Source organism: Myotis myotis, unplaced genomic scaffold (genome assembly GCF_014108235.1).
Source record: "Myotis myotis isolate mMyoMyo1 unplaced genomic scaffold, mMyoMyo1.p scaffold_m19_p_10, whole genome shotgun sequence".
In the NCBI taxonomy this organism is placed as follows: Eukaryota; Metazoa; Chordata; class Mammalia; order Chiroptera; family Vespertilionidae; genus Myotis; species Myotis myotis.
The window spans coordinates 59,270,696-59,342,784 of NW_023416314.1; the positions used below are offsets into that span (position 1 = coordinate 59,270,696).

At 39.5% G+C, this 72,089-nt stretch overlaps 1 protein-coding gene across 2 annotated transcripts; it reads right to left on the minus strand.

Moving 5' to 3' along the window:
* Positions 1-8,543: 8,543 nt before the first annotated feature.
* Positions 8,544-18,674, minus strand: LIN7C (lin-7 homolog C, crumbs cell polarity complex component). Of its 2 annotated transcripts, XM_036325689.1 has the most exons (5): positions 18,601-18,674; positions 15,153-15,271; positions 14,821-14,892; positions 12,728-12,937; positions 8,544-11,934 (listed from the first exon to the last, which is right to left on the minus strand). In XM_036325689.1, the coding sequence occupies exons 1-5, from the start codon at positions 18,635-18,637 to the stop codon at positions 11,779-11,781; spliced, it is 594 nt and encodes a 197-aa protein (XP_036181582.1). In that variant the 5' UTR covers positions 18,638-18,674; the 3' UTR covers positions 8,544-11,778. The 2 variants fall into 2 exon arrangements, with proteins under 2 accessions (XP_036181582.1, XP_036181583.1); XM_036325690.1 differs by lacking the exon at positions 14,821-14,892.
* Between the last annotated feature and the right edge of the window lie 53,415 nt (positions 18,675-72,089).

Below are 72,089 nucleotides of genomic sequence, written 5' to 3' on the forward strand. Positions count from 1 at the left end.
ACAACAACATTGAAAGATGACAGCATTTCTCTTGTCAAGATATCACTTTTTTCTATTGTTTTTAAATAACAATTTTAGACTAAATCACTTGATTTTATTTTGCTAATTAACTCATTTCCTTTCTTTTAAAGTATGGTTTTCAAACTTTAGTAAGCATAAGAATCACCTACAAAGCTGGATGAGAAATGCAAGGTGATTTAATAGGGCTGGGGCATAACATCAGCATTTTTATGCACATCACATGAAAGTGATTCAGGTGGTCCATGAACCACACTTGGGAACTTTATTCTTTGCCTCCATGGAATAAAATCTTAGGGCTGGCAACTTAGGTAAAAGGAGAGCATTAGATTTTGGAGAAAGGAGACATGTAGATTGTATTGAAGAATAAATTGCTATAGTCCATCAGGTGCAGGTAAGAAAGGAGGATTCAAATTTGCAACTTGGCGAGACAAAATAGTAGGAACAAAGGACTTAGAAAAGAGGTAATTTCTGTCAGAGTGTTAGTATTTCTTATAGTTGATACATTGCACATGCTTTGCATTAAAGATAAATTGGAAATTCGTCTATCACCTTTTAGGTAAGATGTCCTAAGAGAGCAAAAGAAGGTAATTTTTAAGATATACTCCCAAATAACTAGAAAAAAAAAATCGCTCTTACATAAACCATAAGAACCTAGAAAGATATCAGGATGAACCAACATTTGATAGCAAGTAAAAAATAAACTTAATAGAGACTCTGCCTCCAGCCTGGTTCCTCTTTCTAGTTTTTCATGACTCCGGATGAGTAAATCTGTAGCCTCCACTTGCTAGAACACAGGAGGTGGAGCCTGGCTGCTGTGTTTTTGCATATACCTCAGGGTGCTTTGGGGCAACAAAGAGGGTACCCACTTCGAATGATGCTTACCTTGGGGCTTTTGTGCAAAGGGCACAAGGCTGTTGTCTAGAGGACAAGCTGGACTTTGGTCCCACTCACCACCTCACCCAAGCACTCTTGTAAATATAGAGCCTGCATAAGTGTACCTTATGCAGAGGCCCTACCTGCTGGGTGAATGGGCCCAAGGTGCTTCATTAAGGAAACAAAAACTCGGGAGATTAGGGGTAAGGGGATGCGTGAGGGGCTCTCTGGCAGTGTGATACTGAACGACAGGACTAAAAGTCTTCAAATATACAGAATTTTACTTTATATGAAATATTTCTAATTTACAAAAAGAACAAAAGTCTGAGTTTACAGCAACCAGCTTAAGAAATAAAATGTTACAAATGTAATTGAAGCTCCCTTTGGACCCCTCCCCAATCATATTCCTTTTCTTCTTCCTCTCCTACACTTGAAAACCTTAAGTGACCAGGACAATTTCTGGGCCATTGGGCATTTTAAAGCTTGTAATGAGCTCTTTTGGGCCCATTCTGCAATATAATTTGTAGGAAAAGTAAGCCTTTTCCTACACTTGATGATTAATTCCTATCCATATGTTTATGCTTTTCATATGTGTGTATCCCTAAACAATGCATAGTATTGTTTCGCATATAGAGAATATCATCCCGTACTCTTCTGCAAATTGCTTTTTTCACTCAAGCTGTGAGCCTTATTCATGTTCATGAAATATGTGGCTACTGTTAATTCATTTTCATTATCATATTGTATTCCATTTTAAAAATATACCCAGTATTTATTTATCCATTTCTCATTAAAATATTATTTTTTCGTAACAATGCTACCATGAATATTCTTGTACAACTCTCCTCATTCATTCAAGAATTTCTGTAAAATGTATTCTCTTTCTCCCCCAACCCCGTGTGTGTGTGTGTGTGTGTGTGTGTGTGTGTAAGAGTTGAATTGTTGGGTCATAAATTATGTGCATTCACCATTATGGGTTATTGTCCAATTGCTCTCAAAAGTGATGGTACTTATTTGTGCTTCCTTCAGCAGAGAATAAGAAACCCCATTACCCATTACTCTACATCAGTGGTTCTCAACCTTCCTAATGCACGACCCTTTAATACAGTTCCTCATGTTGTGGTGACCCCCAATTTCATGGTTACAAATTGAACATAATTAAAGCATAGTGATTAATCACAAAAACAATATGTAATTATATATGTGTTTTCCGATGGTCTTAAGCAACCCCCATGAAAGGGTCGTTTGACCCCCAAAGGGGTCGCGACCCACAGGTTGAGAACCGCTGCTCTACATCCTACCAACACAATACTGTAAGACTTAAATATTTGCAAATCTGATACATACGAAATGAAATCAGTGTAGTTTACATTTTAATTTTCCTGATTACAACTGCATCTTCTCATGTATTTATTGGATATTCGGTGTACTCTGTTTTGCATTGCCTATTTATTTCCTATTGGGAAATAAAGGATAAAAAAACAACACAAATAGATGTGGCTATGTTCCAATAAAACTTTATTGAGGAAAATGAATGTTGCACTAGTTCTGGCCTGTGGACCATAGTTTCCCGACCCTGTTGTGTAGGTGCTGATCCTTTATTGAAATCTGATTGTTTTTAAAACCATCTTCAGGATTATGTAAAATCAGAGGAATGTACCTCAAAGGTGACCTCCTTTTTCTGTAAGCTGAGATTGTGTAATCTTTCAAACTTCTGGTCTCCATGGTGAGCTCATGCTGAAAATTATATTGCAGAATGGGCCCAAAAGAGCTCATTACAAGCTTTAAAATGCCCAGTGGCCCAGAAATTATCCTGGTCACTTAGGGTTTATCATTTCATCCAAAAGGCACTCCAAATATTTGACCTGATGCAATCACATGACCTGTGAAAAACGGCTATTGCCTTTACAAAAGCATAGTTGCCAAACCTACCGCCTGAAGTTAGAAGCTGAATATGCATATTAAATATATGTAAGCACACACACACACACACACACACACATGGGTATCTACATGCACATACACATATGTAAACATTTAAAAAATGTAGATTTAGGGAATAAAGAAAAAATATCAGGTCTAATCAGACATCTCATATGCATGTACTGTAACAATTGAACCCTCAAGAGAAATGCTATCATTTCTATGCTCTGATGTCTCCACATTTGCATTTGGGGCTTTGGGAGCTTTCACATTTGGCCACAGAAGCTTGCAGTCTTACATAGGTGCTGGTCCTCACTTGTATTTTTCTTCCGAGTCTCAATGTCCCTAGTGGTCCTATTGTGCACAGGTAATAACACCTTTTTTTCCCCCAAGGATAATTTAAAATAGCAATGATCATTTTGAAGATATATATATATATATATATATATATATATATATATTTAACAGAAACATTCTTTGAAGCCAAACCAGTGGCTGAATTTGAGCTGCTGGGTCCTCTCTGCTCCACTCCACCTGGCACTTGGGCAAGGGATGAGGATGGTTGGCTGCTGCAAATGCCACCTGTGCAGAACAGATGGATCTCTGGGATACGAGGACTGGCAGTGAGGCTTCCAATGTGACTGGCAAAAGGCCATTCTTGAAGATGGACCTTTTTAAAACAGCACCACCAAAAAGTTTCTTAGTCTCCTGACCTGCCGTGATACCCTTTTCACTACTTCTAAAGGCCCATATTGACTTAAAATTTCAAGACATTAGCATAAATATCAGAAATACGCTCCTATGGGTGCCCAATTCTTTCTAAATCTGATTTTCTTTTCCTGATCTTGCCCTTTCAAATCTAACCCAAGAGGAGAATGAGACTCAAGGGAACGACTGAATTACAACCACATACGAACCCCAAGGTGTGAGTGCAGAAACTACTGAAAAACAAAACAAGGCAAAAAAAAAAAAAAAAAAAATTAAATGAGTGTTAGAGAAACCAGACGTTGTAATAGGAAAGTGAAGGTGGAAAAATCACCATAGAAAACTGGGAAGATGGCCACCTAGTCATGCTGAGAATTTGTCAAAGTATTCACTCAGAACCTACTCTCACTAGCGACTGAAGAGTAGAGTAATTCAGGCCAGTCTACACGTAAATCCCCTGGGGAAGATTTTAAAAACAGACATCTCATTTCCATTGATTCTGAATTAGATTTTGGATGAGGCCCTGCATTCTAAATATCCTGATTCTGATATAGCAACCCTGCTAGAAGATGGTGCAAATTTGGGTCCTTCAAGAAGCAGACACCAATATGGGATTGCTCATGCAAGAGATTTCTTAGGGGAAATGTTTGTAAGGAAAAACGGAGAGAGAGCGAGGGAGACTTCTAGAGCCATGAGACCAAGATGCAGTTTTGACTCCACATCAAGGAGAGAAGGAAAGAAAAAAGATTGGGTGAGTGTAGACTGCAGAGCAATTCTGTCAGAGTTCGGTGAGATGAAGTCGGCCAGGAGAGGAGTCCCCTGTCCCTGGACAGGCCTGCCTTAGTTCCTCTATTGTGCTCAGCCTGTGAGACATGACATGTGGTGAAGAACTTTCCAGCAGGACTGTTAGTCAATTAGTCTCACTACATTCAGAAATTTGAGAGGCACTATTCACGGCACCTCAGGATATATGGTATGATACAGAGTCCCTCCCTTCAAGCAGCTCACAGTTCAATTAAACTGATGGAATTTAGAAGCTTAGGGTGAGAAAGGACCTTAAGGCTAGTTCCATCACCTACCTAGGACTTAAGAATGCTCAACAGTATCCCTGTTGCTCTCAGATCCATTTAGGGTGACTGTACTCACAGGGCCACGGGTAGCAGTCCATCTATTCTAGGGGCAGCTCTGGCTGAAAGAAAATTCTGCCTTACGTTGTGCCAAACTCTTTCTCCACAATACTTTTTAAATCCTCAGAAATAGGAGGAATTTTGGATATCATGTGTTAAATCTCATTTACTAGTGAGAAACCAGACCCGAAGAGGATAACTAAATAATCCAAGGCAATACACCTAGTTATTGGCGGAACTGGAGCTCATATCTATGCCAGCGGTTCTCAACCTGTGGGTCGCGAACAATGAAAATACATCCTGCATATCAGATATTTACATTACGATTCATAACAGTAGCAAAATTAGTTATGAAGTAGCAACGAAAATAATTTTATGGTTGGTGGTCACCACAACATGAGGAACTGTATTAAAGGGTCGCGACATTAGGAAGGTTGAGAACCACTGAACCTAGGCCAATTGCTCTTTCTACTCTATACTTGGTTTAATTTGTATCTTTAATTGTTATGGAAAAGATAAAAACTCACAATGTTAGTGTCAGACAAAACAAGTTAATTGCAATACCTCAGATTGTCTTTGGTTTAGTTAAAGGAATTGGCCATATCTCCTCTTAAATGACTTTTTTCTTGATCAAACACCTATTTGAGCATGGATGAAGGTATCTAAGAGATGTAAAGCCAAAAATAATTTCCAGTATATCTCTCTCTATTTCTTTTGAGTTTAAAAGATGGGTACTTTTTAAAGGGTAAGCCTGGTTTTTAATTGGCAGAAACTGCTGGAACATTCTAAAACAGAAACAATAGCACTTTAGTGCCACCTTGTGGTAAAATATAAAAAGGTAATTATACAGGGTGTACTGAATTTGTAAGGTTCTATTTATTTACAGAACTCCTCAATCAGCTTTAAAGCAAAAATATTCGTAGTATAAACCAAATGTTTTTTAATTCAATTCTGCCAACATATGCAGATTTTTTTTTGAGAGAGAGATTTGTTTCACTTATACATTCATTGGTTGATTCTTGTATGTGCCTGACAAGGGATAAAACTGCAACCTTGGTGTATCAGGAGATGCTGTAACTGAGCTACTCAGCCAGGGCAATATTTGCAAATTTAAAAAAATGGTTTAAATGGTCGTTTAAAAATTTATTTTGATTTTGTTAGACATTCTGCTCACAAAATTATTTGTATTTTTAACTGGCAGCCTAACACGAGGACATTCAGTTCTTAGGGGCCAATTAGTCTCACTACATTCAGCCAAGGTGCCACGTGGAGGCAGGAGCTCAATCACAGGGTTGTACAGGTGTCCAAAGAGGCAGTTCAGCCACAGGAAACAACCCAGCATTCCATTATCCCAAGGCAGGAATCGCCATCCTTTCTTAACCCAAACCACTTCTACTGAAACATGTGCACAAGGGAGAGGCCCTATCATTTTTGCTAATGCCATTTATCAAACCATAGAATTTCCTATTAACTAGTTTTCTAGGGCTGCCATAACAAAGTACCACAATCTCGGTGGCTGAAATGAGAAATTTCAGTTCTAGAGGCTGTAAGTTCAAGATCAAGGTGTTTGGAGGGTTGGTTCCTTTTGAGGACTGAGGGAAAATCTGTTCATGCCTCTCCATACTTGGTAGTATGCTAGCCATCTTTGGCATTTCTTCCTTGTAGAAGCATCACCCTAATCTCTGCCTGCATCTTTCCATAGTCTCCTTGGGTGTGTCCATGTCTGAATTTCTTTTAATAAGGACACCATTAGCCCAACCTAATGTTTATCTCTGTAAAGGCATTCTGAGGGGTTAGGACTCCAAAATACCTTTTTTTCTTTTCTTTTTTTGGAGTGGGGAGGGACCGATGGACTCAATTCAACCCATAAGAGCTTAAAACACAAAAGTCAAAAAATTAGTATTTATCTAAACTATGGGTTCAAAGTATATTAGGTACCAGACATAAAAATTTTCCTTGGCTATTTCATGCTTTCAGATTATATTTCCTTCTCAAATAAAAACAAGGACAAACTTAAAGGTTTGGTTTTTGTTACGTGCTGATGAATTACTTTTAGTAATACTGCCATTTAAAGGGAACTTACCTGCAGCCAATGGCGACATTTTCTTTTTACCCCATCAAAACAATTCTGGAGACTGTAACACATTAGAATTCTCCCACACTTCCTCTGCTACAGAAAACTTTATAAAAAGGACCAAGTCATCACTGTGTCCAAAAGATACTTCCGTAGGTGATGAGAATGAGAGAAAGCTCTTACACATACTTGCCATGATGCACTGGTTCTTTTCTTAAAAGTTTAAAATCAAAGGAATAAAAATGAAAAACAGCCTCTGTATGAATTCGCCTTTTGTGGTTTATATAGTCTTAAAGATTTCATCAGGCGGAGATTTTCTGCCACCACAGAAATAAATGTACAAAAACTTTGGTCACTTCACTATATTAAAACCAGAATAATCACTGATAGTGAATACAACAAAACCAGAACTGGAAGATAAAGAACAGGTATTCTGGTTTACCGAAATTTTGAAGAAACTGGGGGCTAATAAATGCTTTTTGTTGTACCCCTCCTTGCTTGGTACATTTCATGCCTTTTAAAAATTCATGATGGCGAATTACACCTTGTATTTGATTCCAACAACCATTCCAACAACCCATTGTCTCTAGAACTGGGTCACAGCCCCCCTACCAATTGCTTTTCTGATTCAGGTTCCTTAATGAGACATTCTTATTTTTCATTCTACATATGATTTCAACTCCCCCCACCCACCCCCGAACCTCAATAATTTTAGAATTCTAGGAGTTTGTTCAGAGTGGACAATAATCTTAAAATTCCTTATGAATCTTTCTCCTTTTAAAGTTTTTAAGGGTATCTTTTTTTCTTTTTCTTGGCACCAAAAATAACAACTTGCTAATTTTAATTACTGGCCACAATGTCTTCCTTTAGTTAAGATCCTGATGCTACTTTACATGAAAATAATAGTGAACACAAATATATCCTATGCCAGGCACCTTTTTAAGAGCTTTACAGGTAATGACACTTACAGGCATTTTTATTACAGGACAGCTGAGGGAACTAAGGCTCAGGGAAGTTAAGTAACTGGTGCAGTAACAGTAACAGTGAACCTGGGATTTAAACCAGGGCAGTCAGGTTCCAGATTCTGTATTCTCAGTCACCTGCCATTCCGCCTCTCTTAACACAAGGTAACTTTTCTGTAGTTAATGTTTTATGAAAGACCAAGGAAAATATAAGAATTTGAAGTTTCATTCCAGTAACCCACCTAGATTTTACTTTTACCTCATTTATTTTATACATAGCTTTCAGAAACATATCTACTGTACAGTTATATCAATTTTTTTAATCCAAAGAACATAATACAAATTTTAAATAAGCCTTAGAATCAGAATTGGTAAATGAAGTCATGTATTTAAAGTCTTAAATTCATTTTGAATATTCTATTTACCTCAAACTATAAAGTCAAAGAATACTGCTTGCTAATATTTTTTAGTATGTTTTTATGGATTTTAAAGAGAGAGGAAGGGAAAGGGATAGAAACATCAATGAGAGGGGAATATTATAGATCGGCTGCCTCCTGCACGTCCCCTTTTGGGGACTGAGCCCACAACCTGGGCATGTGCCCTGACCTGGAATCGAACCGGTGACCTTTTGGTTTCTGGGTTGAAGTTCAAGTGCTGAGCCATGCCCGCTAGGCTGCTTGCTAGTATTTTTAAAACTATGTCCAGATACAAATCATTTTGGAAGTTCTTGAAAATTAATGAGCAAGCAATTTGTTTTGTGTTTTTCTCTATTTAACTATCACAGAAATACAATGACCTTTGAAAAAACACTATTAGTGAAAGTTTGGAAATGTTGTTACCAGAGGAGACAACAAAATATAAGTTAGAAAATTCATAAACATACATTTATTCAGGAAATACAATTACTCGAGTCCTTGATATTTCAATGACCATTCCACATTATAAAATATTCACATGTATTCTTTTAAGTCTACACCAAGTCATGCTGACATTCTTCTCAAATAAACGATAACCATTTCTTCCATTAAATGCTATATCCATTTAAATTGTAAACAAAGTACTTGATACAAACTACGTTAAGTACTTAACAAAATAATTTCCAAAAATTTAGAAGACAATTAAAAAAAACACACATTTGAATTATCAAACCCCAAAGAACTAGGCCACTATAATCTAGTATATTGCTAACAGATAAAGTGTCCATGTTAAGACAACACATCATTATCAATGACTTTATTTCTCATCTGCAATTTTTAAACATGCTTTCCAAAATGATAAACATTTATCATTGTAAATTTTAAAAAGGCAAAGAGAGCAAAAAGATGGCAGACGTTAAAAGTTTAGGTTTAAATTATTTGCAGATTTTATTACTATTTTTTAAAAAAGACTATAATTATTTCCCAAATAAAGAATGCCAAGTACCTTTTATTCCTAAAGAAATATAATCAATCATTATATTTGCTACTTAATAGTAGCTGTAAATTGTTCTATTCTGATACTTCCAAACACAGTCCAGTGTATTTAGAGCATTTTATAAAGGGGAAATTAATGATTCTCAACCATATGTGTCATTCAGAACTACAGGAAAAGCTTTAAAAAACCAAGAATCTGGCCCCAGCCCCAGAAATTCTGATTTAGTTGGTGTGGGATGGGACTCAGGTATGAATCTTTTTTAAAGGTCTGCAGGATGTTCTAATATGGGGCTAAGGTTCAGAATCAACCCATTTTGAAATACAAAAAAAAAAAAAAAAAAAAAAAGGAAACTGGGGAGGGGATAATTATATTTATATTTCACAAATCAAACACCTATTATATACTTACTACGTGCTTGGTTATGCTCATGAATCATACATTTATTTATAAAATGAAAAATTCCTTCATTTCCTCACAATAGCAAACTACTATTTACTGTACATCTTTGCCACTGAATAATTGAATTTTTCTATGGTCAGAATTTAAAATTCTGGGATACACTATGAAAACTTTTAACAAAAACAAACTACTGCTATTCATGCTCAACAGTAGCAAGCAAAACTACTGTATTTGGCTCTTTTAAGCTATCTTTATTTTAAGAATTATAAATAAGTGCCAACCCACACAAAGAACAGATTGTGGATTACTGTAGAAGAAAAAAAAATAGCTTACTCAACTTATTAAGTTTCAACACCAAAAGAGATTTAACTTGGCTGCAAGTTCTGAAACAGCTGAGATACTGAACCAGGAAGCTATAATTTATAATGAAATGTTGACACGCCCTTAAAAGCTACTGCAGCTGTAGCTATACTAAAATAAGGTTTCTTTAGGGTTTACTTTGTAATGCAAGAATACGAGCATGACAACATTACTGTTTTATATGCACCAATATCTCTCTTTAATATATAAAGTTCTACAACAAATACCTCTAATAATTTTACAATTAAATTAAGTCCATGTTCTTCTACACTACTTTGGTCTCAACATTTTAAAAACATTATTAATTTTGAAAATATACAATTTAACAACATTCCTATTAATAACAAGCACATTTTGTAGTGGACTAAAGACACATCCAACCATGCAATCCAGTGTTCAATACCTAAATGATAAATAACAATGTCAATTGACTTTTATTCTGAAAAAAACACTGAAAACTGGAATAATCTTTTAAGACTCACAATGCTCACAAACATGCAGGAAAAAGTATACATCTATAGTTTTCTTGAAGGAATGTTTTAAAATGCCCACTTCTTATACAGGGTCTAAGTTCCTTATATATTTCAAACCACTACCTTCCTTTTAGCATCTCTCACTTAAAAATGTTCCTAAGTTATTGACTGAAAATGACCCTCAATTCTTTAATTCCAGCCTTTAAAGAGTTCAGTCACAGTCCTTCACTAATAGCTGCCTTTCAGTAAAACAGTGACATCCAGTGGACAACTGAAAGTATCTCTCACAATTCCCATCATATTGAATCATAAACAAAGATCCCATCTCTAAATCAAACCATTTTAATATGATTAAGTTTGTACTCATCTCGACAGTCTGCAGATTCTTATGAACACATCACCTCATAATTTCTATACGTCTTATTACATATATCCTCCTATAATCAACCTATTTAAAATCAATGCTTTAAACTGAGCTGGTAAAAGTGTGTTAACTCTTGAGACTAATGAGGTTAAAGTATTACTTTTTCTTCTTTGCTTCTGCTATTTCCCACCACAAACGAAATGGCTCATCTCTAGGAATGGAAGGACTAAAATATAAAAAATATATTTAAATAGAAATGAATAGCATTAAAAAAAAATTGCAAAAGATGAAACCTGAACCTGTTTTAGCATTTGTAATTTGACATACTGTTGACTATAAATAGATCTAATCAGTAATGCTAACACACAAATTACATCCTCTTGCTTTGCTGCTCAAACACTATGAAAGAATACATATTTACCAATGATTGTTTCAGTGTTTAAAAACTTACTTTTATAAATCAGTACAAATGAGTATTCACTATACATTATGTTTAAATAAAAGTAAAAAACTTCCACTGTGCTGAGTTATGACTTACCTATGATTATATATATTATGTGTGTGTTCAAAGTACAAAATGCAGCAATGATGTTAACACTGACAATGTAATGAACTGCTGTAGCTGAAACTGTCATGTTTAAATTTTTTTGGAAAACTATAAAGAAATTTTACAGGTTAAAAAAAAGCAAATAAAGAATTTGAGAACTATTATTTTTAAATAAGCATCAAACGAAGAACATTTTTTTCCTAAAAAAAGATTTAAGAATGTAAAAGTACATCTTAATATTTAAAAAGTATTATTAAAAATCTATAACAACTTTATGACAAAATCTTCATTTGAAAAAGGCCTGTAAAAAGAGCAGGACAAAATTGCCCTCATCACCTTTTACTTTTTCTTGTCAGAAAAAAGTGTATGCATCTCTGGAACCACAAATGATTTTAAAATAGGCATTTATAAAATGGCAAGGAGCATTTCACGGGAAGTTTGTTTTTCCTTATAATTGTTGGCATTGCGGCCATCAGTAGGTCACCAGTAAAACTTCTCTAGCTAAAAGCAAAATGGAATATAAAGTTCTGAACTGCATTAGGTCTGCTGCCTGCGTTTGGCTGATCTCATTTTTTCAAAACGTGACTCCATTTCTTCTAAGACCTTAGGTGTATATCGCACTACTAATTTAACCTTTCCTTGAGCTGCTTTTAGCAGTTCTACGGCTTTTTCGTGATGTTCTCCTTCCACACTCTAGAAAAAAAACACACACACACACACAATTAATATATAGGTTTTGCAATTCATTCAAAAGGCAAAAATGCTTAAAAATACATGTAAGTAAAAAAGTTTTAATGTTTTATCATTTCAACACTACAAACTTATGAAATAACCTAGCTTTACCATTTTAATCAGTGTGAAATCCTTGGCTGAATAATACTCTGTTTGTAGTCCAAGAACTGGTTTCAAAGATCCAAATAATTAGCACATCAGTCTACATGCCCTATTATTCCACCATTCTATATGACTAAAATGAGGGGCAGACTTCTAATTTAACGTACTGCCTTAACTACTAAACAGCTTAATCACTTCATAAAAATCACACTAAGTTTTGCTAGTTTTCATTGGAAAAAGCTAAACACACAGAAAGTGCTTTAAACTGTATCACTGTACTAAATAGTACTGCCTTGGATTCCTCTAAGGCAATGGTTGGCAAACTGTGGCTTGGCAAACCGCGGCTCAAGAGCCAGATGCGGCTCTTTGGCCCCTTGAGTGTGGCTCTTCCACAAAATACCACGTGCAGGCGCGCACGTACAGTGCGAATGAAACTTCGTGGCCCATGCGCATAAGTCGGTATTTTGTGGAAGAGCCACACTCAAGGGGCCAAAGAGCCGCATGTGGCTCGAGAGCAGAGGTTTGCTGACCACGGCTCTAAGGATTTTTAAACTACAAAGCTTTGCCCCCCTATAGCTTCTGTTTCTATAACTCATATACTCCCCCAAGTGGTCACAACACATAACTACAAATAGAAATAAAACATCCTTACCACTCCATTAACAGAGAGAAGTTGATCTCCTCGCTTGAGGCCCCCATGTCTATCAGCAATTCCTCCTGGAATTATTCGAGATATATAAATTGGAGAGTTCTGTTCTTTGCCTCCCATGATATTGAACCCAAGGCCCTCTTCTGTTTTTGGAAGCTCAACAACTCGAGGATGAGAATGTCCTTCGCTGGCAGCAAATGCAGCAACAGTAGCCTGAAAGAAAATTTTACATGTTTAAATGTATCACCTTTGTTTACTTCAGCTCTTTCATCTCCTTTTACCTATTTTTGAGGCACATACATTTGATGTTTGAATACCCACAAAATGCACTGGCAGTTCTGAGCAGGTGAGCTAGGAGAATGGTGTTCTAGAGGAGACGGCTGGAAAGCATACTCTGGGACTATGTAGGAGTGTTCAGGTCAGGCCATCCAGTTCCCAGAACTGCTGTGCAGCACTTGGCAGGCAGGCTTGCTCAGCAAATGAACGCTGCCACTAAAGAGGAGAGCCTCTCCCCCAGGTCCCAGCAGGCTGAGCTTTGGGGCTGGAGAGCTCAGCTCCTTCAAAGGCCTTTGTACAGGACGCAACACATCTACATAACCTGTAAGGAGGTGGGTGGGTGTTCCTACATGCAGTCATCTGGCTGCTATACCATTTGTTCTTTACACTAACTAACTCATCAAGAAATAACTCAGTATCGAGAAAAAGTACATATAAACATGAACTTTCTTGTTGCTTTAGTTAACTATCTACAGTTACTACTAGATTTAAAGCTCAGATATTCAGTAAGTTATGAAAGTCACATAACTCAGGAATAAAAGCCAAGTTTCTATGTTTTTTCTCTACTCTGTCAAACTACACCCACACGTTTAAGTGTGTGTATTCAACAGAGAATCCAGTATTTCCTTTTGTGAACCAGTAACTATCAATGAAAAATTACCTGCTAATAACTAATTCAAATATAAATCACTTTCTGCTGACATTAACTTATTCTAACTACACATGGATATTGAGATCATGTGGGAATTATTGAGGAAAGCCCCACAGAGAAAGCACAGGAAGCCTGGCACCTGAGCTCTGAAGAGAGTACTTACTACTGACATTACCACATCTTTGCAGAGTTAAGGTAAAGAAAGCAAAGAGAAACCTGGGGGAGCACCCCACCCAATTCTACCATTTACTATTTGTGTGTTCTGAGGCAGGTAACAATCTGATGATTCCTCACCAATAAAATGAGGATAATTCATACATCAGACCTTTGATGAAAATATACACAATCAATGATACAATTAAATATGTACACTGTATATTATTATGTATTATATGATACTAGAGGCCCGATGCACAAAATTCGTGCGGGGGTGGGAGGGTGGGGCAGGAAAAGGGGGAGTTGTCCCTCAGGCCGGCCTGCACCCTCTCCAATCTGGGACCCCCGGGGGATGTCCAACTGCCTGTGGGATCGGGCCTAAACAGGCAGTCGGCCATTCCTCTCACAATCCAGGACTGCTGGCTCCTAACCACTCGCCTGCCTGCCTGCCAGCCTGATCGCCCCCTAACTGCTCCCCTGCGGGCCTGATCACCCCCAACTGCCCTCCCCTGCCAGCCTGATCACCCCCATCTGCCCTCCCATGCCAGCCTGATCTTGCCCCCAACTGCCCTCCCCTGCCGGCCTGGTCTTACCCAACTGAGCTCCCCTGCCAGCCTGATCACCCCCATCTGCCCTCCCATGCCAGCCTGATCTTGCCCCCAACTGCCCTCCCCTGCCGGCCTGGTCTTACCCAACTGCGCTCCCCTGCCAGCCATCTTGTGGTGGCCATCTTGTGATGACGTTGCAAGTGACGCCACTTAGGCTTTTATTATATAGGATGTGTATTATTATTTGTGTGCAACTGCATTTTAAATGTATTATCTAATCTGCATGATAGATTATCTTTTGTAAAGACAATAAAAAAAGATCCTATTTCTTAGTATTTGAGATGGTTCAGTATAGATTGAAAGACAGTTTTCAAAATTTCAACCTATTATGAATCTAACAATTGCATATTAAAACCTCGAATTTTAAAAGAATTCTCTCACTTTTGGCAAATGAAAAACTTTACCTTTGCAGTAGCATTAGCTCTCACTTCAGGACTGCTGCTGATGTCCACAGTCTCATAGACATGTTCATATACCTACAAAACCCAAAGTTCGTGATTTTAAATCTCAGAAAACACCATGTTTGAGTTCTACGAAGTTAATGAATGTGTTAAAATTTTAGGCAAAATTGTGCATCTTTGTTAAATGTTTGTCTAATAAAAATTGCTAAAATGAGAAACAGGTTCTAATGTTTTTCTAAAGTTTGTTTTCTTAAGAAATTCTGAACTAAAATTTCAGAGTATTATCCTATCTAATTAACTCAAGTTTTTAGTAAATTTTAATCCCATGTACTCACCTCTCTTACAGCATTGCAGAATTCACTTTGCAGGACTCTTTGTAAAGCCTGAAGTTTCTGTGGTGGTACCTCCCCACTCCTTTGTAGTTTTTCCAACAATTCAATTGCTCTACAGATATCTGGAGTTAAACAAATACACACTCATAGTTTTCTCTGAAGATTCTCTAAATACCTACGTAACTGAGTAGCAGTTAGGATTCATTCCTCAAGGATGAACAAGAATAGGAAAAACATTTTTAAAAAGTGTTAAGAGGGTGAACTTGTGTGTGTGGGGGGGTGGGGTGGGGGGGGGGTGGCGGATATGTATACTAGTATACCTGAGGATAGGAATGTAAAATCTGAGAATAATGCTGAATTTTACAGTATATTAGGAAGAAATACTACTGTTGCACACGTACAAAATCTGGGAAAAAGCATCTTTGAGTGACAGGAAGACTGAATGTAAAATACTAGATGTCACAAGAAAGAACTGAGGCTAAAAAACATGATAGACAAACACTGTCTATGATACAGAAAATCTAACAGTAAATCAGTAACTATGTAGTCAATAAAAATTTACTTATCATTAGTATTAATAATCAAAGCACTGAACAGAACAAAACACTTTGTGCCAGTAAAATCACTGTTAATTTCCCTAAGGAAAACACAATATATATGTAGTTATGAACTATTCCATTACAGATGCAGTTAGTGGCAGAGATATGTATAACAATGTTACAAATGGCCTGTTTTTAACTTAGAATCAAAACAGTGTTTTAATTAAGATAATCAAATATATGTTTACAAAATAGCAAAATAAAAACAATTAGTTCTGACAATATGGTTTCAATACTAGCTGGGTGATCTTGGGCAAGTTACTTAACTTCCCTGTCTCATTTTCCTACTGAAAAACAGAAACAAGAGTACCTTCCTTATAAAAGTTTCTTGATAAATAAAGCAAGAAATTAATAAAAAAAGGGTCTGGCATATAGCAAGCAGAAATATCATGCTACGTTTGGCACCAATTAATCATAAGAAATATTAAGGGATGGTACACCTTTATACAAATATATTAAGCATGTTAGACAGTTATCAGTGGGAAGTGTGAGGATAAGTGTTCTATGAATTAAGAAATTTTATGAAATTCAGAGTTATGTTTACAACACTGTTAATGATTATCTTTGATTTTCTTTCTCTTAACTGTTTTTGTAACCCCACGGGGCTAGAGTACCTATTATTCTACTATTCCTTGATCCCTTTTAAGTGGACGGACTAGAACTTTTTCTTTGTACAATTACTATGGCCTTCTTTGTGTTTGCAGCTGGAAAACTGGGAATGAATGTAATGGAGAAAAAAAGTAAATTTTCCAATTTCAGCTTAAACTGATGTTGATCAAATGCAATGGAAATAGATTTTCCTCATTCTGATATCCCATCACTTGAACGGTTGGTGAATGGGGACTGTTAGTTCATCAGTTATTTTAATTTACAGTTACAATATGCAATTAAAAATTTGAAAAAGTAAAATACTCTTTCCTGAACTTACTCTGTACCTAACATATGTTTAAATCTGTTCTACTGACTCATGTTTTGATGATTTAGAAGACATCCAGGGATCCTGATGATATGTACTGATTTTATACTGTAGGACTGTTAGGAATGTTTATAATAGTCTGTTAAACAGAATTCTAAGAATCAGAGGTGATGCAGTACTGACTTTCTAATCTGGCTAAATGACAACCATGAGCAATTCATCCAACTAAGGTGCTGAGCATTCTACCGTGGAACTGAAAAGAGCTCTGAAAGAGCAAAAAACAAAGCCATGACTATCAAAAGGGAATGCCAGAGGTTAAGTTTCACATTTTGTGCTGCATAAAAATGCAAAAGAGCCCTGGCTGGTTTGGCTCCGTGGATAGAGCGTCAGCCTGCGGACTGAAGGGTCCCGGGTTGGATTCCGGTCAAGGGCACATGCCTGGGTTGGGCACTGGATCCCCGGTGGGAGTTGTACAGGAGGCAGCCGATCAATGATTCTCTCTCATCATTGATGTTTTTCTCTCCCATCCTCTCTGAAATCAATACAAATATATTGGAGGGGAGGGGGGAAAAGACTTCCAACATGTTAGCATCCTACAACCAACTGGCTTTCAAAGAGAAACACCTACTTCTGGTAACACCAAACAGACTTGTTCCCAGTACAAAGCACAGTGCCACTGTGCTGGAGGAAGATGTCACAGTCTCAGGCCTACTCAGTCCGTCTCCCCAGAGCAGCCACTCCCGTCACAAATGATGCATTAATTAACCGCCTGCTGGGCTGAGGGGAACGATGTCATTCACAGAGCGGCTTACAAACGTGAACACCATGAGGAGTAAACAATGCTAAGTGCACATTTGTTGGTGTGAATACACCGGGGAAGAGGTTTCTCTAAGTACAGTAATTACACAAAACCTATTCCTTTCTTAGAGCAGAAGGTACTTAATATTCAGGCTGTCACTGCAAATCTTAGTATCTGCAAGATATGCTTAATCTTCTTCCTAAACTCTGTTTACTACTTACTAGTATTCAAACGGTTTCGTTTGTACGTCTTGACTCGTAACCAATGACTTCCACTACGGGTCTGCCAAAAGCATGCTTGGAATTGACTGAAATAGGGGACTTGGGGAGGACAGAGTGGGATGTTGAAATCTGTTAACAGGGCCCCGAGAGGGACATAATCCTGTATTCTCACTGGCATTTGGGTCTCTAACTCCTCAGTCTTCTCTAAACAGCAAGGAACCAGCCACAAGTTGCATTTGTAGAATATGTATAGAAGGAATAAGACTGAACTTTCTTTCATTTTACAATCTGCCACTATTCCTCCTAGTTCATATTTTTATAATCTGCCACTATTCCTCCTGGTTCCGTGACCTTCCCGAGACCAAATAAACCAGCAGCATTGTTTTTAAAGCACCTTCTCTGTACCTGGGTGGGGCACCGAAGCCAGGAAAGACTCCAATACTGAACAAATGCAAGTGGAGCTGCGGTCAAAGTCATGATGGGGTTCTTGCGCGCGAACCGGAGGAGGAGGAGGGTCCCGCGCGCGGGGAAGGCTGCGACCCGGGGCTGAGGCGGGCACCCCGGGCGTGGGCACCCATCACAGGGGCTGTGCGTGCAGCCCGTCCCCACCGGGCGGCGGACCGTTCTCGAGCAAACACGTCTCTGAACGCGGTGCCCGCTGGGCCCAGCCGGGGAGCGCGAGTGCAGCGTGTGTCTGCGAGGCGGACAGGTGGTGCCCAACTGTGCAGTCTATGTGGACCGACGAGGGTCTGGGTACCAGTCAGGAGACCGCGGGCGCCTGCCCTGGGGCCGGGCGCCGGCGGGAGGGGCAGCCCGGCTCCGGGGCTGGGGCCGGGGCCTCTCCTCCTCCCCGGTGGTGACACGGCAGTCCTCCACCCCCTCCGCCCTCCCCGGGCCGGGCCGCCGCCGCACTCACCCCTTTCCAGCCGTACAGGCTCCCCCAGCGCCGCCATCTTCTCCCTCTGCCCGCAGACCCACCGGAAATGACGACACAGGGGCTGCGGGAGGGGCGGGGCCTAGCGGACCCGGGAGGGCGAAGGCCGGCCAGTATCGCGAGAGGCGGGGCTCTGGTCCCGGGACAGCCCGGGTCCCTGGGTGGAGGCAGTTGAGCGCGGGTGCTGGAGGTCGGTCTCCTGCCGCACCTTGAGCGGTTCAAAGGTTCCCGAATTCCAGCCTCGTCAGGGGGAAAAGAGCCCTTTTCCCGGCTCGTGCTCCCGCCTCCGATGCAAGCCTTGTTCCCGGCTGCCCGTGTCCACGTCCAGCCCCAGGGTCCCCCTCTGTGCGACAGACCCCTGTCCCCAAAGTCCTCTCCCTGACGGGACTCTGCGATACCGTGACACTGAGGTGTAAATAGGATACGTTAAGCATTGCTTTAATTTTAAAAATCCAAGGCTCGAGCCCTGGCCGGTTTGCTCAGTGGATAGAGCGTGGGACTGCAGGGTCCCGGGTTCCATTCAGGTCCAGGGCACGTGCCTGGGTTGCGGGGCTCGATCCCCAGTAGGGGGCATGCAGGAGGCAGCCGATCAATGATTCTCGTCATTGATGTTTCTCTCTCTCCCTCTCTGAAATCAATAAAAATACATTTTTTAAAAAAATCCAAGGCTCGAATCTTCACTATAAATCGATTTGAGAGTAGGGATGAAGAGCACAAAAACCATGAAACACACCTGATGACCAAGAGAAGAAGGCCCGTGGGGGCACCACCAAGGAATTCTAAATAGTTGGTCTGGCCCTGGCTGGTGTGGCTGTTGGTTGGTCGTCATCCTGATGGAAAGGTTGCGGTTGGATCCAGGGTCAGGGCACACGCCTGGGATGCAGCCTGATCCCCAGCAGGGCGTGGGCAGGAGGTATCCGATGTTTCGCTCTCACACCCATTTTTCTCTCTTCCTTTCCTCTCTGTCTCTAAAAGTCAATAAGAATACTTTTTAAAAAGTTGATCTAGAATCTTATGTAAATGAAATACTGTGAAGGAAATATTATTTTTAATGCAGTACAGATTTTTAGGGCCACTTTTGAAAATGTCATGAACCAAGAAAATGTTTGGTCCTGAATTTAAATGAAATATTAATTTGCCCAGGATTTAAATGCCACGAACATTTATTAAGCCCTAGTCTGTGCTGATATGTTAGGTGCCCTCACATACAAGTTTGTGGATTGTTTTTTAACGAAGTCCTGGCCTACTGGTTCCATTCAGTGGTAGTATTCTCTCCCAATCCACCATGACTGTCACAATTATACTCCTATCCCCTCCTTGGATTCTGATTTCATCATCAAAGATTTCTGTTCAGGAACTTTCGATGGGCTTCTACATTTTCTATTTCTAAAGACTTCATAGTCTGACCCTAACACATCCATCTAAACTCATTTCTAGTATCCCCCAAGTGCTACCCCCACTCCAGTGGAGGCGGTACAAGAGTCCTCCCTTATCTGTAGTCTCACTTTCCATGGTTTCAGTTATTTGCATTCAACCGCAGCCCGAAAATATTAAATGGAAAATTCCAGAAATAAATAATTCATAAGTTTTAAATTGTGTGCTATTCTGAGTAGCATCATGAAATTTCAAGTCGTCCTGCTCCATCCCACTCGGGCAGTGAATCATCCATTTGTCCAGCATATCCATGCTGTATGTGCTCCCGCTCCTTAGTCACGTTGTAGCCTTCTTTGTTATCAGATCCACTGTCCGGTGTTACAGTGTTTGTGTTCAAAGCACCCTTGGTTTACTTAATAATAGCCCAAAGCACAAGAATAAGGATGCTAGTAATTCGGATATGCCAAAGAAAGCCATAAAGTGCTTTCTGTAAGTGAAATGGTGAAAGTTCTTGATTTGCTATGGAAAGAAAATCGTATTCTGAGGTTGCTAAGATCTGTGGTAAGAAAAAATCTTCTATTTGTAAAATTGTGCAGAAGGAAAAAGGAATGTGTGATGGTTTTGCTGTCACACTTCAGCCTGGAAAAGTTATGGCCAGAGAGCTGATATGTTCCTAGGTAGAAGACATAAACAAAATACTTGTCTGATTGACAGCAGCATGTTGTACTAGAAACATTGAGCCTATATGAAGATTTCAGCAAGGGATCTCCTGAAATGAGTGACACCAAGCCATTTACAGCAGGTAAGGAATGGTTCCATGGATTCAGAAATAGGTTTGACATTTTATCATCTCATATCATCATGAGAAGAAAAGGGTGAGTACAGTATAATAAAATTTTGAGAGAGAGAGAGAGAGAGAGAGAGAGAGAGAGAGAGAGAGAGGCAGAAGCCACTTTCACATAAGTTGTATTACAGTGTATTATAACTGTTCTATTTTATTATTAGTAATTAATTTCTCACTATGCCTAAGTTAAAATTATACTTCATCATAGGTATGTATGTAATGAAAAAAATATAGTATATTTAAAGCTCGGTACTATATGGAGTCGCAGGCATCTACGGGAGTCTTGGAATGTTTCCCTCATGGATAAAAGGAGACTATTATTCAAAAACCATATTTATTGTTGCTTTCAAGTCTTCATTTATATTGTTCTTATGTGGAATGCCCTTCTTCATCTCCTCCAAATCTCTACACTGTACACATCTTCAAACTGAGTTTATCCTTCAGGTCCCTACTGAAGACATAACACTTCTATTAAGCTTCCTTTTCTCCATACTGTTTCCCTTCTTTGGTTCCCTTCTGTATACCCTGCACTCATGTGCTTTCCTCTTATTCGTTGTTCTGCCACAAGTGTATTCAAGAAATGTTTATCAGATGCCTGATGTCTACCAGGTGCCTTGCTAGGCACTGAGAATACTATGTAGAGCATGTAGAGCTAGATAGACAAATGCAGACATTGCCTTTATTTCTTTTTTTAATATATTTTTTTAAATTTATTTTAGAGAGGAAAGGGGAAAGAGAGAGAGAGAGAGAGAGAGAGAGAGAGAGAGAGAGAGAGAGAGAGAAACATCAATAATAATGAGAGAGAAACATTGATTAGCTGCCTCCTGCACACCCCCACTGGGGATCAAGCCCACAACCTGGGCATGTTCCCCTGACTGGGAATCGAACCATGCGCTCTTGGTTCATAGGTCAACACTCAACCACTGAGCCATGCTGGCTGGTCTCCCCTTATTTCTTCAAATAAATGCTCTTCCCCATCCTGCAGCTCCACTCTTGTGATGACTCCACTTACATGCATAATCCTCTGCCTGACATTGTCTTACAGTTCACTGATGCTCTGTTCTGTTCACTTTGATTTTTCAAGCTTTTCTCTATTTCCTATTTTCATATACAATATTCTCTTAAACCCATTTAGTTCATATTTTATCTCAGATGTTGTGTTTTTTTTTTATCTCTAGTAATTTTATTTAAGGGTGTGTGTGATTCCACATTTTTATGTCCTTACTTAACATGCTCTATCTTTCCTGTAGCTTCTTGAACATATAGAACACAATTATAATGACAAATTTAATGTTCTTGTCTACTAATTCTACCATCTGTGCTATTTTGGGCACAACAGTGCTAAATCAAATATGTTGATTGATTTTTCTCTTCATTATGGCTCATAATTTCCTCCTTCTTACATGACTGGTGTATATATGGCCAGACCTTGTGAAATTACTTTGTTGGGGGGTGCTGCATATTTTTGTAGTCCTATAAGTATTTTTGAGATTTGTTTTGAAATGCAGATAGGAAAAGAGTTTTGTGCTTTTGAGGCTTGATTATAAGCTTTGGAAGGTGGAGCCAGTGCAGCATTTTGTGTAATTGTGTCCCACAACCCAGGGCCCCCTGAGTTATGTGCTTCTTCTCTTCCTGTCAAAAACAGGCACTATTCTCATGAACTGGGGTTTTGGATTATTTACTTTGTCCTTTTAAATGATTCTTTCCGTGTCCTTGAAATTTTCTTAACATACATACTCATGATGAAATTTCAGAATTCCAAGGATAAATAAAAGGTCCTAAAAGTTTTCGGAGATAATAAAAAAAAAGCCACATTCCAAGGACTGGGAATCATAACAGCTATGTATCATTGCTTATTTGTAGCATTGGTAAGGAAGAAAAACTATTTTAGGAGTTTTTGATAAAAATATGATTCAATTAACTAACATCCCATTTATGTTTCATGCACAAAACAAATGAAAGAACCAGCTATTGTGTAAGGAGAGATCCCCTAAAATGTCCCTTCCTAGCCTGGATGGTGTTGCTCAGTGGTTGAGCATCGACCTAGGAACCAAGAGGTCACTGGTTGGATTCCTGATCAGGGCACATCCCAGGTTGCGTTTTCTATTCCCAATAGGGGGCGTGCAGGAGGCAGCCAATCAATTCCTCTCTCATGGATGTTTCTATCTATTCCTCTCCCTTCCTCTCTATCTAAAAATCAATAAAAACATATTTAAAAAAATAAATGTCCCTCCCTAATTCACAAGTGCTCAAGTATTAGTGTTGGAGAGAACTAGAGAGGGCAATTCCTTCACTTTATAGAAAAGACTAATTGCTGGCTCATTTCTCAAAAGAGGGCATTGTGAGTATAAATGAGGCAGAGCTGCTTTAGCTTTTATGCCTCTGTCAGGTTATTGGATCACCAGGCTTTCTAATCAAGAATTGTTCTTCCTGTGGAAGAACTCCTCTTCACTTGTTGCTTCCTTATATTACTTCCTGTTTCAGAGAAGAAGAGAAACAATCAAATTAGAATAGGAAGACCGAGTCTTGACAAACCCCAGGGATGCTAAGTTATGCAAGTTTAGTCTTTGTATAAAAAAATTAAAGCCTGGCCAGTGTTGTTCATTGGTTGAGTGCAGACGTAGAACCAAAAGTTCACCAGTTGGATTCCCAGTCAGGGCACATGCCTGGGTTTCGGGCTCGATCCCCAGTAGGGGGTTTACAGGAGGTAGCTGATCAATGATGTTCCTCTCTTATCAAAGTTTCTATTTCTCTAATCTTCTCAATTTTTCTCTCTCTCTAAAAACCAATACAGGAAAAAATGAAAATATTAAATTCCTCAGTAGGCTAAGTATGCAAGTGTTCATAATCCATTGCAAGGACAATGGAGTGAGGCACCAATTAAGAGTAAAAGAAAGTGTGTGTGGTAAATTGGGGGTAAGAGGCTCTCTAGAGAAGCTAGGGAAATGGAAAATAATACGAGGAAGCAAGACACTCCCAGTGAAATGCTTTACTATTTTTTTGCCTGTCAAGCCATACACAAATAGGCACTACAATATAGAATTGACATTTAAAACAGTTATGTCTTTTTGCAGAGTAAAAAATTACTCTTAACAAAGGGATATATTCAGGCTTCTATCAGTATAACTAAAGTCACAGTCTTCTTTTTTTCCCCCAACAGAGTTTCTATAAGCTACTTCTCAGAAAAGTAAAACTTTAGATGAATGGCTTCCTTTATTTGCCATAAGTGATATTGTCAAATGTGAGTTAGCCTGATTTAAAAATAAACTAAACATATATAAAAACACTTGGTCTAATCAATTAAACACAACAATACGGGGGAAATCTCTTCAAAAACATCTTTTGTTGGGAGGTTTTTTTAATCACAGATCTCAGAGCAGAACACAAGTCCCATCTCTGAGTAGCAGATATCTAAAGTAACCCTTCCCCCTTACTTTGGGTTAGGATAAGTTGCAGATTCTATTAAAGTGTAAGGTTTACTTTCTTAATGTCAGTTGTTTCATCATCATTCTGAGTACATGTAAAGGCACAGATTGATGTATTTTTCTGGCATCTCCCTGACGCACCCTTGCCCTAAATAAATCTGTTTGCCAGGATCTTGTCGCTTAAATTAGCCATCTCAAACTCTTGGTCCTGCCAACACAGGCGACTGTGCCAATGTTCTCAGCATCTACTGGCACACGAGCTGTTGCCTTTGCTTTGGCTTCCTATGTGTACCTGGGGCCATCATCCTTTCTTCACAAGGGAGCATTCTGGCTTCTGTGTCCCTGAGACAGACTTGAGAATTGTTTGGGCTCACTCTGGCTTTCTCCAGGGTATGTATTCTACACCATACATTTTTCAGCCACACAATATATTGTTCAGAATTTGTCATGCATATACTTGCAGATTGGCAGAGCCACCTGCCAGAGATGAGAACCTTTTAAGTTGTTGTCAAACGTCATAAAATGTGTTCCATGATTAATTTTGTGGGCACAGATTGGTTTTTGCGCAGAGTCCAAAATTTGGAATATGTCACAGTGACTAAATGGCACCGGCATGCTGAATGAATTTGGAATTTGTTTTGTCAAGTGTGGGAGCAGGCACACAGATGGGCTTTGATCCAGTGGTTCTGCTTGGAATTCTCATTATAGCGATGATGTCACTTATCACGTGGAGTGGGTGGTAATGCTGCAAAATCATGGACAAAGCAAGGCAAATAACAAAGTACACAAACCAATGGAAAGGGCTTATGATAGCACAGAAAGATTTCACTGTTAGCTGACCTCTTCTTAAAGGACATAAACATTGTGTCAGGGCAGCCAAAAATATGCTTACTAGAAATATAGAAAAGGAAACTTCTAACTGAGAGGGCCCTTTAAGAAGGGCCATGTAACCTCGGAATCTTCACTTCACAGAGAGTATCAAGTAAAACAAATGTGTCCATGCTTTTTAGATTAGGCTGTGTAAAAAAAAAAAAAAAAAAAAATATATATATATATATATATACACACACACACACACACACACTAGAGGCCCGGTGCACAAAAATTTGTGCACTCGGGGGGAAGGGGGGGTCCCTCAGCCCGGCCTGTGCCCTCTAGCAGTCTGGGACCCCTCGGGAGATAACGACCTGCTGGCTTAGGCCTGCTCCCGGGTGGCAGAGGGCAGGCCCAATCCCTAAGTGCAGCCCCTGGTCGGGCTCAGAGCAGGGCCAATTGGGGAGTTGGGGCGCTGCCCCCTGTCACACTCAAGGCAGGGTCAATGGGGAGGTTGCGGCGCGACCCCCTGTCACGCACAGAGCAGGGCCAATCCGGGGGTTGGGGCACTGCCCCCTGTCACACACAGAGCAGGGCCAATCCGGGGGTTGGGGCACTGCCCCCTGTCACACACAGAGCAGGTCCCATCAGGGGGGTTGGGGCTCCGTACCCTGTCATGCACAGAGCAGGGCCCATCAGGGGGTTGGGGAGCTCCCCCCTGTCACTCACAGAGTAGGTCCGATAGGGGAGTTGGGGCACCGTCCCCTGTCACACACAGAGCAGGGCGGATCAGTGGGTTGGGGCGCCACCCTCTATCACCCACAGAGCAGGGCCAATCAGGGGATAGGGGCGCCGCCACTGTCACACTCAGGGCAGGGCTGATGGGGAGGTTATGGCTCTACCCCATCACACACAGAGCAGGGCCCGTGGGAGGGCGGGGGGGGGGGTTGGGGCGCCACCCTCTATCACCCACAGAGCAGGGCCGATCAGGGGGTTGGGGCGCCGCCACTCTCACACTCAGGGCAGGGCCGATGGGGAGGTTGGGGTGCCGTACCCTGTCACACACAGAGCAGGGCCGATCAGGGGGTTTGGGCGCTGCCCCCTGTCACGCTGATCCCGGTGCCGGGAGGCCTCTCGGCTCCGCTGATCCCGGTGCTGGGAGGCATATTACCCTTTTACTATATAGAATAGAGGCCTGGTGCATGGGTGGGTGCTAGCTCGTTTGCCCTGAAGGGTGTCCTGGATCAGGGTGGGGGTCCCCACTGGGGTGCCTGGCCAGTCTGGGTGAGGGGCTGAGGGCTGTTTTCAGGCTGGGGGTGACTGAACTCCCAAACGCTCCTTTTTTTTTTTTTTTTATTCTGGGCCAGGTTTAGCTTGAGGCTTGGCTCCAGCTCTTAGGCCTCCGCTCCTGAAAGTAGGTTTCTGGCCTTTGCACACAATGTTGCGAATCTGCTGGCTGAAGTCCGGAGGTATTTGTTACAATGTTTGAAACTGCAGGCTCAGAGGCCTGCAGCCGCAGGCGGGGAATGTTGGTTTCCTCCGTCACCGAGGCAAGCAAGCCTCATGTTAGTTTCAAGCTGCCTGGCTGCCGGCCGCCATCTTGGCTGACAGTTAATTTGCATATCTCGCTGATTAGCCAATAAAAAGGGTAGCGGTCATACGCCAATTACCATGTTTCTCTTTTATTAGTGTAGATATATACTAACAAAACAGAAACATGCAAATTGGTGTCACTCTGCTATGCCCACCAGCCAATCAGGATGAGTATGCAAATTAACCCAACAAAGATGTCGGTTAATTTGCATATGCAGGCGTGGAGCAAAGACTGAAGACGACTGAAGACTGAAGGCTACTAAAGACTGAAGAGGCTTGGCTTCTCCACTGCAGCCGGAGCGAAGGCCTGGGTCTCGGGTGCCGGAGGAAAACTGGTACAGGCAGCCAGGGGAAGGAAGGCCTATTGCACAAATCTCTTTGTGGAACAGGCCTCTAATATATATATATATATGCTGCAAACAAGTCTTTCTGAAAACCCAACCAAACTCAAACCAAGGCATTTTGCTTTATAAGAAAAGCTTTGTCTACTCAAAAGGCCAGCACCCATCTTGGGAAAAACACAATAAAAATCTTACAATAGCAAAGAAGTACAGCATGTTTTCACCAAGTGTGCTCATCAGAATTCTCATGCATACACTTTAAAAGTACATGCATAATGCAGTTAAAACAGTGCTTAGGGGGAAACTCATAGTTATAAATGCCTATATTAAAAAAGAAGAAAGACCTAAAAAACAATAACCTTTTATGTGAAGACACTAAAAACAGAACAAACTAAACTTAAAGTAAGTAGAAGGAAGGGAGAAAACTAGAGCAGAAATAGAATAAAAATATTACAGAGACTAAATATATAATAGAAAAAGATATCATATAAATATCAAGTGAGAAAAATCAATGAAACCAAAATGTGATTCCTTGAAAAGATCAGCAAAACTGACAAACCTTTAGCTAGACTGATCAGGAAAAATGTGGCCAGTCCAGGTTGAGATGTGCTCTAAGTGTAAAGTGCACACTGGATTTCAAAGAGTTTTGCCAAAAAAGGACAAGAAGTGAGAGAGGTCCCAGGGAGTTAAGGATATGTGAAGTGGGTGATCATTAGGATAAGACTATACAATCTAAGATAGATAAGGGGGTAAGTAAAGACATGTGGGGTATGAGGAATGATGAAAAGACAGTAGGGCAAATGCATTGTCAGGCAAAATAACTTTTAAGTCAGAGTACTTGGGACAGTGAAGTGGAAAGATGAGGTGGTGGTCCCATAGAAGATTCACCCTTCAAGCCCACTTCAAATGTCCATTCTCTGTGCTCTACTTTAACAAATTAGAATTTTGTGTTGTGTTTACTAAAGTGTTTCTTTTCTCCAGTCAGATAGTGATAAAGGTTCATTCTGGGGGCCATGATGGTATTTTATTCTTCTCTGACTCTCCAGTAGGCAGCAAAGTACCTGACATATTTCCTATACTCAGTGACGATTCTTTGCATAGAGAGAGTGTGAGTTCTGTGTCTGCATAGCCAAGACATGGCTGTTGTTAGAATTTTCCTTCTTATTAATTTTATGTTTTAGACTTCATATCCTCCCTTGAATATTTCCTTACACTAGATGAAATTTTATCAGGAAGAAAAAAAAACCGGAGTATGGCTTTAAGCCTCGAGTGAATGGGCTAAAATCATGTTTCAGTACGCTTTCTAAAATGCTTCCATGTTATCAATTTAACATCGACCTGCTTGTTAAGATTCCATTATTAAGGAAACTATTGTAAAAATCATGAAGAGCATTTCTACAGATCTTGGCCACTGACTCATCTTGCTCAATTAGCTTGACCTGAAAATCCCTCATTCAGAGTATCAGGTAAAATTTTATATGTCTAATTATTCACAAATCTTTATTTTGGGCTGATATTTTTGTGTTTTTATAGTTGTTAATGATGATGTGAAGAGCTATCTATAAAAATAAAAGCATAATATGCAAATTGACCAAACAGCCGAACAGAGGAATGACCTCCCGGACGACCTTCTGGATGAAGCAGGGGCTGCGAGGGCGGCTCCGGCTGCGAAGGCCTATTCTTGCACAAATGCATTGGGCCTCTAGTATAATAATAACAGCTGCACACATGGGACAATGTCCAGGCATGGTTTAAAGACCCTTCCAAAAAAACATATTTCCCACCCTGACTGCATGCAATGCCTCTCGTTTCAGCAATTAATAAGTGTTTTCTTTGAGTTAAAGCATGAAGTCTCTAGTCATACTAGTTTATTTTGGGGTAGGGTAGGACTCTTTTGGCATCAAAAGCTTATATTTGAAAAATGGATATTTTGTCCTTTCTGTTTGTTACTTTATCTTACATTCTCCTGTAGGATTTAGTAAACCTTTTTATGAAGGTCCAAACTGGTGTAGTTAAGGGGTTTTCAATTCTGCTGGAGCGAGATTTAATGGGGGGGAGCGCACCCGCCTTAGATCTTAGGAAATAGTGGCGATGGCACCAAAGTTTCAAAGGAGCTCCAGAGCTGTGGTAGGATTCTGGCATGATCCTCACCTTCCCTCTTCCCTCAACACTTCCAATCTACTTATGAGACCATCAAGAATCATCCCACCATCTCCCTTATTCCAAACTACCAGGTCATTCCTGATAATCTTGACCTACATCCTATCTGTACGTTCCCTATACTGACCCCATTCCCCATTTCCCACTTTCCCCCCTCTTCTGTGCTCTGTGATCCATCATCAGAAAAAGCCCTAGTGCCCTCAATGTCTGCTTGGAGTGGTCCTTTTACACATTATTATTCTAACTGGACCTCCTGAAGTCCTGCTTTTTTTATAGCCTGGTGATGTGGTGCTTGTTTTCTGTACCATGCTTCTTTGGGTGTGGAAGCCTATAGTCATTCTAGCTTTTTGGGGGGGATAGAGTATGACTCTTGTGTGATCAGTAACTTATATTTGGCAGGTGAATTTGGAATAAAATTCTAGACCTAGAGGTGAAGGGATTATGTCTCTTTGGTTTTCATTGCTCTTAACAGACCAAGTTCTCCTCTCCCTTAAAGAACTTTGGTGTGAGGTTTATGACATCATTACTAGCTACCCCTCATTATTGTAGTTACCTGCTGACTTTGGGTCACTTCCGACATTTCTTGAAGAAATGGGAGAATGGAGCTGTCTTTAAGTGGATGGGGAAAACGATGATGAAGTGGGTTTGGAGAAGGCAGATCAGTATCTCAATTTTGGATTCATTAAGGATGAGTCTTCTATTAGACAAATGAGAAAAATGAAGATCATTTCAGATAATGATGTGTGTTACAAAGAAAAGAAAATCGCTATGAAATGACCGGGGAGGCACTCCTTAAATAAGCTTGACAGTGAAAGTATCTCAGAGGGGATATTTGAACTGAGTCCTGAAGGATGAGATGAGGCCAGCCAGGCAGAAATCTGGAAGAAAAGCATTTCAGTGAGAGGGTACTATAAAGATAAAAGCTCTGAGGCAAGCATATCTGAAGAAGAGAAAAACAGCCAACATGTCTGAAGTAAGATGGAAAGATAGGCAGGGGGAAGCCGTACGATAGTGTCTTGTCAGTCTTGGCGAAAACCTTTGGCTTCTACTTTATGTGCAATGGGAAGCCTTACAGAGGTTTTAAGCTAGAAGTGGCATGATCTGATGTGTGTTCTACAAAGAAAACTCTGGCTTCTGAGTGGTGAATGGAATTATATCACATCATCACATCACATCACATCACATCACATCACATCACATCACATCACATCACATCACACTATATATCATATATCATATCAATAATAATAATAACTATTACAGGTGACAGAAGCAGAAGCAGAGAGTGCAGTTTGAAGCTTTTATATTACAAAACTCTAACTCTCTTACCTCTTAAATCTTTTCTTAATTTCAAGGGGTTTCTGGAGGTAGAAGATACATATTCCTAATATTTATCTCCTCCAGGTGCCCAGCTCTCTGTCTTGCCCACAGTAGAAGATGCAGGGCATGTTGTTGAGTTAATTATCAGGATCTTCTCATCAAGGTTCAGGAGCACGTTTTTCCTATACTTGTCTTTCTTCCATGTGACATTTTGTCTGTCCCATAATTAAGGCTCAGTAAGTGTTTGTTGGGGAGGGGCAAGGCCTCACTAATGATAACTGGTTTACTGAGAGCATCTGGGATAGCCAGGGGCAGCCAGGAGGCTTTGAGCCTTGCTGGGTGGAAAGTAAGGTGAAGGCAGGGAAGGTGGATCATGTTGAAAGAGGGGAGGCAGGTAGAGAGACACCCAGCTTTGTGCATGCCAAGGACAGATTTGGCCTACTTTTTAATTTAGCCTGGGGCTGGCCTGTTTCTATTGATGGTGAGGTGATCCCTCTGTGTGGGAATGACTGAAATGGTTTGATCACCACGGGACCATAATCCATCATCCAAATCCTTCATTAAGGAGGTCTTTCTCTTGGGCCTTGTACAAAGCCAAGCCTACAGGAATTTGCCATCCAGCATCAACATTCTCTCTGCTGATTCTGATGTTGCAAGTCCCAGCAAACGCAGGATGGCAGCCTGCATTCAAGCTTTCTGGCACTCCTCCTTTTCTGGCGGGGACAAATGTCCTTAGGCCTAATGTCAGATTAGCAGAGTGTTGAGTGCTAGGCTGGGTCTGTGCTTTGCTGCACATGCTGGGCTTGAGTTTGATCCTGTCCTAAAGAGGTCTGGGGACCAAAGAGATGACATTTGACACCAAGAAAGCAACCTATGTGTCTGGCTGGAATCAGTGTCAAAAACCTTGGTGTTTTTTTTTCTTCAAGTCTCTGCAACCACGTGAAATCCATCATTCATTGCCCAGAAGTTTCAGTGCCTTTAGATTAGGGATCTACACCCATCACTGATGATCCATTGAACTCCCATCCTTGGCATCTGACCAGCGCCAACAGGGCTGGGTACAAAGTTGTTGTTAATTGCCATGTGTAATCACATTAGGCCCAAGGTTGGAGACACCCTTCTTTGTTGCTGTTTTGGAATGAAATGCATATACTTTTTTTTAAGCATGGCATTTTTGCTTTCTAATTAGGATATGGGAGTTTGTAGTGGCACCATTGTTATTTAATCATGCTTTTTCTGGGGACGGGAGAAGAGGACAATATTTTCCTTTTTCTGTCAACAATTTCTTTTATTTCTGCATAAGAGGGTGGAAACTTGGTTCCTCATCCCCTTTAGGCAAAGAGTCTATGGCTCAGATTCACAAGGGAGTTGATTTTGACTTTGGGTTGCCTTAGCTCTGTTTTTTTTTTTTTTAAGATTTTGTTTTATTGCTTAAAGTATTACAAAGAGTATTACATATATCTGCTTTTTTTTCCTCCCCTTGACCTTCCCCTGGCCTCCCCTACCCCTCAGTGTCTTGTGTCCATTGGTTATGCTTATATGCATGCATACAAGTCCTTTGGTTGATCTCTTACCCCGCCCCTCAACACTCCCCGGCCTTCCCACTGTAGTTTGACAGTTTGTTCCATGTTGCTCTGTCTCTGTATCTATTTTTGTTCATCAGTTTATAATGATCTTAATTATCCATAAATGAGTGAGATCATGTGGTATTTTTCTTTCATTGACTGGCTTATTTCACTTAGCATAATGCTCTCCAGTTCCATCTATGCTGCTGCAAATGGTAAGAATTCCTTTCTTTTTACAGCAGCATAGTATTCCATTGTGTAGATGTACCACGGTTTTCTAATCCATTCATCTGTTGATGGGTGCTTAGGCTGTTTCCAGATCTTAGCTATGGTAAATTGTGCTTCTATGAACATAGGGGTGCATATATCCTTTCTGAGTGGTGTTTGTGTTTTCTTGGGATATATTCCTAGAAGTGGGATCACTGGGTCAAATAGGAGTTCCATTTATAACTTTTTGAGGAAACTCCATACTGTCTTCCATAGTGGCTGGGATCTAGCCCACAACCCAGTCTGCATTCCCAACAACAGGGCACGAGGGTTCCTTTTTCTCTGCATCCTATTCAGCACTTGTCGTTTGTTGATGATAGCTATTCTGACAGGTGTTAGATGGTACCTCATTGTTGTTTTGATTTGCATCTCTTAGAGATGATTAGTGACTTTGAGCATGTTTTCATAGGTCTCTTGGCTTTCTGAATGTCCTCTTGAAAAGTGTCTATTTAGCCAAAACTGGTTTGGCTCAGCGGATAGAGCGTCGGCCTGTGGACTGAAGGGTCCCAGGTTCGATTCCAGTCAAGGGCATGTACCTTGGTTGTGGGCACATCCCCAGTGGGGAGTGTGCAGGAGGCAGCTGGTCGATGTTTCTCTCTCATCTATGTTTCTGACTCTCTATCTCTCTCCTTTCCTCTCTGTAAAAACTCAATAAAATATATTTAAAAAAAAGAAAAGAAAAGTGTCTATTTAGGTCCTTTGCCCATTTTTTGATTGGATTGTTTATCTTACTTTTGTTAAGTTGTATGAGTTCCCTGTAAATGTTGGAGATTAAACCCTTATCGGTGATAACATTGGCAAATATGTTCTCCCATGCAATGGGTTTTCTTGTTGTTTTGTTGATGGTTTCCTTTGCTGTACAAAAGCTTTTTATTTTGATGTAGTCCCATTTGTTTATTTTCTCTTTAGTTTCCAATGCCCTAGGAGCTGTATCAGTGAAGAAATTGCTTTGGCATATGTCTGAGATTTTGTTGCCTTTGGATTCCTCTAGTATTTTTATGGTTTCCCATCTTACATTTATCCATTTTGAGTTTATTTTTGTGTATGGTGTAAGTTGGTGGTCTAGCTCTGTTTTTTCTTTTTTTTTTTGTTTTTTGTTTTGTTTTGTTTTGTTTTGTTTTTTACCCCTTCTCTCCTGTTACCTGACACAATTGGTAAGTCCTTCTAGCCAACAATTGTTAAAGGTGGGGTAAGAAAGAGCCCATTTAAGTTTATTTTTTCTTAAGCTTTGGGTAATCTGTCTTTATATTCACCCAAATAAGCCAGGTGGATGGCATATTCTCCTTTGTCTTTACGACCCAGATGAACTTAAAATTTATATAGTATGAGGCGAACGAGATAACCACTACACTACAGAAACAGGGCAAACAGAAAAAGTCAAGAACCATATGATTTCATTCATTTGTGGGATATAAAACTGAAAGCAACAAATGAACAAACAAGATACACAAACTCATAGACATAGACAACAGTATTGTGGTTACTAGAGGGAAGGGGGTAGAGGAGTAGTAAAAGGTTAAGAGGTTCAAATATATGGTGACCAAAGATGAGTTGACTTTGGATGGTGGGCACACAATGCAATATACAGATGAGGTATCATAGGCTTGTATATTTGAAACCTATATAATTTTATTAACCAATGTCACTCCCAATAAATTTAATTTAAAAGAAAAAAAATTATATGGTGCCCGAATGAATCACATTGCTTACATGTTTAAAAAAATATTTTTATTGATTTTAGAGAGGAAGGGAGATAGAAAGATAGAAACATCAATGGTAAAAGAGAATCATTGATCAGCTGCCTCCTGCACACCCCCCACTGGGAATCTAGCCCACAACCCAGGCATGTGCCCTGACCAGGAATCAAACCTTGACCTCCTGGTTCATAGGTTGATGCTCAACCACTAAGCCACACCGTCCAGGCACTTGCATTCTTTTAAGTAACCGCAAAACATCCCAGGAACCCCTGGAAGAAATCACACAGGCAGCAGCACTGCCGCCATATATTAGTCACTCCCTATTCTACTAAAAACTTGTATTGCTACCTACTGCCCATCCCCATAGAGAACTGATGCCATTCTAATATCATTTTTGCCCATCATCTCTCCCCTTTTGAGAGGGAAGTCAACGTTTCCCCTCTCCCACCCCACACCATTCACACTTTCTGGTCTTACAAGCTGCTGTATTATCTTGCTGAGCCCAGTTTCCTCACAAGTGAAATGGGGATCATAAGACAGACCTGCCTTGTCACAGGCCACAGAGTTAATAAGAGGAGATAGTGGCAGCTAGAAAGGGATTTATTTCTACAAATAGAGGTTACTATTATCATTTGCTTGCTACTGTTATCGTTAGCTAGCTACCTGGTCTAGCTACCTTGTGTTTCAGATGCGGGAGTCTTGTTGGTCCTGGTAAGTTGAGGACCATTTCAAAGAATCAAGAAAATGACTGGCAACGAATCCATGTAAGAAAAATCTTATTGATAATTCATTCAGTGATTATGTATCTTCTTTATATTCTTTTCCTTGGGTTATAAATTGAGTTTGTCTGCCAGTGCTGTGAAATAACAGGCAACATTATATATATATACATATATATATACACATATATATATATATATATATATATGTATATATATGTATATATATAAAATTGATTTTTAGAGAGAGAGGAAGGGAGAGGAAGAGAGAGAGAGAAACATTGATATGAGAGTGCCACATTGATCAGCTGCCTCCTGCACACCCCTTACAGGGGATTGAGCCTGCAACCCAGGCATGTGCCGTGACTGGGAACTGAACAAGCAAACTTTTGGTGCATGGGACGATGCCCAAGCAACTGAACCACACTAGCCATGGTAAGATTTAGCTATAATTTAAATGATAAATATAAATCTGCAAAAATTCTAATAAACAAATAATAATTTATTAATACTTTAAATCAAATATAAAGATAAAATAACATCTTTAGTATGCCTGCATTCATAATTTTAGGAAGATTTGAGTTTTAATTATGTCTTACATCAAATATCTCCATGGTATTATATGGTTTTAATGGAGTATGTATACAAATAGTACCAACAGTGTTCTTTGAAAAGGATTCTGAGTGGACAAAGATTTCCTGGTGGCAGGGGAACCACCAGCATGCACACTGACATATGTGCACACAGCATGCACACTTACTAGTTCTGTGACATATGAATCTCTTCACAGGTAAGAAATGTAACACCTTTGCCCAAGGTAAGCTCCAGCCAGAATTTACAGCCTTCTTACAGCTAGTGTTATCTTTTTCTGCCTAGTCTGAGCCACTTGAAAATAAAACACGACTTTGAGCACAGAGTGATCACCCCCAGTGGAAACTTGCAAATGATATCAACATCAACAAAGCAGCTGGGCAGAAGGGCTCTTTTTTAATTGTTTTTCATGGTGGATTGGGGAATTATCATTTGCTGGACAGATATTATGTGCCTGGCTTTGCAAATGATATTTGATTTACCGTTCATAACAATTCTATAAGGAACGTATAATTATCCCATTTTTAGGCAAGACATGATTAAGTATCTTAGTATCATTCCCAAAGTCATGTGGAGGCCCAGATCCAAGCCCAGGTCAGGCAGTTTCCCCCACTATATTAATAGTGGCTCCTTGCGGGAACAATTCCCAGGACCTTCTTTATAAAAAAGTTATTGAAAACCATGGAATAAATACCTTTAAAAATAATATGAAAATTAAAAATGTTCACAAAAACATTTCTAGTCAAGTATTGGATTTTTTGATGTTCTGGATTAATATCAGATTGGCCTTTTACTAATTTATTTTATTTCCTTCTGTCGGCCACAAGCTGGAGCTACTGTATAAAAGCCAGTCACTTAGTTCAAGGTGTAATTCTGGAATATAAAGCTAGACTGCCTTAGCCCTCAGACAGCTTGGGATAAACTCTGGAGAACTAAAGATTGAGAAATGCAGTGTCATAGAGAGCTAAGCAATTGGACTTGGCCACTTACTAGCTCTGTGATTCCTGGGGACTAGAGATAGTAGCACCAACCTTCTGGGATCATTGCAGCGAGGATTATGCTAAGAGCTTAGTTCAGAGTCCACCACATCGCATATATTCCATATGTGGTTATTAATATCCCTGGTAGTTATTATTATTGATTTTATCATCAGTATCACAACCCAATGATGCTCAACTCATTGTAGTTGCAATTCATATTATTACCCATCTCAGTATAGTCACACATCATCAAGCATGTAGAAAATGCTACTTGACTCCCCATGACTCAGTGTATGATTTGGGGGTGGATGGTCTGGATGTTGTATAGTTAAGGGATTATTATACTGTTTTGAAGAGGTGAAAAAGAGAGAGTAGGACGTGAAGACTAGAATCCTTCTGCTGAGCTTGAAAATGACCAGAGCATTCTCTGTTTTGGAGATTAGGATCACGCCTTAACAGTGAGCACATTTGTTATGTCAATTATTACTCAATAAGGCTACAACCCCAGTACGTGGCAAGATCCAGAGAAAAACAAAATTTCTCTTGAGTGAGATGTCCTAGCTCACCAGGAGATAGCTTCAATGTGGTAGGTGGTAAGATAGCACCCGCATGTGGGGTCATTCTGAATGGAGGTCAAAGGAAAGGAAGCTGCTGAAGGTGTTTCTGAGGTTGTCTGGGTTTTCTGGGGCAACAGTAGTGTTTTTCAACATGCGTTCTCTGGGATTCTTGTTTCCTGTGGATTAACTTTCTATGGTCAAATAAGAATGGGGATAGAACTGTACACCTGAAACCTACATGATTTTATTAACCAAAGTCACCCCAATAAATTGAATAAAAAAAGAATAGGAAATATGCCACGTTATATTCTTTTCCCACTATAGGGCGTAACAATGCCTATGGGTACCTTTAAGGCTTTGAAAAATACTGAGAGAATCAACCCTTCTATGTTTGCTAGATCCTAAGTGATTCCCTCATTTCCCCATGAAAATTCAATAAAGAAGATTTTGGGGAGTATATGTAAGTAAACGTTGGAGATGAGTGAATAGTAACCTGTCTACTTTTAATATCCAATTTATGAATTGAGACGAACATAGGCATTCATAATGGCATAGAAACTACGTATTTAGAAATCAGCTCCAATTTCACAAGTTGCTCCCCCCACTCACACTTTTCTCGGTATGAAGATGGCCTTTTGAGCCATCTGACAGTTCTCGGTTCTCCAGAGCAGTTATCTTCTCACTTTTGCGAGGCACAGAGCTTTTTGAATGTGCATGATCTACCGCAGTGATTTTTATCCCCAGTTTCAAGTATCCATTTGTATAACATAAGGTATAACTGCAGGTATATATTTGTGATTGTTGTACTATATTAAATTATCTTTAACAGATGTTTTCTTAAGACAATTAAAATCAAGAGGTTGTAATTCCAGGAATAACTACTAATTTCTCTTCAATTTCCTTGCCTTCTATGACTTCAATGATTTTTGTCAGGTAACCTCTACCAATTAGACACTCCAACTGGCATTGTTTCAGTTAAGGTCTCTATCCTAAATAGTATGGTGCTGTTTAAAATAAAACCATTACAAAAGAGTCCAGTAATATGAAAGACTATGTGAGAGCTGGAACATACAACAATTCTTTCTTTTCTAAGGAGTAACTTGGAAAATGATTGACTCACACATATATTTGTCTATCCATGTGCATGCTGAAATACCAATTTATGATCTTGGAAACACTCTTTTGGCAACAGTAGACTAGTGGGTAGCAGTTGCCATCAGGATTTTTGGCAACTGGGAATAGGCTGCTGGCAAGTGCTACAGGTGATTGGGACTATAGCCAAAAATTTTTAGTTATAACCCTATTGACTTCTTTGTCACTTTACTTTGGTTCTCCCTCAAAATTTAGTCAAGCTTTTTTAAAAGTCATGACTGAATTACTCCCATCCCTTGAGACACACAGCCCAGAGTATTAAGTGAGAATGGACACTTCCTTGAGGTTGGAATGACAGTGGGGTTGGCAGTAAGACCACAGAAGAGCCCCCAGGGGAAAGTGAAGGACTGGGGATACAGACTTGGCCCCTCTTATTCTGTCATCCCTCTCAGAAGCTGAGCACTGACTACACATTGCAATCTCCCCGGAGGCTTAAAAACTGCATGATGCCATCTGAAAACAAGTCAGAATCTCTGGGAGGGGACTCCAGTCATTAGTGATTTACAAAGTCTTCCCTAGGGTTGAAAGGGTCAAAACCTCTCACAATGCTGTTAATCCCCTATGTCATTCCCCTGAAAAGCTGAAGAGTGGTGACCTCTTGGAAGCTAGGAGTTGGATCTGAACTAAGTAAGAATCTGTATAATGTGTTCTGTTACTTATGTATCTCTTCTTAACCCCCATGTCACTCCTAACATTCCCATTACAGAGTTAGACACAGAAAGCCCTGACATAGCTGGGATGAAGAAGCTGCATGCTCCCAATGGGATGGGATGTTATTGGTAATGGGCAGTCTTATTTCTGAATTGAATTTGAGTGCTGGGAAAGCATATTGTCTAATGTTTCAGTCCTTTGGTTGAAGTTGTATATTTGCCAACAAATGCCTATGATTGGGGCTATACAATTCTCATCTCGTTCCATTTCCCCTCACTGGAGCAAGCTTCCTCTATGTATTATTTCCTCTAATGGGAAAGAGAATCTTCAGTAACCCTTCTTCTGAGCCATAGGCTGTCTCCTTGTGAATTATGAAGAGGGGGAAAAAAAGAGTAGGATTCTCTTATAGAGGTGGCCTGTTCAGAAGGCAGTCAATTTTAGAGATAAAAACTAGGAACGCCAGTGGGGTGCAATAATGATAATACCTTACAAGTGTAGGATGAGTTATAACTTTTAAAACACTTGGTATTCATCACTTTCTTTTGAACATTCCAAAGAGATTGATGGAACAAATATCAATAGGCTCGTTTGGATCAAGAAACATAGATGCTGTAAAGATAAGTCAGTTCCCTATGAAAATGCAGGCAAGGACAGAGGTGGGACTAGTGCCTGGGTATTCAAGGTATTACTCACCTTGAGCAGCTCTAAAGGTCACATGGTAGACCAGTGGTCCCCAGATCTGGGTACTTACTAGAACAGTCTGGGAAGATTATAAAATATCACAATTACTCCAACTCACCTGTGGGGCTTTAACTCAATAGGCCTACATTGGAACTCAGGGAAACTGTAATTTAAAATTATTTTCCAATAGTTATTTTCAATTCTGATTATTATCACCTGGGGGGGCTTAAAACATCTTCCAGTCCAGATTTTAATCCAGAGCAATTGCATCAAAATCTCTAGTGTTGGCATCAGCACATTAGTGTTTGTAAATACCTCCAGGTGATTTCCATGTGCCATCAAGGCCAGAAAAGATTACTCTAGACCAGGATTTTTCAAACTCTTTATCCGCCTGAGTTTCATCATAGCCAGTAGGGAAAGACAGGTGTAGGATTGGGGGTGTTAAGACCAGAATTCGATCTTATTTATGTCTCTTAGAAAAGTCACCTCATTGAGTGTCTGTTTTCTATTTTATTAAATGAGGAAAATAATAGTACATACCCCTCAGGGAATACTGTGAGGATCAGATGAGATAATGTATGTGAAATCACCAAGGACCATACAGTTATCAGCAAGTTCCTAAGGAGCTGTTATTTCTACCATTTCCCAAAGAGCTCCTTTATAAGAAGGTGCATTTTTTTCTCCTCCAGATGTTTCCCCTGTGTCCATAGTTTCCACACTCCATCTTATATAGAGTTAAAATTCTAGGGTCTGAAGCAGCACTCCAAAAGTTTCCACTAATGAAATAAGTTTTGGAAATTTGAGGTATGTCCTCAAAGCTTCTTTTTGCTGTTGCTATTGGCATATTCAGCCCTTTGCACTCTGGAGTTATGAATCTGCCAGTTTGCTAAATGTTTACTCAGAAGGGCAATTTCATTCTTGTAATACAGGAACACTTTGGCTATTACTGTTCACCTTCCCCACTTCTCCATCTAGTGCTTTGAGTTCTCCTGAATGTGCCCCCAAGCACCTCTTGTTTAGCCCCATACAGCAAATTAGAAAAGGTTCTAGGATGTGTTTCTTATTCAGTAAATGCTGAGTTCACTGTAACCCAGGCCCACTGGAGAACCAGAAAACCCATATTATAAACACCCACTTCCTGGCCTAACAATTTGTACTGGTTAGAATGGAATCTTCTAATATTAGGAACTATAGCGTGAGGATCAGTTTATTACTGCAAACACAAGCAAAAGCAATAATGAAATTATGGATGACTCACTGTCAAAGGAACACTTGAATCATCTTCATCAGCCCCCGGGGTTGACCAAATGGGGAAACTTCTGCACCAAATTCACACTGTGCCATCAGTCTTCTCCCTAATTGATTGTTATTGCCAGCTTTGTCTTGACCACATCAGATCTATTTTTAAACCTCTCACAATTCCCTCTTCACTAAGTAAAATATTTTTTTGTGAGTACCTTTCTCTTATTTCTTATATAGTTAATCATTTCTTTCTCAAACTAGACAGTGAGTTCAGGACACAGATAATTTCCTATTTATTGTAAATAAAATAGTACCTGACACATAGTAGGTACTAGCATACACATGTTAAATATATGATTAATTCTACATCTTTTCCCAATGAAGAGAAAACCAAGATTTACTCTGTATACTGCTTTTTCTAGGATTCCATGAACACAGAGAAGGTGCTATGATACGTATACATATATATTTCAGAGAGAGTGAGAGAGAGTAGAGGGAGGGAAAGGGGCAATCAAGAGAGAGGGTGATAATATGTGCTAGATAATGTTCTATGTTTGGCAATACAGCAATGAACAAAACAACCAATAATCTCAGCTCTTGTAGAGTTCCCATTTGTGTGTGTGTGTGTGTGTGTGTGTGTGTGTGTGTGTGTGTGTTGGGGGAACAGGCAACAGTAACAAAAAGGTAAATAGTACAATATAATGCTGTTAGATGGTGAAAAATGTTATAGAAAAATAGGTAGGGTAAGGGAATAGAGAATACTGGGAGGAGAGTAGGTTATTGGAGTTTATTTATTTATTTATTTATTTTAAGGTTGTTGGAATTTTAAATTGAGGCTATTTGGAAGAAGAACATTCCAGGTGGAAGAAATAGAACATGTAAGTTCCCTGAGGAGGGAAAGAATGAGGAATGTTCCCAGAACGCATGGAAGCCTGGAGCGGAGCTGGTGTTGGGGAAAGCACCGGAGAGATCACAGGGGCACCTGAGTTAGTGGTTGGGGAGGGCCGACTTGGGAGGCAACTTGTAAGCCATTGTAAAGACGGACTTTTACTCTGACTGAACCGGGAAGCCATTGGAGAATTTGATCTGACTGATGTTTAAAGGGCTCATTCTGCCTGCCACAATGAGATCAGTGGGTGGGAGGGTAAGGGTAGAAGTGAGAAAACCAGTTAGGAAGTTAATAGGACAGATGGCTCAGATCATGATGATGGAGGAGGAGATAGGAAGGGTGAAAAAAGTCTGAATAGACTTTGAAGGTAGAACTAATGAGATTTGCTCTCAGAGATTGTGACTTATGGGGAGAGTCAAGTTGTTTGATCTGAACAATTGAGAGGCTGGATGGAGTTGCCAGTAATTGAGAAGGAAACACCTAAAAGAGAAGTTTTGTGATGAAGGAGGAGGTGATCTGTCTATATGTCTGCCTCTGTCTCATCTATCTATCATCTATCTATCTATCTATCTATCTATCTATCTATCTATCTATCTATATCTATCTATCTATCATCTATCTGCCCACCTATCTATTTATCTGCCCCTATTTAATATATGTAATATCAAAACTCAGACTAAATAAGTTGTTAAAGGTTTATAGCTATAAGTGGTGGCTTTGAGTTTGAAGTGAAGTATTTTAGACTTTGAACCCCCTACTTTCCCCTCCAACTAGGCTCTTTTAATATATTAATCACTTTTAACCCTCACAACAACTTTACCCCATTTTTCAATTTTTTTAAAAAAACCCTCAAGTTCTGAGTGTTTAAATGACTGGCTTAAGTCATCTTAAATGACAGAGCAGAGATTCAAACTTGGTGTCTCACTCCCAAACCTATATTCTTTCTATGAAACTATCCTCCCTATTCTCTGTAGCTTCCTGGTTGGTGATAAAGATTAAATGTATGTAAAGTATCAGCACATACACTGTCTGGCAAATAGTATGTTTTAAATAAACGGTCACTATTACTCATTGATATTGGTCTCATTTGTGTGTATGGTGTTTCCTGTAAAGGAACTGTGAATTCATTAAAATATGGGGCACAAAATAATTCTTTGTAGTCTTAAACACACTGGAAATATTTATTAATATTTATTGAATGAATCCCATAGGGTGCAATTGAGTATATTATAAACAACATACCATGTACCCTCCCACAGTATTGGTACTTCCTAGAAGAAGAGACATAAAGGAGGAGCATATGTGACTGAAGATAACACACGGGGCTACCCGAGTGCCTTTTAGTAGGAAAGACCCTTGCAGAAGAGCCTCCCACCCTGCTGCAGAGAATGCTTTGTTCTTTGCTCCCTGACAACTCTTGCCTGTTATAACTCTGTGATTAATTTTGTGTTGCACCATCTAAAGCTTTCACATTTGGAATCACTTTGTTCCCCTCTCTCAAATGATGTGATGGGTTCATTAATTCAAATATATCTTGTCTTGCATTCAAATGAAATCTGATGCACCCTAACTCCAGTTCTGGATATTGTTCTACCACATAGAATTTTTTTGCAAAAATTTAAAAAATCAATCACATTAAATGCTTGTCTAAGAAAAGTCTCAAGTCAATAACATAAGTTTCCACTAAAAAAACAACACACAACTATTATACAAGTAAGAGTAAAATAAACCCAAAGCAAGCATAAAAAAGGCAATAATGTAGGTAAGAGCAAAGATCATAGAAATTGAAAACAGAAAACAATAGAGAAAATAAATAAAAACAAAATGTGATTCTTTGAGATTAATAAAATTGATCAGCCTTTAGCAAGATGGACAAAAAAAAAAATAATAAATTACCAATACCAGAAATGAAGGAGCGGATATCACTACAGATCCCAGATACTTTAAAATGATATTAAGGGAATACTAAGAACAACTCTATTAACCTAAGTTTTAAAACTTAGATGAAATAGAACAATTCCTTGAAAACAACACAGTATCAAAACTCACTCAAGATGTAATAGATAACTAAAAAAATTCTATAACAACTAAAGAAATTGAATTTGCAGTTGAAAATTTCAAAAAAGCACTGGCAAATTCTGCCAAATATTTAAAGAAGAATAAACACCAACTCTACACAATCTCTTCCAGAAATTAGAAGAGCAAAGAACACTCCAAACTTAATTTGTGAGGCCAGCATTACCAAAATACCAAACCTAGACAAAAACACTAGAAAAGAAAACAAAACAAACAAAAAACATGATAGCCAAATATGTTTCATGACCATAAATTCAATAATGCTCAATAAAATATTGAGTTGAATCTTTTAATATGTAAAAGCAATTATACACTATGGTCAAGTAGAGATTATACTGGGAATATAAGACTGGTTCAATATTGGAAAATCAGTCAATATAATTTAGCTTATTAACAATCTAAAGAAAAAAAAGCATGTTATTAATTGATGCAGAACAAGTATTTGACAAAATTTGACACCTGTTTATGAGAAAGACTTTTAACAAATTAAGACTAGAAGGAAACTTTCTTTACCTGATAAAAGGCATCTACAAAACACCTCGCTGACATTATACTTAATGGTTAAAGAGTGAGTGCTTTTCCATTAAAATTGGAAATAAGGCAAGGATATGCAATTACACAACTCACTATGGATGTCCTAACCAGTATAATAAGGTAAGAAAAAACAAATAAAAGCCAGCCATATTTTCAGACAACGTGATCATCTGTGCAGAAAATTCCAAGGAATCCACAAAAAAGCCCCTAAATTAGTGAGTTTAATGAGATTGCAGGATACAATCAAATGTATTTCCTTATACGGGCAATGAATAAAATTTTAAAAATTACATTAGCTCCAAAAAATTAAATACTTAGGTATAAAATCTAACAAAACATGAATAGGGTCTGTATGATGAAAACTATAAAACCCTGATAAAATAAATAAAAGAAGACCTAAATAAATGGAGAGATGTACTATTTTATGGATTGAAAGAATCAGCATAGCAAAGACATAACTTGCCCTGTTAATCTATAGATTTAATGCATTTCCAACCAAATCTTAGCACTGCTTTTATAAACACAGATAAGCTGATTCTTATATGTACATGGAAAGGCAAAGCAACCACAATAACCAAAGCAATTTTTAAAAAGAGTAATAAAGTTGGAGAAATAATGATATCAGATCTTAAGATTTCTTATAAAGTTATAGCAATCAATTTCGTGTGATCTTGGCCAAAGGATAGACACATAGATCAATGGAACAGAGCAGAAAACACAGAAATAACACACAAATATGCCCAAGTGAATTTCACAAAGTTGTGAAAGCAATTCAATGAAGGAAGTCTTTCAAAAAAATGGCGTTGAAACAACTGAATAACCATATGCAAAAAAAGAGAGAGAAAGAAACTTGATCTTAACCTCAAACTTCGTATAAAAAATAACTAAAAAATGGGTCATAGCTCTATATGTAAAATGTAGAATGATGAAAAAAAAAATAGGGAGTAAAGATTTGTGACCTGGAGTTAGAGTTCTTAGATGTGCTACCAAAAGCACAACCCATAAAAGAAAAGATTGATCAATTTGATATGAGCAAAATGAAAAACTTTCACTCTACCAAAGGAACTATTTTGAGGATGAAAAGATACAGACAGGGAGAAAATATTTGCAAATCATTTGATCAATGAAGGGCTTATATCTAAAATACAAAATGTGGCAAAAGTAGGTTTACAATTGTTCAAATCGACAAAAATACAATAACGAATAAATAATAATACAAGAATAAACTGATTATGTACTCATCACTAAATCTACTTTTACCCCATCCTGTATAAAAAGAACTCTCATATCTGTAAAAAAAATACTACCCAATTACAATTTTTAAAAAATTTCAATTTCAGATGACATAAAATATTACATTAGTTTTAGGTGTAAAACATTTATATAACTTAAACAGAGGTCACTCCAATACATCTAGTACCCATCTGACACCATGCATAATTATTACAATATTATTGACTATATTCCCTATGTATTCCTGTGTTTTTATAATTGGCAATTTGTACATCTTAATCCCTCCTCCTTTAAAAAAATGCTGTTCATGATTTAGAAGACCTAACATAGTAAAGATTTAATTCTCCTCAAATTCATTTATAGATGTAATTCACTTCAAAATTCCAACAGGGTTTTTGAAGGTATATAAAAGCTCATTCTAAAATTTAAGATAAGAAAGAAAGAAAGAAAGAAAGAAAGAAAGAAAGAAAGAAAGAAAGAAAGAAAGGAAGAAAGGAAGAAAGAAAGAAAGTTTACATGGAAAGACAAAGGAACTAAAATATTTCAAAAAATTGGGCAAACGGATAACAAATAAGCACATGAAAATGTTTATTAGCCATTTGGTAACTACTGACTAAAACCACAATGAGATACTATCGTTCATCTATCAGAATAGATAAAATAAGAAATTACCTTGCATTTGGTCCCTTTCTAAGTGAATTTGTGTAGCTGGCTGAACCAGAAATTTATGAGAAAAAGGTGAATTACTTTCCCTGGAAGCATTCAGTGTGTAGAGGATGAGTGTGGTCCCGATGGACGCACAGGCTTGGTGGAAACAAAATAGAGGTACAAGAAAACTGACTGCCTTTTGAAAGCAAAACAAATATTTGGCAGAAAAAAATGGGATAGATAGGTACATATGAACAAATATTTGATTCTCCCCCTACCTGAACATTATCTTTCTAGAATTCTCTGCTAAAACTTTGAGAGTTCTTGTGCTTTACTCTAATGAGAGAGACTGTTTACTTAATATATTTCCTGGTAGTGCTTTAGGAAAACGGAGTAGGACAATTTGGCTGGAGTTTGGCTTGAAGATGCATTGGCGGGGGAGAATGGATGGAGTCTTTTTAATTTGAGTTGAAGTTCAGGAGTGCAGTGAATAAGTATGTGGATGTTCAAGTTAGATGGTGGATCTCTGCTTGAGTTCATACAGTTACATACCAATTGCATAACTTGAAATTAGTGTTCTGACATCTCCACGCCTCACTTTCCTCTGCTGTAAAATAGGTAATAGGTGAGGACTGAAGAGATGACTTACTGTAGCACCAGGCTTATTAAACAAAATACTTAAAATAACTATTAAACAAAATACTTAATAACTACTTTTATTATTAATTAGGAATGTGGTTCTATGCTGTAGGAAATAGCCAAAGATAATACAAGCCAACATTTTCAGGTACAAATAGTTTCTGTCTTGAGTAAATTGATTCATATGTGGCTTAAGCTGGCATGGCCAGGCCCTTCAGTGGGAATTGTAGATATTTAGAGTTGAATGCGAAGGCCTGAGCTCAAATAGGTTGAATGATGAGACAATCCTAAGGATTTAAATGGAAAGGGACACTATAGTAGAGGACTGGGGGTGGGGTGGGGTAGAGGCATGACCTGTCAAGTGGCATCAATGTGCCTGTGGAAGGAGGGGAACTAGATGGCAGAGAGCAGCACAGTAAGTTGCTGATCAAATTTCTCTAGGACGATGAGGGGATTATAATTTTCTGAGAGTTTACTCACACTCAGAAAGAGAAAGAAGTAGGATCTCATCTTCCTGTCCCTGAGAATTTATGGTGCTAGAGGCTATGCTTCCAGGGGCTTTTGATTTATTCATTCCTTTTTAAAATCTATTTTTAAATTAAGGTGACAAAATAGAGATGAAAAATAACTACCTCATTTGTTTGTTGTAGGTTTACCCTTGGACTCCAAAGTAAGGAGGTGATGGGACAGGGAGTGTAATTTATGTTCCTTTCATCAATCATTGCTGTGACTGATTTAGTGTATGAGTGTGTCCACACAGATGCATGCATAAAAGATAATCTATAAAACTCATTTATGAGGACTCACAGTTGCCTCTCTCAAAAAGTTCCCGTTCCAGTCATTATATTTTAAAATAATTTTTTTATGGGATTGTAATTCAGTTATCTCTACCCTGGAAGTAAAATTCCTGGGTAGACCAGGAAGCTCACTAATGAGCCCCAGTGGTCTTCAACCATAGAAGTACTGTAAAATCAGCTATTGAACTTTAAAAAACGTATGTGCCTGGCCTGGGCTCCACTCCAGAGCATTTAAATTAGACTCTCCCAAAGTAATTTCCTTTCATTTACTCTAAAAGAATCTAAGATTTTAAAAAATAGAATTGGCACAACATTTCTGGCTCTTTTAGTGAAATTCTTCGCTTAATGAATCTTCTGTGAATAAGTGTAGAATATTAAAATTTTGCAAACTCTGACCCAGCATATCTATCCTGAGGAATAGAGCAGGAGGAAATGGTCATGGATGCATGCAACAGTTTATCAACCATGAATCATTGTAACAATGGTTTTTTGGTGTGTGTTTGTTTTTTTGAAAATTTTAATTTTTATAGACAATATAGCATCATGGTTACAATCTTGGATTTATTTATTTATTGACTACTTTAAATATATTTTTTAAATTTTTTAATTATAGTTGACATACAATATTATCTTAGTTTCAGGTGATTATAATTTTAATAGTAAATTTTAATAGTAAAAATTGAAAATAATCTAAGTGGGCAACCACAGAATATTTTTAAGAAATAATGCCGAAACCGGTTTGGCTCAGTGGATAGAGCATCGGCCTGCGGGCTGAAAGGTTCCAGGTTCGATTCTGGTCAAGGGCATGTACCTGGATTGCAGGCACATCCCCAGTGGGAGGTGTGCAGGAGGCAGCTGGTCGATGTTTCTCTCTCATTGATGTTTCTAACTCTCTATCTCTCTCCCTTCCTCTCTGTAAAAAATCAATAAAACATATTAAAAAAAAGAAATATTATGGTAACAACCATCTAATGGGCTACTTTTCAGCCATTAAAAATAATTTTGTAAGAGAACTACTTAATGCATATAACATATACAATTTATTAAGAGAAAGAAGGATGTTATATAATACTATATATGGTGAGATATACTTCTTTGTAAAAAAAACCCACCCCTATATGAATAGAAAGAAGATTGGATATATATTCCAGAATAGAAACATTTATTATAAGGTGATAGGATGGGAAATGTGATAATTTTTAAATCCTTTCTTAGGCCTAATGTTATTTTCCAGATTTTTCTATACTATGCACAAATTATTTTTAGGAGCAAAATATTATTAAATTAAAACCAGTTACAGAAATCTAAAGGAGATTTATATAAAACATTACAGAGACACCCAGTTCATATGTTGAAAGTAGTTGACACCTTTATTTTGTACATGCTACCTATAGATTTACCTATAGATTTCATAGGTAAAATAGCCTTACGGCATCACCTGTGAGTTTTCTGTGACAACAGTAACCATAGGCACGTCCTTGTACAATGTATGACTTAGATTTCAGAAGAAGAGTCTGGAACAACTGGCTTAACTTGGCAAAGACAGAGAAAGATGGGATGTTATTCTCTGATTGCTTTTGAACTAATAGCTGCTTTCTTCCTTCAATGTTTTAAAATTAGGAACAGCTGCTAGGAGCTTCGCATAAAGTTTTTTTTCCCTCTCAATCCCCAGCCCTGGAAGTTAAATTTGTCTCTGTAGTTAAGGAATTGGTGAAATTGACTAGGTCACAGTGATGGCGAACCTTTTGAACTTGGCGTGTCAGCATTTTGAAAAACCCTAACTTAACTCTGGTGCCGTGTCACATATAGAAATTTTTTTATATTTGCAACCATAGTAAAACAAAGATTTATATTTTTGATATTTATTTTATACTAGAGGCCTGGTGCACGACATTCGTGCACTGGGGGTTGGGGGGTCCCCTCAGCCCAGCCTGTGCCCTTTAGCAGTCTGGGAGCCCTCGGGGGATGTCCGACTGATGGCTTAGGCCAGCCGTGGGCAAACTACGGCCCGCGAGCCGGATCCGGCCCATTTGAAATGACTAAAACTAAAAAAAAAAAAAAGACCGTACCCTTTTATGTAATGATGTTTACTTTGAATTTATATTAGTTCACACAAACACTCCATCCATGCTTTTGTTCCGGCCCTCCAGTCCAGTTTAAGAACCCATTGTGGCTCTCGAGTCAAAAAGTTTGCCCACCCCTGGCTTAGGCCCACGTGGTAAGCAGGCCTAAGCCGCAGTCGGACATCCTTAGCACTGCTGCAGAGGACTGCTGCTGTGCTCGCCAGCTGTCAGCTGGGCTTGTGGCTGAGTGGTGCTCCCCCTGTGGGAGCGCACTGACCACCAGGGGCAGCTCCTGCATTGAGCATCTGCCCCCTAGTGGTCATTGTGCATCATAGCAACCAGTTGTTCTGCTGTTCGGTCAATTTGCATATTACCCTTTTATTATATAGGATATTTAAATGCCATTTAACAAAGAAAAATCAACCAAAAAATGAGTTTGCATGTCACCTCTGACACGCATGTCATAGGTTCGCCATCACTGGACTAGGAGGTGGGCTGGCAAATTTGCATACTACTTCTGCTTTAAGACATGTAATTTAGGTGTCCTGTGGGGGAACTGAATTGCTTTGATATGGAGGCACAACAATAACGTTTTCTTAAAAAATATCCTTCAAAATTAGATTGGGAGAACACAGTAATATTAATTGATTGGGAAATTGATGTAAACAGTCATAAAAGTGAGCAGACTCCCTTCTCCCCAACTGATTAGAGTTCAGATCAGCTAAGAATCTACAGATAAGTTCAAGACTGCACTGTTTGAGGATACGTATACGGTTGTCCTGTGTGAGAATAAGAGATGAGTTGAGGTTGACCTTATGACTTAATCGGCTAAAAGAAAAGAAGAAGAAAATATTCTCATACCCTTGTTAACTGAATGTGTATGTTGAGATAGGCTTGTTTCCAAACTGATGAAACCGGAAAGCCCCCATGTCTCCTTTCTCTGAGCATAACCTCCCTACAGCCACGGTTGCCCCTATGAGTAGAGACTGGCTGAACTTTGGAGAGGGAAGCATCTCCCTGTTGAAGATGAGTCGGAGAGCATCTGCGTTGCTGTATAATTCCTCTGATGATGAGGTTCATCCCAATTTATCCAAGAATACCCAGAGTCAGGTGGAATTCAAACTTTGCTAAGCCCATACTTGTCCAGTGATTTCTCTTTGGCCTTCCTATGCAATGCTACTTCTCAGGATGAAACTAGAGAGAACTATAGGGAGGAAAACAATGTTTGCCCCTCAGAACTCACAGGCTAATGAGAGGAGATCCCTTAGAGCAGTGGTCGGCAAACTCATTAGTCAACAGAGCCAAATATCAACAGTACAACGATTGAAATTTCTTTTGAGAGCCAATTTTTTTAAACTTAAACTACATAGGTTGGTACATTGTTATTAACTTAATTAGGGTACTCCTAAGGCTTAGGAAGAGCCACACCCAAGTGGCCAAAGAGCCGCATGTGGCTCACGAGCTGCAGTTTGCAGACCACTGCTTAGAGTATTCATTGTAGAAAAGAATGGAGGGGCAGCAAAAGGACTGGAGGGGAGCAGACTAAAGAATAAAGCAATTGCCAAGCTCAGGTGTGAGGTGATGAGATCTGCTTGAGGCAATAGCAACTCAGATGGGAAGGACCAAATGTGAGAACACAAAGAGAAATCTGATCAACTCTTTATTTTGATAAAGATTGGCTTCCTCTGTTCTTCCCTTAATTAAATAATATGAAAAGCCCTAAGCATCTTTTATTGTACTCTGTTAACATGAGCTTTACTGATCATGAACTGGATACATACAGTCTACTAATGAGAAAGTCCCTATGCTTGAATGTGCCATGACCTCATTTCTGGGATAATTTTATATTTTTGCTGGACTGTCAGAGGGTTAGCATTAAAGGCATATTAAAATATATATTAGCCCAGTTGGCATAGCTCCATTGTTGAGCATCGACCTATGAACCAGTAGGCCATGGTTCGATTCCAGTCAGGGCACATGCCCAGGTTTTGGGCTCAATCCCCAGTGTGGGGTGTATTGGGGGCAACCAACTAATGATTCTCTCTCATCATTGATGTTTCTCTCTTTCCCTTTCCCTTCCTCTCTCTGAAATCAGTAAAAATATATTAAAAATATATATACATATTAAAGATGCATTATAATGCTAACATGTCTTCAGAACATTAATACATCTTTAAAGACATGCCACTTTCTTTCTGTTCCTCTCTCAACATATGTACATACATATACACATTCAATCCTCCCTACATGTACATAAGGCATAAAAGCATTATCTAGAAACTAGAGGCCCAGTGCATGAAATTCGTGCACTTGGCGGGGGGCGGGGGGTCCCTCAGCCTGGCCTGTGCCCTCTCACAGTCTGGGAGCCCTGGGGGGGGTGTCTGACTGCTGCGGAGGCAGTAGAGGCTCCCGCCACTGCTGCTGCATTCACCAGCCATGAGCCCGGCTTCTGGATGAGCAGTGGGAGTGCACTGACCACCAGGGGGCAGCTCTTGTATTGAGCATCTGCCCCCTGGTGGTCAGTGCACGTCATAGTGACTGGTCATTCTGCTGTTTGGTCAATTTGCGTATTAGCCTTTTATTATATATGATAGATAGACATGCATTGAACTTTCACAAAGTTTATGTGCCCTTAAAGGCATACTAGTTTTATCTAAGTATATCTCTTTATAATGTACTATATGTCGCATGTGTATCTACTTATTATTTTATCACTCATCATGATTTTCTGGCTCCTCACAGGAAATGACCCATGTATTTTGTGATCAATGCTAGAACAGAGATTTTGCATATTTAAATTATATTCCGTAAAGAGTGTATGAATTAAAATATCATAACTTAAAATATTGCCTTTTGTGTTTGCATAATGCCTCCATTACTGTTGAACAAAAACTGATCTACACATTCTTTTTGTGGAGATAACTTTTATGAATATGATGAAAGAGAATCCTCTCCCCTCCCCCTTACCCTTAAAATCATAGTGTAAAGAAATTGTATTTATTTTGCCTGGAGACAAGACTACCCAAGCAGTATAATGTTTCCAGTATGAATATTATAGAAGTAATGGGAAACTGCTGTATCTCATTTCCAGTGAGGCCACAAGAGAAAATGATTGTAACAGGAAGTTGTGGTTTGGCTTTAAAATGCCTTTATTGTGAGGTAGCGGAGAAGAATGGCCCATTAAAGGAGTTTATATATTCTCTCTTTTTTTGATGAGGGGGATTTATCCTATTTACTTTCTCAAGACATTACTAGAGTATATGCATTTTAACAATGGGAGCTGAAGTTGGAAAGAAGCCATGAAATAAAGGAGGGTTGTGACCAGCCATTTGCTAAAAAGGTAGCAGACAATATGAGTAAGCAGGGGAACTGATGGCTAAGAGAAAAGATAGAATAGATGTAGGAGAGAGAAAGTGAATAAGAGTGCTCATGTGACTAATGAGAGAGCTTCCTTAATTCATGTTGGCTTTCCAAATTATGGGTCAAGCCCCCTACCTTATTTTTTCTGAAGGAACTTGAATCTCTGTATCAATTTATGATTTTGGCCACAAGGAACAGAAAATCCAAGTTAAACTGGTTTAAACAAGGCAAGATTTATTATCTCAAATAATACAAAGTCTGGAGACCAGGATGGTTTTAGGGATGGTTGTGTGATGTCATGGGGGCACAGTTTCATTCTATATTTTCTATTTGCTATATACAACTTGTTGGCTTTTGGCTAAGGCTTGTTCTCTCATGGATATTAAAGACCTTTACGAGCTCCATTTATCAACCTTATTTTCTCAGAGACATATCTTCCAGAACTTCCTAACCTGTGTCAGTGGGAACTGATTTCTCCCTAGACCTCCAGCTCATCTGTCATGCTGAATTCTCTCTCTACTTTCATCCTGGAGTTCCTTGACTCTGTTTCTTGTGTTGAAGCCCTTGCTTTTCAGATGTTTTATCTTTGATGTTTTAAAAATTTATTCTCTTGTTTTGGTGGAGTAAACCCTCTAGTAACTTTCTGAGATAAGATAATGGGAAATAAATTTTTTGAGAACTTGAATAATTAAAAATGTCTTTACTGTATCCTAATATTTGGTTGATAGTTTGGCTGGGTATAGATCAGTGATAGCGAACCTTTTGAGCTCGGCATGTCAGCATTTTGAAAAACCCTAACTTAACTCTGGTGCCGTGTCACATATAGAAGTTTTTTGATATTTGCAACAATAGTAAAACAAAGATTTATATATATTTTTTAAAATATATTTTATTGATTTTTTACAGAGAGGAAGGAAGAGGGATAGAGAGTTAGAAATATCAATGAAAGAGACAAATCCTGCACACCCCCTACTAGGGATGTGTCCGCAACCAAGGTACATGCCCTTGACCAGAATCGAACCTGGGACCTTTGAATTCACAGGCCAATGCTCCATCCACTGAGCCAAACCGGTCAGGGCAAAGATTTATTTTTTTGATATTTATTTTATATATTTAAATGCTATTTAATAAGAAAAATCAACCAAAAAAATGAGTTCGCGTGTCACCTCTGACACGTGTGTCATAGGTTCGCCATCACTGGTATAGATTATAGTTTGGAAATAATTTTCACTCAGAGGTTTGAAAGCCTTGCTCTACATCCTTCATGTTTCCAGTGTTACTTGTAGATAAGTTCGGTGCCATTCTGATCTTGATCCTTAGATGTAATATGATTTTCCCTCACATTGATCTTTAGTATATAATATGATTCTCCTCACCACATAATTCTCTTTATTTCCAATGTTTTGAAATTTCATGATAATGTGCTTTATTGTGGACCTAATTTTATTAATTATGTCTGTCACTTAGTTCAACCCTTTAATCTGGAAACTTTTGATTTCCAATACTGGGATTTATTATTATTGTTGTTATTATTTTTATTCTTTCATTATATCTTCCCCTATGTTTTTTCTTTCTTTTCTAGAAGTTCTATTATATGGATGTTGAGCTTTTTTTGCTCTACTGTTGCTCTTCTGCCCTTCCTCCATCCACCTTTTTTTTTTTTGCTCCATTTTTAGGTTCATTTCCTCAGCTTTATCATCTAACCCTTCTATTGAAATCTTTCATCATTCTTATTTTTATTTTTATTTTATTTTATTTATTTTTTTAAATTAAATCTTTATTGTTCAGATTATTACAGTTATTAATCTTTTTCCCCCCATAACTCCCCTCCTCCCAGTTCCCGCCCCACCCTCCGCCCTCACTCCCCACCCACTGTCCTCATCCATAGGTGCATGATTTTTGTCCAGTCTCTTCCTGCATCTCCCACACCCCTTTCCCCCCAAGAATAGTCAGTCCATTCCCTTTCTATGTCCCTGATTCTATTATAATCACCAGTTCATTCTGTTCATCAGATTATTTATTCACTTGATTCTTAGATTCACTTGTTGATAGATGCATATTTGTTGTTCATAATTTGTATCTTTACCTTTCTCTTCCTCTTCCTCTTCTTAAAGGATACCTTTCAGCATTTCATATAATACTGGTTTGGTGGTGATGAACTCCTTTAGCTTTTCCTTATCTGTGAAGCTCTTTATCTGACCTTCAATTCTGAATGATAGCTTTGCTGGATAAAGTAATCTTGGTTGTAGGTTCTTGGCATTCATCACTTTGAATATTTCTTGCCACTCCCTTCTGGCCTGCAAAGTTTCTGTTGAGAAATCAGCTGACAGTCGTTTGGGTACTCCCTTATAGGTAACTGACTGTATTTCTCTTGCTGCTTTTAAGATTCTCTCTTTATCTTTTGCTCTTGGCATTTTAATGATGATGTGTCTTGGTGTGGTCCTCTTTGGATTCCTTTTGTTTGGGGTTCTCTGTGCTTCTTGGACCTGTAAGTCTATTTCTTTCACCAGGTGGGGGAAGTTTTCTGTCATTATTTCTTCAAATAGGTTTTCAATATCTTGCTCTCTCTCTTCTTCTGGCACCCCTATAATTCGGATGTTGGTATGCTTGAAGTTGTCCCAGAGGCTCCTTACACTATCTTCGTATTTTTGGATTCTTTTTTCATTTTGCTTTTCCGGTTGGGTGTTTTTTGCTTCTTCGCATTTCAAATCTTTGACTTGATTCTTGCGCTCCTCTGATCTGCTGTTGGGAGTCTGTATAATATTCTTTATTTCAGTCAGTGTATGCTTAATTTCTAGTTGGTTCTTTATCACAACATCGAGGGTCTCATTAGATTTCTTGAGGATCTCACTACATTTATCGGCAGTTTCTAGAAAATTATTGAAAGACCTTAAAAGTGTGGTTTTGAGATCTATATCTTCCATTTCTGACATTTGCATCCTGTTTCTTTGTCTCCGCATTTTTTTATGTTTCCTTGGTGCACCCCCTTGTGGTCTTTGTGCGCAGTCTTGTTGTAGCTAAGCCTTGATTGTTGTAGGTGATACTAGGGGGGATTTGACCTCCAGGCCAAGTGGCTGTGAGAATCAGCTGTGTCTGCAGTGAGAGAACTTCTGTCCTCTAGGGAGGTGCTAATCTAGCCTTTGCCTGAGGCTATCCGGCAAATGCCTCTGTGCAGGGCTTGGGCGGGGTGGGTCCCAGGGGATCTACAGGGTGGGCCGAGCGAACAGTTTTGGCTGCTCTCAGTTCCATCCCCAGGGGCTCTGCCTCTCAGAGTCCCAGCAACCGATGCAAACCTCGGAGAGAAAGCTGCCCTCGAGTTCCGACCGAAGCCAGACAGTCCCGCTTCTCCCGTTTGAGTCTGGGTCCCGAGAGACTCTCCCGAATCTGGAGCTCAGAGTCTGAGACTCCCTCCCGATTGAAACAGACAACCACACCCTCTGCCGCCAGCCTGCTCCGCATGCACTCCGCACCTTAGTATTTGACTTCAGCACTGCGCCTCCTCTGAGTCTCGGTATGCTATTCTCTTTCCTCCTAGTTGTAGAACTTCCACTCAGCCAGCCTTCCTGTGGTTCTGTTCCATCTTTTAGTTGTATTTTTGAAGTGGTTGTTCGAGGCAGCAAACTCCAGCGTTAACCTATGCCGCCATTTTGGTTTCTCTCCATCACTCTTACTTTTAATTTTCAATATTTATTTTCTGTTCTTTGCATCTTTCTCTTACCTCTTTTGTAAAAACTGCCATTTTGTTCTCTCTCTGAGGACATTGATGATAGTTTATTTTAAAAAAAACATTTAATATATATATATATATTTAAATTGATTTCAGAGAGGAAAGAAGATAGAAACATCAATGATGAGAGAATGATTGATCGGCTGCCTCCTGCACACCCCACACTGGGGATTGAGCCCACAACCCAGGTATGTGTCCTGACCTGGAATCGAACTGTGGACTCCTGGATCATAAGTTGACACTCAACCACTGAGCCATGCTGGCCAGGCAATGATAGTTTCTTAAAATTTTCTTTTTCCTTATCAGAGCTGTGTCTTTCAAATTGTTTTCCTATATTTGCCTTGGACTCTGTCCTTCATGTTAGAGCAGTGGTTCTCAACCTTGGCGGCACATTAGAATCACCTGGGAATCTTTTTAAAATCCTGATTTCTGGGCCTCATCCTCCAGAAATTCTGTTTCGGGGTAAACAGAATTTCTGGAGGATGAGGCCCAAAAATCAGGATTTTAAAAAGATTCCCAGGTGATTCTAATGAGCCGCCAAGGTTGAGAACCACTGTGTTAGAGCCTTCTTCTGATGATCCTTTACAGTCTAATCTTACTTAAGAGTGGGTAACTAAGAAGCTAATTGGAAACTTTTTGCACATGATTGGGTCTTGTCAACTGTGAGCTCCCCTGTTGTGTGATCTGGCTGGGCACATTTACTAGAAGAATCCTTGCAAACATAACCTTTAATTATGTTGTCTCGGCTGGACTGATTACCCAGAGAAAAATCCCCCAGTGTCTTGCTTGGAGGGAGTAATCATGGCTGCCAACATTTTGGGAACTCAATTTGTGGAAGAGGCCTGCGTATTTCAACAATGAGTACGTGGAATTTCACTCAGTCTTCTCGTTTTCAACATACCACCCTGTACTCAGCCTTGCTTCGTGTTTCCTAAACCAGAGATCCTCTGACCCCTTCTGGAGACAAACCCCTCAGTGTGGGAGAGGCAATTTCTAGATATACAGAGTGGTTTGTAGATGTTGTTATTGTTGTTTTTCTTCAACAAATTAAAAAAAATCCTTTTGTTTTCAGCCTGTTTTTTAATCCTATGACCAAAATTTCCACTTCCTGAGACTTTGGCATTCTTGTAAATTAAGTTCCTTCTTAGCTTTCCCCACAGATGGCTTAGGATTCACTTTCTTAGGTTTGCTGAATCAGTTCCTACTTGTCTGTATGCTTTTTCACTTTTAAAATAGTCTTGGTCTCCTCTAATTTCCCATTTTCCTTGTTCTTATAGATCTATGCCTTAAAAGAAATTCCTTTATTGTCTTTTTAGTGGGGTTTTGGAAGGTATGAGTGGCAAATACATACACTTACTCTAACTTTATTTTGAAGCCCTTTGGACATACTTTTAAAGACTAAACATACTAGTATTTTCCCAGAATTTTCCCCACTAGACAGACATATTCTCCCACATCATTGGCCAGGATGGGCTACACATTAATGCCTAAACCAATCACTGGCAAAGGGAATGAGTTCACTTCAATTGGCTTAGATAAGCTGCAATTCATTCCTGGCAGTGAGGAGGAACCCCTTTCTTGAGCATAGGGCTTTGTGAAGGGTGAAAAATATTCAACATTGGATACAGTAGCAATCAAAGTGGGCACACTATCCAATTAGAGCAAATCAAACTTTATGAATACCCAAGTGAAATCTGATTCTGCCAACAAAGAAGAAGATGGAAACGAATTTGTGTAGGTCATCAATGGTGGCTGCAAAAGCTTCTGTTCCTAGCACCTAAACAGCAATCATAGAACATAAACTACAAAATTACCTTGGAGCAAGGACCAAATCATCTCATAAGGACAATTCCAGCGCATACGTTTTCACCCCAAGCAGAATTGCTCTATTTAATAATCTTTTCTTAGAGCTGTCTACCAACCTCAGCTGAGTATGATTGCAGGGAGCCAGAATACATACAAATCACAGAGTTGAGGGCACTTTCCAATTCTAGTAAACAGAAGGCTTTATGTAAAAAGTTGCCCCCGTACTTTAAGAGTAAGCTTTGGGAGAAAGGTTTTGCCTCGATGGTATTTACAAGTAATTGGCTTTATCTCACTTGCCAGCTCTTGATTGATGATGGCTGTCTAAAGGGCTGGCCTGAGTAGCATTCTGAACTGGGGCTGAGATCAGCTGGAAAGAGCGCTGTGCTCACTTAGCAATGTGCCTGTGGGTATTGACATGGAGAGTCAGCACATGGGCTGTGGATTTTCTCAGTCCATTTCCATGAGGGCCAAGGCTCCATGGAATCACCCAAGCTGAGGCTTTCAGGTTAAAAACTGTACTTAAGACAAGGAGGTGCCCTTTTTTCTTGAATGACATTCTCAGTTGAGGAAGAGAAGCATCCTCAAGGAAGAGCTGTTAGGAATTTTGCTAATATCAGGGTCAAAGGAGAAGGAAGTTTTGTTGAGCATCATCTTTGAGAAGAAAGCTAGAAGACGGAGGTTCCAGGGTGTTTCAGTTACTCTGAAACAAAACGTGGGTGAGAGAACCGTAAAATCTTTCCAGAGCTCTGTCACTAACAACTTCAAGTTTGCTATTTTTGTTTTCTGAGGTCATTAGAAACAACTTGTGTTGTTTGGGTCGTCAAATATGATCATGGGTAGGACGAGCAACTAGCCTTGGAGCAACATGAATCCAGGGATTGGGTGAGCGGTGGCAGTTATTACAGGAGAGCAAAGCAAGTTGAATCTCTGGTCCCTGCTGTAAAGAAGAAAAGAGAATGTGAGGAGCAGCCTGAGAGGGAGTTTTGGCTGAGCAAAAGAAAGGCCCTTCTAGAGTTTTCCAAACATAGTGCCTTATACTATTCAAAGCATTCCTTCACAATTATTGCATACTGGAGGCCGGTTGCATGAAATTTGTGCATGGGGGGTGGTGTCCACTCAGCCCAGCCTGCACCCTCTCCAATCCAGGACATCCCTCTCACAATTCAGGACCACTGGATCCTAACTGCTCACCTGCCTGCCTGTCTGCCTGATTACCCCTAACTGCCTCTGCCTGACGACCTGATCGCCCCTAACTGCCCCCCCCTCACCAGGCCAGCCTGGTCGCCCTCAACTGCCCTCCTGCCAGCCTGGTCGCCCCTAACTGCCTCCCTCTGCTGGCCTGGTTACCCCTAACTGTCCCCACCTGCCAGCATGGTTGCCCCTTACTGACCCCTGCTGGCTTGGTCACCCCTAACTGCCCCCCCGCCAGGCTGGTCGCCCCTAACTGCCCCCCCCCCGACAGCCTGGTTGCCCCCAACTATCCCTCCTTCCAGCCTGGTCACCCCTCACTGCCCCCCCTGCCAGCCTGGTCACCCCATGCAGCATGGTGTTCAGTTGTTTGGTCGTCCCTTACTAACCCCTCTGCCGGCCTTGTCGCCCCACTCAGCTTGTTCAGTCGTCCGGTTGTTTCGGATGGGCTCTGGATCTTTATATATATAGATAATTCTCTGACAACTCTTTGACTAGTTACAGTTGATATTTTTAGCTCTGTTTCCATAATATTATAAATTAATTTTCAGAGAGGATAAAGAACCCAAGGTACACAGCTAGGTGGTAGTTGATCTAGGTCTAGAAATAAGTTCTCCCAACCTCCTATAGATCAGGGCGTTTTCACTGTGTGATAATGTCACTAGAACCTAAAATAGCACTTTGTGGTGTGAAGGATGTCTAGAATATATTAGTCAAAGGTGTGTGTGTGTGTGTGTGTATGTGTAAGAGTGTTCCAAGCAGAAGGAATAGAACTTTCAAAGTCCTGAGGAAGGAGAGAGAATGATGCTTCCTGAGAACCTAAAGCAGGCCACTATGTCTAGAGCAAGGGAAGCAATGTGAACATTGGTATGAGATAATATGTAGCAGAGGACAGATAATGAAGAACATTGGGGACTTATTTTTCATATCTTTAGGTAATCTCCATACCTCCATCAGCAGATTCCTTCCTAAAGGAATCTTTGGGCCTTTGAGCCACACGTTGAGAGGTGAGGGGAGGGCATGGGATCATTTTAAGTACATAAATCTATTTACACAACAACCTTAGTTGGAATAAATGACATGTTTTGCACTTTTATGAACTACTATTTTCCAAATGAATATAGATGTTGTTGTGTTGAATTACTACTCCTGAATTCCTAGAAGCTTTTGGCTATTATGTAATTCTAGAGGCCCAGTGTACAGATTTGTGCACCCGTGGGGCCCCTCGGCATAGCCCGAGGGGATTGGGCAGTCCAACACCACCTGCCGCTCCTGCCTGCTGCTCCTGCTCATCCCTGCCCCGCTGTGCCTGCCTCCACCGCTCGGTAGGCTCTGCTGTGGTCTCTGGGCTGCGGCGGCCAGCTGTGAGCCCTGCATCTGGCACCTGTCGGTCAGCTGAGTGGTGCTCCCGCTTTGGGAATGCATTGACCACCAGGGGGCAGCTCCTGCATTGAGCATCTGCTTCTCCCCTCCCCCCCACCCCCGGTGGTCAGTGCGCATCATAGCGACTGGTCCACCGGTGGTTCAATTGCTTAGGCCAGTGGTTGGCAAACTCATTAGTCAACAGAGCCAAATATTGACAGTACAATGATTGAAATTTCTTTTGAGAGCCAAATTTTTTAAACTTTAACTATAGAGGTAGGTACATTGTTATTAACTTAATTAGGGTACTCCTAAGACTTAGGAAGAACCACACTCAAAAGGCCAAAAAGCCGCATGTGGCTCGCGAGCTGCAGTTTGCCGACAATGGGCTTAGGCTTTTATATATATAGATAACTCCCATGTTTCTGGCCTCATCAGCCTGTGACAACAAACAGTTACAACTCCTTTAGCTCACAAATTGCTGTGGCTTGAAAGTTTCCCTATTCAAAGATTACCTAGTTATTTCTGAGTATTTCCACAGAGGATAGCTGTGTAGGTTTTTCCTATTTGAGCTTCTTGTCTTGTCCCTGCTCTGCTTCCCTCATGGTTCACTGCTCTTCTGAGCCCATCTTTGTTCATTCACACCTTCCATTACCCCACCACTACCTTTATGCGGTGTGTTCCCACCACTTGTATCTCCCCGGCTATCTTTGTTCATTCTCACTGGTCATGTAAGCACTGCTGCTGTTGGTCACAAAGGCTCAGGTAGCTCGCTTTCTACTGCTATCAGAAGTCTGATATAATCTGAGGTTGAGGATAGCCCTGTCCCTTCCCTGAGATTGACTTCCCCTTGGGCCATCATCTTCTGCACATTTGCACCCACAGCTACTGCTCATGCAACTAATGCCAGTGCAAATGCTTATAGAAAGCAAAGACTTGCTCTTAATACCCTCTTCCAGCCCCTACCTTGCACAAGGGCAGCTTACTTGTACTAGTACACTCAGCACTGAAAGTTCTCTGAATATCTCCACACATAGGATTCCGGTCAAACTGGCCCTGCAGACAGAGAGGAAGGCTTTTGTTTTGATAGTCTGGGTGTCAGCAAATTATGACTCAGGGGTTGAATCCATTGACAGGCTGTTTTTGTAAATAAAATTTTACGGTAACACAGCTGCACTCATTTTTTACATATTGTCTAGGACTGCTTTAGCACTACAATGGCAGAACTGCAAGGTTGTGACAGAGGCGGTATGGCTTGCAAAGCCCAAAATATTTACTAACTGGATCTTTATAAAAACCTTTATTGACCCTTTATTCAGTGATTAGGCCAGCCATATATCCTGCCTGGAGAGTAACTTCTGTCTAGTAGAAGCATCAATTTCCTCTAAGGCATGGTCTTGCCTTACAAATCCCCCCTAAGGATCACACTCTGCAAATATAGGGATAATTTTTCTAAAAGCTGTGCTATTCAGTCTTCTCCCTGGTAACCATGTTATATGTACTTTTTGTATAAGTCAGCAATAGCATAAATGCAATCATGTTAATAGTTTTTCTATCTAATATTTATTTAACTTATCTATCTAGCATCTATCTGAATATATAATTTTAATTATATATACATCTGTATAATATAGAAGTTTTTATAAAAATATAACTAACTTTATTCACCAAACAATAAATGAGAGATATTATTTTAAATAGTCTTATTATTTATTTAACAAGTTTTTTATTATTGTGCATTTAGGTAGATCACAGTTTTCACCTTCTTTGTGCTAACTTACACTGTCTCTAGAAAGATTTCATTTTGCTCTAGCAGAAGTCCCATGTAAGGCTCCCACTGGCCCATCGATGGCCATTTGACCATTAATGGAGCAGAGATACTATGCATAGGGAATAGCATACTCTAATTGGCCATGTTGGGGTCAAGGCCTGACTTTGGAGTTCGAATGTGGAGTCAGCCCTATACAATATAAGTTAGAAAAGAGAGGTACCTTAGACAAGATAATATAAATCTTTTATTGGCAGACATGAATTTATTTTTTCCTGGGCCTATAAAGAATTAAATATGAAGATATCAGGGCTTTGTCTTCTCTTTCCTTAGCTCAGGCTCCTAACTCTTTTATAAGCCTAGCTCTACCTCAGTCACTGCACCAAACCAGCTCTAAGGGAGCCACAACCCATTATTCTGTAGTTCAGTGGGAAAATGAATTAATCAATCAACAGATAACTACTGACCATGTTCAAGAAACCAATCTAAGTGCTGAGGATGAAATGGTGAACAATAATAGTCCTTACTCTTCCGAAACTTGGAGTGTCCTTGAGGAGCCAGACAGAAAAAATTACAACATGGCAGGAAAATGTATGACAGAGGAAATATGTGCTACTCTGAGAGCATGTTGCTAAGGTACTCAGTTGACTTTGGTGTATATAGAAGTGATCGCTCAGCTGAGATTAAAGGAGATCAGGCATACCCAGATGAAGAAACTGGAACAGTGTTCTAGGCAAGGGAAACAGCAATCGGCACAGGCCTGGGGAAGAGAAGATTAGAACATTGTCACAATCACAGAATATTCGAGACCATGTGGTGAGGAACAGGACTGGAGACGTGAGCAGGAATTAGTTCATGAAAAGACTTGTTAACTCATATTAAGGACTTCGACTTTATCCTGAGAGAAACAAGGCTACAGGGAATTATTTTAAAATGGAAGGTGGGTGATAGGATCAGACTTATGTTTTTAAAAGGTTACTCCAGGTGTGGTGACAAGAGTAAACTCAGGGTGAGAGAATAAAACTGGAGGCAGAAAGATCAGGTAAAAGTCTGTTCTAGCAATTCAGGGAAGAGGGGATGGTGACCTGAACCAAAGTAGCAGCAGTGGAAATGAAGAGAGGTCATGGATTTGAGAACTTTTGAGGCAGTAGTTTATCAGGTGGTTTAATATCTGTTCTCTGAGATCTAGACCCTAAACTCTGGGTACTACAGTTCTGATAATGAATCTTCTGCCTTGTTTCTGCAGTCTCTCGATTCCTGGGGCTCTGAGTCTTCTCCTTACACCCACTGAGCACTACTGTACTATTCTACTGTTGTCTGATCGCTGGGGCTCTGCTACTCCCTGAGATCCTCCAGGAAGCAGTTGGAGGATCTCAAGCCCTCCAAAACCCACCTCCCCATGTCTCTTGTCTTTGTCCACATGGAAAAGATCCTGCTTACTTGGATTTGCATTGCTTTCTGATATCATGGACTGGAACCTCTGTGGAATTTCATGATTTATCTCTCAGACTGAGCTTTTTGCTGGTAGTTATGTATTTCAGGGCATGAATCTATTTCCAAATCCAACTTTTCCATTAACTTGGCTATTTTGTCAACACTTGAGATGTGCTGAGCCAATTCCAAGGTACAACAAAAGTAAAGAGTAGATGGGTGTCCTGTGGCTTCATGATATTTTTAAAAAGGCCAATTCTGTGTTTTTTATCAATAGATTTTATCAATCTATCTCAATTGATTGATAATTTTTAGATGGAATGAAAAGCGATAACTCTCTCCTGCTCTCCCCTCTAGAGTTCTTTCTCTGGGTATTCTATGTCTATATATGCTTATGACTTCCAAGTTTATATTTTCTGTCCTAAAATCTCCCTATATCCACTTCCTGCTGGATTCCTCCACCTAGATGTCTCCAAAACACTTGAAGTCTAACCTACGTAAAACATAAGCCCTTTGCCTTATTGTTTCTTTTTATTCTTTCTCCCATATTCTTTGTACTGATGAATGGCCCCATCAATCACCCCCATCAAACAAGCAAAAGACGTGAGAGTCATCCTGGAGTTCTAAATATCCCTAAGCCCTTATTCTACAATCTGTTGAAATTCTATCTCTTAAATACATTTTTTAAATGTCATATCTCTTCTTACTGCCTTAGTTTAGTCTTTTATGCCGCACAATGACTAATCATTTCCTGGTATCACTCTCTGCCTCTAGTTTTGCTGTGATCTAATCCTTCAAGGATAGGAACAACTGACCATCATCTTCCTATCCTCAGAACAGTTAGAGGTGGGCACATGGAGATTTCTTGTTGAATATACATTCAATTTTGAATAAAGGGGACAATCGGGGCCACATGTGTCTCTTTCTTTTGCTACTCCATTTAAAATCAGGTTTCTTTCATCAATATTTTCCTTCTGGGTCCTAGAAAATTTCTCCCCTGCTGTGGAAGAGCTCAAGTGAGATTTCTACCAAGACTCTGAGAGAATTTGAAGCTCCTTTTAAATAAGAAGCTTAGCTTTTTCACAGGCCCTGCTGTGGCTCATTTTGGGAGTTGGGAAGGCCTTCTGCTGGCTCCTGAATTTTCATAACAGAATGTCAGCCTTGCCACCTAACAGTCTAAAACATATGCCTAAAGCATATGGATCTCTTTTCAATCAACGCAAGGACTTGTCTTCCTCTAAAGATCTCAATCTTGGACTGACTGATATTCAGCCCTGTCAAAAAGTTTAGTCGAGAATAGTGATATCTGAGGGATGTTTGGAGCTAACCGTTCAATCTTTATGTTTTAATCTTAAACCAAGTTAAACATTTGTTTTCACTGCAGCTCTAATTCCAGTAGAAATGTCATCATTGGATAACATTTCACTAATATGCTATCTGGTTTTATGAAGCAATGAGAAAGAAATCTCTACTCCTGAAGAACCACCTCAAATGTGTTTTTCCATTATCTTACTAAATATATCTTTAAGAACAGATATTTCTAAAGAAGTCTGACTTATTTCACTTAGCATCCTACCCTAAGTTACTGCAAATGGCAATATTTCATCCTTTAATGGCTGAGTAGTATTCCATTGTGTGTGTGTGTATATATATATATATATATATATATATATATATATATATATATCTCACATCTTTATTCAATCATCCATTGATGGACACCTGGGTTTTTCCATTTCTTGGCTATTGTAAATAATGCTACAATCAACAAAGGGGTGCTCAAGTCTGTCTGACTTCAAAGTTAGTGCTTTTATCCACAGCACCACACTAGTAAGGATCCATTGGAAAAATGGCTAGAGGTACAAGTAAGTAGGCACAAATAAGAGGCACTCCCAGCTATTTTGTCTCCTTAGGTCCTACAAGAACAAAACACAAAAGAGGAAATGGTTACTTGAGAAAATGATGGTATTTGAGGTGGGATGGTTTCAGTAGATTTTATGTATCAACTCTCTCCTAGGCTGTATCCCGCTTGCTTGTTGTGGAGTTATCTGGGAATTTATTATAAATTCCCCTTGCTAGATTTTCACATTTATAGTCATAAATTGCCTTATTCTAGATGTTTTTCCCTTGAATATATTTTATTAAAATGTTATACTTCAGAAAGCTCTTTCCCATCACTCTAGTCAGTTAATTGAGCTTAAAGGAAACCAACACATTTAGAATAAGCTTTTTAAAAGTTGGAGCCTCTATGCTTTTGAATATTTTTCTTACCCTAATATCTCATTAGTGTTATCACATTCCTGAAATACCTAAAAGAGTTAAACGTGTAAAAAGCCTAAGTACTGAGAGATCCTAGGAGACTGCATATTGAAGCCCTCAAAAAATGTTAACTGGGAAATACATGCAACAACTCTATTTTTCTGGGTTAAGGTCGTGGGAAATACATCTGTTTGCATTTATAGAGTATACTGTCATTGTAAACTACACTGTGTGAAGCTATGGAGCAAAGAGCACAGCAGCAATGTGCAGTTACATCATTTACTAAGCATGTATATCACAAATTGCTTGAAAGCAATCATCATAATATTCTGGGTCCCACCAAAATGTTATGATTACACATCCACAACAAAGACTGTGCCCAGGAGGCCCCACTTTTGTTCTGAGCAGGATTTATTTGAAGAAAATGGAATGTGATTGTAATAAGAAGCCCGGGCTGGCTCTGTCTCTTCCACTCATTAGGCTGCCATAATGTACAAGAGGGGAGTAGGGTGGAGGGGGGCAGGCTCATAAGTTCCACACAACACCCGGAGCTTGACAAAAAAAGAGGGGATGACAGGTGCCGAGGAGATGTATGAAGTCCTCCATCAGATAATTCCCGTAGAGCTGGAGTCCTCGCCTTCAGGGCAGAGCTCTCAGGAGGGTGCACTCTATCATAGTCAGAAATTCCAGTGATACATTGTTCATGAGAAAAGTCAGACAAGGCAATTACAGGAAAGAGCAGGAAGCCACCTCCGTCTTCCAATCAGATTTTCAATATTTAACCATCACTTCCTAAGTACAGTTGGGCTTGGTGAATTATGCAGCATCCACAAGGCCCTCCAAGGAGATTTGCTCCTAATAATGGGTTTTTGCATCACAAATGAGTTGGGCTGTTTGTCTTTATACTCATCTCTATTTCCTGTCATGACTTCTGCCTGATTTGCATTTTTATCTGTGATTTTGGCTTTATTATAAGAAATGTGGAAAACATGAAGATTCCTCTTTTATTACCATGGTCCACAAATGCCCAAACTGGTTGAGCCTATATTAATTAAGTACACTTGTTTGGATATTTTGTTCTAGCTCAAATGCAGGGCTTCAAATAGGTACAAGTCATAAGAACAGCCAAATCCAGATGTGCTCTTGTCACCATAAGAATGAGAACAGGCATTGGCCTGCTAAGAGCTGAAGGTGACAGTAGAAATAGGCATAGCTAAGATGGATCAAATAAAAAGTGAGGAACGGAACATGTAGAAACAGAGTAGAATGGTGGTTACCAGGAGTGTGGGGGGCAGGGGAATCGGGGAGATGTAGGTCAAAGGCTACAAACTTCTAGTTAGAAGATGAATAAGTTTTGGGATCTAATGAGCAGCACTGTGATTATAGTCAGCAATACTGTATTGTGTATTTTAAGGTTGCTAAGAGACGAGACCTTCAATATTCTCACCATAAAAAAAGAAATAATTTTGTGAAATGATAGAGATGTTAACTAATGGTGAAAATCACATTGAAATATGTAAATGTATTAAATCAACACACCTTAACCTCATACAATGCTATACGTTAATCATGTCTCAATTTAAACAATGGGTTATTTGACTTTTAAAAACAACAACAATGGGAGCCCGGGACATTTTTAATAGCAGCGCTGGAGTTAGTGGTGGCTGGGAGTTGGTTACTGTCCTGGGGGTGGCTTTGCAGCTTCCGGGAGCTCATTCCCATTTGGCAAGCTGCACTCAGGCTGCAGGGGTCAGGGTGCAGCTCTTCCTCCTGCGAGGGAGAATGCTCACTGAGTAAGAGACTGCCTGGGCTTTGGCCTTTTCCAGGCACAATCTCACTATTGGGATTTCCAGATCATACTTGGCATGAAGTACGTCATAACAAGCCCCACTTTCTGAGGCTTCTGATCCTACATACTATTCAAGGGAAGTAGTGGTCTATTTTCATCTGCATATATTCTCATGCCTTTATTTATTTTTTCCAGCCTTATTTAGAGATAATGGACCTATAACACTGTGTAAGCTGAAGGTGTACAACATGTTAATTTGATATATTTTTATATTGCACAATTATTACTATCATAGCATAGCTAACACTTCCATCGCCTCACATAATTACCATTTAAGTTTTGTCTTGAGAACATTTAAGATCTGCTCTCTTGTCAACTGTAACTATATAATGTGGTATTATTAACTATAATCACCCTGTTGAGCCCCAGAACTTATCCATCTTCTAACTGGACGTTTGCACCGTTTGACCAACATCCCTCCCCACCCCCACCCAAGCCCCTGATAACCACCACTGGGGTTTTCTATGATTTCTGCTTTTTAAAATTCCACACAGTATTTCAGTATTTGTCTTTCTGTGCCAGATTAATTTCACTTAGCCTAATGCCCTGAAGTTTCATTCATGTTGCTGCCAATGACAGGGTTCCCTTCTTTCTCATGGCTGAATAATATTGCTATATATATATATATATATATATATATATATATATATATATATATCACATATTCTTTATTCATTCATCCATTGATGGACACTTAGGTTGTTTCCATATCTTGGCTATTGTGAATAATGCTGCAATAGACGGGAGTTCATGCCTTTATTAAGGCTGTGGCAATGAAATGCAAGAACAACTATATAACGAACAGTCTAACGTCTCCTTTCTTTCCTTCCTTCATCCCTCATTCCCTCCCTCTCTCAGCCATGCCCACCATGTGCCAGAGAGGTGCTGTGTGAGGCTCTGGGGAAATCACAGCTAACAAGATCCAGCCTCTGTCCCAGGGATGACTTTATCATCCAGCGTGGAATATGGAAAAGGAAACAGGCAATCACAACTCAGTGTAATAAGTGGAATAATATCTTATGATGATAATGATAATAATAATAGGGATTTATGTTCGTTAGGTCATTCTTTCAACTAGCCCTTGCGCTGTGAGCCAGGAACAAAGATTATTCCTATTTTACTGGTGAAAAGCTCGAGGCTTAGTCAATTTTGCAAGTTCATACACTTAGCAAGAGAGAAAATGAATCGTGGCCTATGGAATGTGGATCCTGTCTGTGCAGTTGTAGAACTCAAGCACTTTGACACTAATTGGCTGTTATCGGAAAACATGGTGATGGGAATGTGCAACCAATTTAGACTTAAAGGTACAGAGGGTGGTCAGGGAAGATTTCTTCGAGGAAGGTACAGCTAATCTGAGAACTGAAGAAAGATTAGTAGAGGAAAGAATAAGGCCTGACAAATAAGATAAATGTGGGTCTGAAACCTGGCTATTCCCACTTCCTAGTTTGGGTGAAATGTTTCACTTCTCTGCCTCAATTGCCTTATATTAAAAAAAAAGGCTAGTAATATTCCTATTTCAGAGTTGTTAGAATGAAACAAGATAGCAAATATAAAAGTTCTAGCATAGGGCCTGGCATTAGGTGCCCTGTTTCTTTTCTACATGTTGCCAATATTCTGGATTTCACTGTGTGCCAGGGAGCATGTAGTCTGTGTTCACCCCAAAGCCATGGGATAATCCAGATAATTTAAAATAGGAGTTTAGATGATCTATTCTAATTTATATTAGCACTGACCCTAATGTTTCCTTGGTTATTTTGGGTATTTCATTTATCTACTCATTTAACAACTCATTCAGCTATTACTGGATACATTTTAAGATAAACATTCATGGAGGAAAAAAAGATGTTTGGCTATTTCTCAGAAATAACAGAGCCTGAAAGAAGCATTTATCAAAACAACTCAATTTAAAAAAAAAATCACTGTGACTGGGTGCTTTTTGGAGAAGACATGAATTTAAAATATCATCCACTTGCTCATTTTTTCTCTAGTCATGGCCACTTTGTAACATTTTTAAAAGTTGTGTACTGTATGATAGAATCACTCCCAGATATAAGAAGAAACCCCTCTTCTCCACATCCTATATAATAAAAGCCTAATATGCAAATTGACCAAATGACAGACCGACTGGCGGAATGACCGGTGGAACAACCAGTCACTATGATGCACATTGACCACCAGGGGGCAGATGCCCAATGCAGGAGCTGCCCTCAGCCCACAGGCCCCAGGCCAGCCAAGGTGGGTGTGAGTCGGGGGGGGGGGGGGTTCCCGATTAACCCGCCGGTTGCCCCACAGATTGGCCCTGATCGCTGGCCAGGCCTAGGGATCCTACCCATGCACGAATTTTGTGCACTGGGCTCTAGTTATTTAATAAAACATTAGATACCATTGAAACAAACGGGTGCAATTGGTTTAGGACAAATGGATGTACCACTGATATGGCAAGATGAACAATCCCAAGCAAGATTCATGATCTTTTTTATTAAACCTCTTTTCTCTTGTGTGTCAGATCTCGGTTAATGACTATGCTCAGGCTAAAACTGTGAGTGAGGTAGAATTCTAAAGCGCTCCAAGGCTTCTACCCTCTCTTGTAGCACTTTCTGTATAATCCCTTTACCTTGAGTGTGGGTAGGACCTGTGAGTATGATGGCTGTCACTCCAGGGATGAGGTTGCATTATATGGCAAAGGTAAAGGGATTTTGCTGATATGATGAAGGTCTCTAATCAGTTTATTTTGAGTTGATTAAAATGGGATTATCCTAACCTAATCTGGCAAGCCTTTCAAAGAGGCCTTTAGCCTTCCTTGAGCCCAGAGACTCCAGGCAGCCGAGATTCTATTGCTGCCTGGAAGAAGTAAGCTGAGTTGTGAGAGGAGGGAACATGAGGCAAGGATATGAAGGTGCCCTCTGGTAACAGATGTGTTCCCTATTGACGGCTGCCATGAAAATGGAGAACTCAGTCATATAACCACAAAGAAGTGAATTCTGCCAATAATCCAGATGAGCTTGGAAGTAGACTCTTTCCCAGTGAAGCCTTTAGATAAGAAAAAAAAACATGTGGACGCCTTAACTACAGCCTTGTGAGATCCTGAGCAGATACTCAGCCAACCTGTGGGCATACTCTGGACCCACAGGAACTATAAGATAATAAACATATGTGGCTTTAAGTGACTACATTTGTGTTAATTTGTTATGCAGCATAGAAAATACATTACGTTCTCTTAATTCTCCCCTTCCAATGTCTTTATCCCCTTTTCTTTATTGGGATTGCCTTCATTCAGGCCCTTGCGTCTCTCACCTGAGCAAATAACTTCTAATTAGTCTTCTCACTTTCAATTTCTCACCTCTCCAGGAAGCCCACTGTCACAATTTTTGTCTTCCAGAAAAACAGATGTCTCCCACTCAAAAAATATTTATTGCTCTCATTTTCTCCACAGTCAAGGATATACAGTAGTCACTTGGAGTATGGGTTTTGGAGTAAGAGAGCTATGGATTTGGATGTAAATTCTAACACTTAGCCAGCTGTCTGAATTTGGGCATGTTCATAAAACTAAATCTTTAAGCCTCAATTTGTAAAGTTGGGGTCCTAATTACATCTCTCTCATAAGGTTTTTATAAGAATTAAATGAAATACTCCAATTAAGTGTATGTTACATGGTGTGTACTCAAAAAATTATAATTGTTATTGTGGTTATTATAGAATTAATCTCAAACTCCTTATTGCAATATTGCAAGTCCTAGATGATCCTCAATAGCTTTCCTAGCCACATCTCCTTCTGTGTCTTTCCACAAATTATATTAAGCAGCCACCTTAGTCTACTAATGAATTTGAAGTTTTTGGTTATATATTATGCAATTTATTTTGTCCTATTTT

Coding starts and splice junctions, on each gene's coding strand:
- LIN7C (XM_036325689.1), bottom strand. CDS start 18,637: ATGGCGGCGCTGGGGGAGCCTGTACGGCTGGAAAGGG. Junction 12,938..14,820: donor GAGCTAATGCTACTGCAAAG/GTAAAGTTTTTC, acceptor ATTTTCTTTCAG/GCTACTGTTGCTGCATTTGC. Junction 11,935..12,727: donor TTCTCTCTGTTAATGGAGTG/GTAAGGATGTTT, acceptor TTTTTTTTCTAG/AGTGTGGAAGGAGAACATCA.